The sequence below is a fragment of the Lagopus leucura genome, unplaced genomic scaffold (genome assembly GCF_019238085.1).
Source record: "Lagopus leucura isolate 7727_CA_CO unplaced genomic scaffold, USGS_WTPT01 Super-Scaffold_1, whole genome shotgun sequence".
Taxonomy (NCBI): Eukaryota; Metazoa; Chordata; class Aves; order Galliformes; family Phasianidae; genus Lagopus; species Lagopus leucura.
Genome location: NW_024962250.1, coordinates 40,242,596 through 40,314,684, shown reverse-complemented (window position 1 = coordinate 40,314,684; position 72,089 = coordinate 40,242,596). Strand labels below are relative to the sequence as shown.

The 72,089-nt window shown below is 42.4% G+C and overlaps 1 long non-coding RNA gene across 1 annotated transcript; it reads left to right on the top strand.

Moving 5' to 3' along the window:
* Nucleotides 1–14,111: 14,111 nt before the first annotated feature.
* On the top strand, nt 14,112–35,557 carry LOC122177348. Its single transcript, XR_006178061.1, has 3 exons — nt 14,112–14,422; nt 14,520–14,573; nt 35,330–35,557. It is a non-coding gene; the product is annotated as an uncharacterized LOC122177348 (long non-coding RNA).
* The last annotated feature ends 36,532 nt before the right edge of the window (nt 35,558–72,089 follow it).

Sequence of the window (72,089 nt, the reverse complement as noted above, 5' to 3'; positions counted from 1 at the left end):
AAGCTTTATTTGTTGAATCTCAGAGTTATTTATACGAACTAACTTCAAAGCTCTGGATATGCAGAGCAATTAAATAGAAAACTATCTCTGTGTTATATGATCACTGCTCTACAATAATATTAAATAAAAAAACCTCATTCATGTTTGCAAAACAAAACCAAAAAGACTTTGGATAAGCATCTCTTTCATCTTCACTACAGAAAGATTCCAGGTAGCAAAGTGGGATGATTTTTACTGCTGTGCCTCATTAGTACTGAGTTTGCAAATGCAAGAAGGTTGATGAGAAGGAGTAGATAAAGCCAGTTGCCTTTTCACTTTAAAGTTGCTGGGTGCCTCAGTGTGTGAATGAGTGCTGAGAGCCTGCTGACGGCCCAGCCTGAGAAAGGATCAGATTTTGCCAGTTTTAATAATCCTCATTCAATATCTTTAGCAATGCAAAAGGAGTTTCTGATTATCTCTTCAGCTGCCTAACGATCCTGCTTGTTCAGTCTCACTTAAGACTGCATTACTTTCATTTTAATTCAATCAGCAAACAGAACTGGGGCGCCATAGGTAATGATACATTACTCATAGCCTGTGGAATTGATTTCTGATAGATGACCTTGTGCATAGCTCCAGTGTTTGCCTGGCCTTTGAGAAAGTTGCTGGGCTTTGATGGTGTGAGTGCAGGGCACAGTGGTGTGCTTTTGCTAAGGCACAACAAAAAGGCAAATGAAAGTCCCCTTCTTTTTTGTAATGGCTGAAAAAAGATAAGCTTGGACAACTTATGACCACTGTGCTCTATTTGACTTTTATCAGTATTCTTCTATCTCTTACCAAACCCTGTTAAACTGAGGTTAGCAGAGGAGCCTGCAGAGGACTGTCCTGATGCTTGAAAAATGGAGTGTATCTGACAAGAATTCTTTCTTCACCCACACTCCTCCTGCCCCAGCCTGGTGTTTCTTAGCTCTCTTTATGGGGAAAAAGGCTAAGCTTTTGTGAGAACAAACTGTAGGAAGTGGTTGCTTTCAAATCCTCTTAATTTCTCAAATTGACTTAGCCCTTTAAAAAAATATAAAAGAAAAAGAGCAAATTTCTGTTTTGGCTGATTGATCTTTATTGTTTTCCTCCAATAGATAAGAATACCACCTCACACCCAAATGGAAGTGGCTAGCACTATTCCTTTGCATCAGAACAACATTCTTCTTTCAAGGCTCACCCAAAGCAAGAAAAGAAATGGAAATAACTGTACAATTGTACTCTTTCATTTTCTAGTGCTGTGGTTTTGGTGAGTTTGGAATTTCAGGTGAATGCCTCTTAAAGATGAGAAAAAGCCCCAACCCCTTCAAGTGAGTGCATAAGAGCAGGAGAGGCAGTTCCGTTTTTCACACCCCGTTGCCAGGAATCCCGGTTACACTTATGTCATCCAAAACCCTCTCCAAACTAGAAACAGTAATTACAGATGAAGGTGTTTTAGTGGTTTTGTTCCCTGTAACACCTTGAAACATATGGTACATGAATCACATTCAGGTGCCTGTTGCTGTTGGAAGCTGTTGCAGTTTGTGTACACAGTATGCGGTTGGTACTACAAATATTTATCTGGGAACACGAAATCAAAACAATGCGTGTAAAATCATAGAAATATTAGAATTAATATTAGAATTAGAATATTCTAATACGAAATACTGCAAAATGATAGAATTGTGAAGACCTTGGATTTTTCTGTTTGTTTGGCAGCTTCGCTGTTCAGTACTTCAAGCATTGAGATCGATTGAAAAGGTTTTAAATTACTGAATTAAAATCCACCTCTAAAATCATTCCAAACTATACATTGAACTATTGGGTTTATCTGGATCCAATATAATCACAGAATCATAGAATGGCCTGGGTTGAAAAGGACATCAAAGATCATCTAGTTTCAACCCCCCTGCCATGGGTTTCCTTTTGATCTGGAGAAAATGTTAATGTTTTCTTCCCAGATAAATGGAAAGGCAATTTCAAAACAAAACCACAAGGCAAAGCAGAGAGAACCAAACGTTTCATTTAGTTTGTCAAAATAAAATCTTTCTTTCGTGGCGCAGATGCTACAAATCTGCAAAACAGCTTTACGTATGACTGCAAAATATGTCATTTAAAAATAATTCCAGCATTGATTTTCCTTTCCCAGCGAAATCATTTTTCATGAGTTCTGTTTCTCCAGCGAATGCGTCCCATTCCCAGCAGTGCTGGATGCACATGCCAGGATGGTGTTAGTGCCCAAAGTGACTTCACATGGGCTCCACAGTTCCCATTTACAACCAGGTGTGTGTTCAAAAAAGAAGAAAGATGCTCCTGAGAAGATATTCATCCCCTTGTGTGGGATGTGCCCATGACAGAGGGTCAGGGGGGACGGCCAGTGTGAATATTGTGAAGTACTGACTTTGAGCTTGCTAAATTGGGTGAGATGAACTGCATTGCAAGTGAGCAATTCCAAGTGTGAGTCTGTGTGGTCTTGTGGGTGGAAATCTGTGCTCCTGTTTCCATCGAGGTGATTATGAATTTATCTGATTTTCTGTGTATAATTGGATGTGGTGTGTCCCTCTGAAACCAGGAAGCACACTTGTCTTGGCGTGCTGCTCAGCATGGCTAAAGGTTTGGCTGGAGCAGTGATCTGGTGCATGCAGGGGACTTTGGCATCTGAAGCCACAGACAAGGGGCATTACATTCAAGTTGCACATCAGTATTAGCCTGGATTTCCAGTTCAATAATAGGGAATCCAAATCCCTATTAAAAAAAGGAGAAATGTGTGGGTGTTTTTCAATTTGACTCAGATACAGCTGAAACCTCACACTCTCAAAACAAGAAACAGCAGAGTATGAGTGGCTTCTGATGTCTGGTAAAGCTCAACTTTAGCCTAAAGATAGCAGAGCCGGGGAGCTGTAATCAGCTCTGCACCGGCTCTCAGCTTCTGCAAGGGAGAACCGCTTCTTGAAGAAACTCTTCCTTAAAATCTTTGCTTTCATGTTGAAAGAGGAGTCCTAGAAACCCCCCGCTTTTATGCTCTCACAGAGATTTCTCACTGGCTAAAGACATCTATTTTGTAACCAACGGAGTCGTCGCAGGGAACGCTGCATGCGTTCCTTTTCCCTTTATACTTTCCCTCGGTGAGTAGCACGTGGAAAGCAGAAAGGCTATTTCTTTTGAGTGGGCTGGAGCCATTGCTGTGAGCTGGGCTTTGAGAGAGCCGCGGTAACAGGCAGGGGTGGGCATCGCTCACAGGAGCGCGGTTTTCATCCTTCACTGAGCAACAGCTGTAGATACATTTGTCTACAAAGAGGATTTTCACAGAAAATCAGCAACCTGTTTTGTGCCTCTGGGATGTCTAAATATAAACGTAACAGCATAGGCTTCACTTAATTTTCTCCGCGTGTGTATGTGCTTAAAGTGTGCTTGTTACAGAGAGTGATTACAGAAATAAAGGTCAGTGTGACCCACTGGCTTGGAAGAGCAAAGTCGACTGAAAAAGCAAAATATATTTCCTTGGTCGGGGCAGGGGAAATGACATGTGAGAGGGGTGAATTGCTGTGTGTTTTTTAAGTGAGCTGAGGGTACTCTGAATGGGAGGGTAAGCGTTGTCCTGAAGAGATGGAAAGTTTGTGCAAGCTCTGCACACCCAAGGCAGCAAACCTTTTGGAAAGCCATGAGCTGCCAAAGGGCTTTAGCTCAGAAACCATCTTCTCAAAGATTATCTCATTTGGTATCCAAGCCATCAAGGTGAAATCACCCAAGATACAGCCTAGCTGCTCTAACATTTGGTCAGCAATGGACTCCATCCCATGATGAAGAGTAGGTCATGATTTGCATTAAAATTCCTTTTTAAGGTCAGCAAATACACAGAACAATTTAAAGGACCTAAATTCATATAACAGAGCCAGAATCCATGAAAGATTCATTACGTTGATGTGTCTTTGGATAGAGGCTAGCCCTCCTGTATTATCCCCAAATCAAAATCAGAGCACAACCTTTTAGAGTGCTTTATTTGTGCTGCAGTGAGATAATGCTCAGAGTGTCAAACACCAGTATCAGGTTTACTGGAGTTGTTTTAATTAACTAGTGTTTAATACAACAGAAAATTCCTCCAATTGCTGGGTTTCATTAGACAAGGCTACATCTCAAATAATTTTCTCTGTTATTCTCCATTTTTGCTTTCAATTTTCTTCTTCTATTACCTCTATAAAGTGTTAGTAGAATTGGCTTCTCTTGGCAATGCTGCTTACACAGAAATGTGGAGATAAAAATGACCTTACACTTTGTCTGAATAGAATAGGATCTTGAGATTAATGCTGCTTTCCTGTTCCCAGTTTGTGGAAACAGCATCAGAGTCTCACTGTATTAAAGATGATAAAAAACTACATGTATTAGTGAAGAGCACTGTAAATACCTTGCGTAGCATAATGAAAGACTCAAGACATCTTATTTTTTTCAGATAGATGCTGGATTTCCTTTTGTTTTGAGAAATACTCTACTTGCTACTCTCAGCTAATTTAGTGAGTGTTGGGCCAGACTTTGAAAAAGAAAATTTATCCTAATGTGAAATAAGAAGTAAGAGTAAGATGCAGGCTTGCACATCCATTTAGTACAGCAATACAAGTTGGCTTTGCTCTGGATTCATACCTGATTTATGCTGGCGTAGGAATCGAGCTCCCACTTATTTCTGAGAGTAGACAGATGAATCTCGAGCTTCTATGGGCTGAATGCAGCTGATGATGCAGACTGAGTAAAACAGATTTAGTTGTATGGTCCTCTAAAGTGCACCTTGAGCTTGCCAAATGATGACGGTCTTAATTCTTCACTTCTTTTTGTATGCATAGCAAGAGCCACCGCAACTGGCTCGTCATTCCTAACAACTTGTCGTGCTTTAGATATTATAAAGATGAAAATGAGGTGCTCATGTGCAGGTAGACAGTCCATTTCCATTTTATAGGTACACGCATTGTAAAGAGGATGGACATAATAATTCTTAAAGATAGAATGGTCTCTAGTAGAGATACTTCAGCTATATGCCTGTAAGCCCCAGCTATTTCAGGCTTGGTCTGAAATACTAAGCTGTTATTGCAAAGAAGGTGATGGACAGCACAAGCACCTGGTGTGGAAGGTTGCATTTCACTTGTATAGCTCACGGTTCAACTCAGAACGATACAGCCATCATGCTTTAGGTGTGCTGAGTGACAGATATGATGATGTAAAATGTAATGGTGTAGACCACAGCATATCCAGTCATCCATGGATTCCCAGCCACAACAGGCAGGCATGGTGCAGACTAGAGGTGACTGGAGAAGCTGTCAGCACAGCCCAAGCCTATGGCTTGAGCTGTAGTGTTTCTTACTCCATATCACAGACTCCTGGCAGGGCTTTTGTAGGAAGAGTCTCAAGTATCTAGATGTATCTGCTTTTGTTTTGACATATGCACTGCAATTATTTTGTCAGTTGATGCAGGTGGGAGATGCTGAAACCTACCTCAGAGTCAGGAAGGGTTCTATGGGGATAAAAAAGACTTTCACTACTGCATTTGCTTTGTAGCATGGGATCAAGAGGAGGGAAAGCATTTTGTTGCCTTTATCTTGGGCAGCCTGGGTACTTTTTTGCTTCCCAGATCAATTTAGAGGAGCTGTTTCACCTTCTACCTTTGCAGTTGCCCCACAAAGGTGGTGCAGAGTAGAATAAATGGGGGAAAAAACACCCCAAAACCCAAAGGTAGATAATAACATCAATTTGAATTGCGTGTGCAAGTCTTCCAACAGATCAACCAGTCTTTCTGTGGCATCTGGGCTCTCTGGAGGTCCAGGCCAGGCCATGCCCTGGGGTGCCCACAGCCCTAGGCCATGTGGTGATAGAGCTCGGTGTAACGATGCCACTCAGCTGTACTGACCCACATAACATGTCCTTTCTCCTCAGTGGCGAGGGAAAATCTACGTGCAGGTGCCATTCCTCTTTATGGTATTTCTGGGGAATTGTCAGCTGCCCTGTGAGGATGATTTTCCACCTGCCTTATTGATCTCAGGCAGAACAGAGTATAATCAGGGCTCAGAGTTCAATATAAACATGGGCTGATGCTCCATAAGATCCACTGACTCAGCATTCTGCAATCTGAGCATTGGACAGTTAATGCAAGACTGTTTCAGATTGGAAGAGCAGGCTGAAGATAAAACAAAAAACCACTTATACGTGAAAGACCTGACAATATAAGGAGATATTCTCTCTACGCTCAGTTGCTGATATTGAAATTGAGTGCATACACAAATGCTGGTGACAACGTGACAGAGAAGCCTGAAAAAAATGTTTTCGCCTCTGTGATGCTGCCCACAAGTCCCTTTGCAAAAGTAAAGAGGCATGGTTGGTCTAGGGGAAAGGAAAAGAAGTTAAAAAAGGCATAAGATTTCGTGCAGGTTTGCCAAGTAAGCTGAAGGCTGCATGATTACAGTACAACCTCAGTATGGTTGTCAGTCATTGACTGAGGTTTGCTGAACCGCGGTGACTGGTTAAACCCAAGGTCTTGGTTGGTCTCAGTGGCATTTCAGGACATGGTCCATGGTCTGCCCCCTGCAAGGCACAAGGAAGATGTCTGGTGGTCTGTGCCTGGTGTTGATAGTGTAAAGGTGGCTAATTCTGGCCACTCAGCATAAGGAGCTAAAATTCAAGACAGTGAAGACTTCCTCCCCTGCGATATGGCACTGCTGTTGTGTACTTCTGGTTGTCCTGCTTTTTGTGAGAGGTTTGGAACGCTATGACCACAGTGGTTTTTGCACTTCAGTTACACTTCCCTACATGAGGACTCTTTGTAGGCACACAGAACCACAGAATTGTAGCCGTTGGGACACTTCTGGCATTTCAGAACACCACTATACAAAGCTGAAATTGTTAATTGTAGTGAAAACAGGTAAAGGAAGATTTCTTTTGCAGGCAAGAAAGAATTATGATGATCTTGTCTGGCATCGTGCGTGACCTGGGCACGTTCTCCTATTGATCCTTATAACTTATTAAATTCAAGAAACAACAAATAATTTAGAAGGACAGTCATCCTTATTTTAGAGTTAGGTAGTTAGTTACGTAATTGCACTCCTGTAATCTTGTTAATCTTGCAATTTAGACAGTCAATTTTAAGAGATCTTCCATGATAGTGGAGTAAGATGGGGCCCTCTTTTGGTGGGATGAGCTGAATCGTGGTAGATGTTCACTTCCACCTGTTGACTATAAAGGGAGGGTAAAAAAAAATACTGAAAAGCTGATCTCATTGATTCAAAGGATTTGAATTTATGTTTGGATATTTCTTTTCCCATGTCCCTTATTTTCTTATCTAGGATGCTAGCACACTCGTGCTAGGTTGGTTTCTTGCTTCACACATTTTCAGCTCCCAGCTGGGATATTTTCAATTCAGCAAGTCTGTTTCATTTTGCCCATCACATTGCTACTATTTTTTTGCACAGACATGGTCCTGTACAGATGTCAGGTGGATCCCATGTCCTGTACCAGAGCCCGAGAGAGCATTCTGAAAAATACATTCCTTTCTTCCCCTTTATTTAAAGCGGGCCATTTCTACTTATTTATTGTAACCTTTTTGTTCAGATTTATATTACATACTTCTGCACTAATTAATGAAATGTGAGATGGGAAGGCAGGGTAAGGAGCAATGGTTTTAAGCCCCCAGAAAGGTAGGTTTATATTCTTTGCTATGAGGGCAGCGAGGCCCTGGCACGTCTGCCCAGAGAGCTGTATGTGCCTATCCCTGGAGGTGCCTGAGACAACAGATGCAGCTTTGGACAGTGAGATCCAGTGGGATGTGTCCGTGCCTGCAGCAGAGGTTTGGAACAGAATGGTCTTTCAAACCATTCTGAGGTTCTATGACACTAAATTTTCTCTGGATTAAGAAAGAGTCTGCACCAGTCAAGTGAAAGCAGTGTATTTAAGAGAAATCCTTGCTTATAGTCCTAGTCAGGACTTGAACCCCTCATTAGTGGGTAAAAAGATGCCTTTTTCTTTGATGAAAGAGGGAAAAAGGGAGACATTTCTAATTGAGAAATAGCTTGACTTGCAACAAGAATTACAGTCAAAAGAAATTCAAATCCAAACTAAGTTTCATTATGGAAGAGAGGAACATGTAGTTTGGAAACCAGTAAGAGAACACTAATGAAGGTGAATATATTCCAAGTGAATAGGAAAACCACAAAACTCATTTTCTCAACATAAATTATGTATATCTACGAACATATGTAGGGGTGTACATGTGTTTTGTATCTCCTAAATGATGGAAATTAAACTGCACAGACAGGATTTCTGATAAAACCCATAATTTTTTACATATTACATCAAAGCTGATGTTTTTATGAGTGGCTGAGCACTGTTTTTCACACTTTTCACTAGCAAAAAGAGCTTTCCATGGCAGAAAACCTCTCATTTTTTTTCTAAAAGTGCTTCCCTTTTCACTTCAAGATAGTGAAACTGTTTTGAAGTTCCCCCTTGCATTTTCATCAGGAATTGAAAGCCACTTTCATCAACGGCTTGGGATTTTTCTCCTGGCTTTCATTCCTCCTGTGCAAGCTTGATAAAACACTTGCTAAGGGAAACAAACTGCCAGTTTCTTTAACAGAAATGAAAGTGTCTCAGCAATGTGAAGCTTCTGCTTCCACTCTTTAGTTTCGCTTGAAAAGAAAATGTAAGAGCTCACTGTACTCCATGTTGTTAAAAAAAAAACCAAAAAACCAAAAACACCAGTCTGTTTCATGTTTTCTGCAATTGTTTAGACTACAGAGAGAAAAAAAATACTTGTTTGAAGTCTGAAATAGCTGTATTAACATGTGGTCTTGTAGAAGCGTTACAGCCTCTGGTGGGTCTTTCACTTTGCCATCCTGCTGTAAGGCAAGTCTGATTTGATTCAGATAAAAGGAACATAACAGGAAGCATCTAGTAAGAACACTGGAGTATTTTTAGAAATTAGTTCCAAGAAACCAAGGAGCAATGGCCATTGTTACAGATTTACTGAAGCATTACTTGCAAGCTGTGAAGAAACGCAGGGCACGTGTATAAGTCTGGTATGGGAAGCCATTGATTCCTGAATTGTTCCCAGCTCAAAGCACAGGAGGGTTCTACTGGAATTAGTATCCTTTCCATAACAATACCATCTACTGTGAATGTGCTCACCTGTATATTGTAGCAAAGAAGAAACCTCCTTCCCATTCTCGAAGGATGGAGTGCAGTAAGGTCAGGAACTGATGAGTGATGGAGCTGCTGATTTGGACTGGGAAATCCCACAACACACCAAGTTTACCACTCTTACTTATGAGATGGCACTGCCTGTTGACACAAAATATTGCTGGCTCTGGCAAAACAGCCCCATAATCTAGCAACCGAACTGCCTCCATTTTGGTTTCAACCTCCGGAAAGTGGGAGATGGGCTGTCCTAATGGTGGTGAGAAAGGAGAGAAGGAAAGATTCAAGCACAGGGGTAGGATCTTCACATTGAGGCATCTCACTAAATGCAAAGGGAACCACCACACAGTCTGGAAAATGTCCCACTGTTTTTCAAAATACATGGAAAAATGCCCTCCACAAAGAGCCTCAGCTCTGTGACACCCCAGGTTTGCGTGCTTCTTCCAGACAGTGGGGGGAAAAGTTAGTTTGGTTGTGTTAGTTTGGTTTGTTTTCCCATGGAAATCAGAAAACACCTTCCAAAAATATTCACTCATCTCTAAAATTTGCTTATTTTTGCCATCCTGTTCCCTCCTTTAGGCCAGGTAAAAACTTGAGGGACTAACAAAGGGGAAAAGAAAAAAACAAGGATAATATGACTTTGATGTGCTGCTTCCTTAACCAGATAAGGAATTTCACAGGAACGAAATTGAAAAAAATAGACAATATGAGCGCTTTGAACTGGTGATTTAAATGAATAATTCCTGATGATTTGAGATGAAGGTATGGATGAAGACAATTGAAAGGTCACATAATATTTAATTGGGAGAAATTTCTGTGATGGATTTAGATTTCTAGGCAATTTTCAGCAAAGTCTGAGGTGTGAAGCTTCGCTGTGGGGCTATCTATCAAAGCTAGTTTTTATTCCAGTTGCTTTTTGGCACGATTTGGATCAGGATAACAGCAACTGGGTATGAAGAGATGGAGAGCCCTCAGCAAGACTCTGTGTCATCCACCCCCCTTTTTCCTCACCTTGGTTCTTTTAACAGTTGGTTACACAGGAATGATCCTTACCACGAATCCTGCACAGAGCTTGAAGGTACAGGTAGGATAGTAGTAAATCTTTCATCTGTGCTGCAGCGGTCCATGACGGTAACTCAGACACTGGTACAGAATGTGAGCCTACCTGTGCCCTGCAGCAAAAGCCAGCAGATCTGAAGCACGTGAGGAAAACCAACAAAAGGGAACAGACCAAAGTTGAGCAAAATGGAAACAAACCATCAACACTCAAGCAGACAGCTAAACTAGGGTTAGTCAAGAACAGAAGTTGTGTCCAAACAGGACTGAGAAGAAGAACAAGACCTGGTATTTCCAGTGCTGTTGTTGCTGAAAGCAGTGACAAAATCCTCCTATATTTAGGAAAACTTGCTTTTTTCTAAAAAACTCCATCCTGAGGAGGAGGAAATAATGTATACTTCATGGAAAAGGCTTCCAATGCATCAGTAGTTCTGTGCCTTGTAGGAAGCAAGAAGACAGTTGGGGCAATATTAAAACTGTTGGAGAAGCATCTCAACCTGTCCTACAAATAATCTCCTGCTGTCTCAGCTCTCCAAGATTTTGAAAATGTAATAATTTAAGTACAAATGCACTGTATGCACTCTTTAAAACCACTTCAGATGAACACAAAAGGGAGAAAATATTATTTATCACCTTATAGTGATATAATGAAGTAAATTGCTGATGTCATCTTTTTTTTCCCCCCCTCTCTTTTAGCTATGAACAATGGGGCTCTCAGAAGCATAACTTCAGTCAAATAAAATTGAATATAGGCAACACGACACTATTTTAAGTTTATTTGATTCATTTCTTGCCAGATTCCATTTGCTGACTTTTTTTTTTTTTTTTTTTTTTCCTCTTCCTGCAGGGGAATCATATTAGAGAGGTAGCTATGGAAGCGGAATTTGAAGATAGTGATCTTTAAAATAATTGATGTAGAGAAGTTAACCTTGAATTTAGGAAGTCAACCACTTGCTCAGTTTAACAATTGCTAAAGCGCTCGGATCAGGACTTCTCCTAGGTCAGAAAAACTTGTTTGGAAGGTCCGTGGATCCTGAATAGAAAGGATGATAACAACACAAGGATAGAAGGGTTCCTTGGGTAATAAAGTTTCCTCAGACTTCAGTATCACAGACCCCTGGATTTTAAAGTCATTGAGCTGTATCACAGCCTAGCACAAAGGGCCTGATTCCTATCTTGTGCCATGAGAGGTGTGCCATCAAATTCCACCAGCACTGTCTCTGGCCCTAAGTAATAACTGTGTGCAAATGTATTTCCAGAGCTTGTCTGGGAGCTGAGATTTGTCATCAAGCACATAGAAATTGTTGAGGCTTCCAGTTGTGGAAGAGGATGCTGTCTCTATATTTGACTTACTTTTCTCATGTAATTCACAAGGATTCAGGACAAGTCACCTCTTCCACTCTTCTCTCTATGGGTGAGGGACAAATCCTGGAGCTTGGCTGTGTGAGCAGTCCAACACCTGGCAAAAGCCAGTGTGGAGCCCAGGCTGCATGTACAACAATAACATCTCTTCCCTGCTGCAGACTGGAGCATGATCTAACCCATGCAATTAGGACTCTTTTGCATAAGATAAAAAAAGTCAGATTTTGTTTCTCTCTTACTTCTTCAGCTTAGTGATTAAAGTCAATGCACAGCTCAGATCACCCGAGCTCCCCATTGCTTTGAGATCTCTGTGCTTGTGCAGCACTGAAAGAGCAGCAAAGAACCAAGAAGCACAGGCTTGAGTGATTTGCTGTGAATGCCAACCCCTCCAGCTGACTTGATGATGTATATGTGGGTAGAGCTGCATGATGAGGTGTGCAGAACAGACTGTTCAAGAATAGGGTAGAACTGTTAATCATTATATGTATCAGATCCTACCACAGATGCGTTTGCAGTTCACCGGTACAATCTGAAACATTCTGCTATTGAATACATCTAGTGACAGAACAGCATAGCAATACGTCAAAATAAAACAGAAAGAAGAGGAAGGTTTTTAAAGAGGGGGTAGAAACTAATTCTGACCAACACTTAGGTATAGAAAAGAAAGGAGATCCCTATAACTGCAGAAAGGTCTAGCCCAAATGCTGGGGTGGGTTTGATTAAGTCTTACCAGGCACCATTCTTAGGTAAAAAGTAAGGAGAAAGGTTTAAAAACCAACAAAGATTAGATCACGTATGGGGCAGAAGCAACAAGAAAAGAAGTCAGCAACCAGGATAGGATTTAACTCGTACACATCTGTATAATCAAAGAATTTTAGGATGTTATAATCACAAAATCAAACAAGAGAGTTAGGCAAAGCAGACTATGATAACAAAGAGAATAAATAGAAGGCTTACCCTTATCCTGGGCTCACTCACAAAACACCAGGAGAGGCAATCTCCAGAAGGGATCCTTCCCCACTGGTAGCCAGCTCTTAAATAGGTCTAGGAGGGGGAGGGAGCCTGGCTCCACCCCTTCCAGGTGAATTGCCTTCACCTGTGCTCCTCTGGCTGACTCATGGTCGCCTCAGCTGATCAATCAGAGGTTCCCATACAACATGATCTTCACACTTTTGCTCAGAAAACCTCTAATTACAGAACAATAATTAAGACCAGCACAACAAGAAGACATCAAATCAGGCAGTAAACACCCTGCTCATACCTTTACACACCAAACTTCACACACCACAAATTGTATGCTCGATTGCTGGTGCTTGACCAGTTCACCTCAGGCGTTGAACAGTTGGGTTGGAAGGGACCTTAAAGTGCATCCAGTTCCAAAAGCTGCAGTGGACAGGTGGTTGCCAACTGTCAGATCAGATTGCCCAAAGCTCCATCCAACCAGATCCCCCTTTTAGGATAAGTGAGCTTGGGGTCTGGTCAATGAGCTGCCTTTAGGTGTGTTGGGATGGATCAGAAATTAGAAGAAAGGAGAAATTCCTGTGCTTGGGTCACTGGCAATTGCTCACCTGGAAGTAGTCACCTGGATCAGTAATGGACAGGCAGATGTGAAGGGTTAAGTGGGAGATTAAACACCTGCCAGGGCAGAAGCCTTTTAGCCTGAAATTGTCAAACTCAATGAACATTCTCATAGTTCCTCAATTATCATTCTCTGGAATGTCATCCTCCTCCTCACACTTTCTTTTTTAATCTTCTTGGCTGTCATTACTTTGACGGATGTAGTCTGGATAACTGCCTGCCCAGGCAAAACCAAAGCAAATTGGAGTGTCCTGCTTGCTGGAGGTAATTGCTGCATGTGTACAGTCACTTAGTCAGATTAAAGGCAAGAAACAGCAAAAGAACAGGCACAGCTGTTTCAGAGAATGAGCCTTTGAAAATGTCATACCTGCAGAATATTTAAACCTCAGAACCTTTCCAGTCACCTCTTTGAGAGCTTGAAGCCAATCTGGAACCAGATTCAGCATCAGGCTTAGACTGGTGCAGGGAAAATAAAGTGAGGAGCATCCTCAGCTCATACTTGCCAATTTGAGGTCAAGAGGGGATGATGGAAATCAAGATGATGAGAACCATTGAGGAATTCTCCTGGACTTGATGAGAACAATACACATGCGGGCAAGGTCCCATTTCTCTCGTTACATCTGTTCTGGTAAGATCACTGCCAGAAAGCACTTCGTAAAGGGTAAATCCAACATTACATCTTTCCTGTGGTGCACCAAAAAGAAAAAGATCTGAGCAGTCCTTCTCCCACCTCCTTGAATTTAGCTGGGATTTAGCATTTGTTAAGAGCAATTTAGTGGTCATGTATGATGGTGTAGGTGAGTGTTACCTTGCTTGTGTCACAAAATCACTGGATTTGAATGGAGATCCCAAGCTGCTGAACATGCTCTGTCTTCATTTTATCAAGATCTGCTTCCCATCCCTATTTTTATGCCTTTATTGCTCACTGGAGGAATTCCTGCTGCTGTGGAAGAGAATCAAAGCTCTGTCCCGGTAGGAATAAGATTAGAGCATCTTCCTTCCTTGTTTCTGCCATGTTGTTGGTGATGACGAACAAGATGCTTTACTTGGCACCAATAATTCTGAATAATCTTTAATTTCACAACAGGTATGGGGACACACAGTGGAGGAAAAAGCTGGGGAGGAAAATTGAGTGCTCTGTTGCTACATGTCCCTTCCAGCATGTGACAGAGCTGCATGACACAAATGGCTTCAAGAAACATCTCATCTCCTCATTGTGTTGCTTCCTGTTGGAATCCTAACTGTGCCCTGCTGACCTTTCATGGTAGATACTTAACTCCTTCTATTTCCCATTTTCTCTTTTATCCTTTCCCTTTACGTTTTTTTTTTCTGATCCAAAAGTGCTTACCTCTTCTTCTTAGGAGCAGCTTATTTAGAATGAGCTTTAAAAAGGACGGCTGAAAATCAACTTTTGTGTAAGTGCTTTGAATTTATTTGAGTGTTGGCCTATGACAGCAAGGCAGTCACATCTCTCTTACATTTCTTTTCCATGTGCAGATTCTACCAGCTTCTCTCTGTATTCATGGCCTTTCTTGCTCTCTTTTGTGCAGCTCTGCAAAGGTCAGTCTTGACCTGTGGCATAAAACAGCAATTCTGCTCTGATTCTTTCTGCATCCCATGTCTTGAGATGATTTTTAATAGTCTTGAAGCCTTTTCACATGATTATGGGTGATCTTTGTGGGTCTGATTCAGTATCCGCTGATGCTGCATCATTGATGTTTTAAATGGTAAGAGAGAAATGGAAATAGAAATGGAAATAGAAACATTACAGGTGAAGCACAATGGAATGATTGGCCTGGGCAAACATGCCTATGATTGAAACCCAAAACATTCCAAAATCTTTGATTCCAGGTCAAGATAAGCAAAAGCTGAAACTGCTTTAGAAATAAAATTGTTTTCCCCAAAGTATTTCTATATTTCAGTGCACTTAGAAATTGCATACAAGACACTCAGCTGGTGATATTCTCGTAACTTGTGTTGAAATTCATGCATCGACTCCTACCTCTCGAGAATCAGACTTAAAAATGCACAAGCAATGGAAATTTTCTGGAAAATAAAATATGGCAACAATAAAATCCTTTCCCAAAATAAACAGGCAACAAAGCTTGGTTTTGTTTTTTTTTTCCTCCCTAAATCTGGCGAAGCTAATTAAGTATATTTATCTGACTAGTTTGGTGTATTGCAATAAAACGAGTGTGCGTCTCACTGGTTCTCATTGCTGGTTTATTTTTAGCCTTTCTTTGCCTTATTTTCTTCTTTCTGTGTAAGAAGCAGAATATTTACAAGAATGTGCATCTGAATTGTTTTAGTTCGGGGGCATCCTGGCTTATATGCATCTTTTTTGCCATATTGCACATTCATTCCCAGGATTTTTCTGATTGCTTAGAATAAGAGATATTTATAAGCTTAACAGAGGAGCTTTGATCAGCGTGACGTCTTTGTCTTTTGACAGTCCGACAAATTGCTTGCCAGTCTGTAGGCAGTTTGCCTGAACAGCAGCCCAGCATTGCAGGAGCTGTTTGCTCATTATACTCCGGGCCTGTGTATAATAAGCAGTATGCTGAAGTTTTCTCCACATGTTGATTTTTCCCATTGCATATCCAAAGAAACAGAAATACCCCAGGGAGCTGCTGACAGATCTGATTTTAAAATAGAGCTGGTCAAACCGTTTGTAAAGGGAAAAGGAAAGAAAGCAACGAACCAAAGAACACCCCAAAGCACCCAACCAAACAGTTGGAGAAACAAGAAGAAACCTCGCAGTACTCCAAAGGTACTGAATTTCAACAATTCCTCTATTTTTTCTAGTAGGGATTTACTGGTGAGCAGTCCATTTCATGTTTTTATTCAGTGGTTGGTCTCTGCTCATGGATTGCTTTTATAAAGCACTTTCTTTAGTGGCATTGTGAGCTGTCTTTGGTCTATAAAGAATATACCCTTCAAATACAAAAGACCAAAAACCCAACTTCTGCTCTCCTCATCAATGTTAAAAGCTGCTGAGAAGTGGAGAGAGAGCACTAAAGATGTCTTTTGAACAATTTTTCTTTCTTTTCCCCAACATTTTCTTAATTAAAGCTGATAAACACTGTTCTAAACAGGGATTTGCTTAGAAGCATGTCTCAGGTGGAGAGCAAGCAGTAGGAGCAGGACAAAAAATGGAGTTTTTCTAGCAAGGTTTTGGGGGATGGAGGCATTGAGACAACTTCCTTCCCTGCATCATGCAATTGGTGGCCAAACGCTGTCTTAGATGACAAAAATATATATGAGAATAGATATCTGAAAGCAACTGAAGAGCCACCTGAAGGGAGAGTACAAAGGAGATGGAGCTGTGCCCAGAGTGGTGCCCAGAGCCAGGATGGGAGGCACTGGACACAGACTGGAGCCCAAGAGGCTCTCCCTGTCAGAAGCATTTCTTTGCTGTGCTGGAGCTGGAGCCCTGCACAGGGACCAGAGAGGCTGTGGGGTCTTCTCCTTGGAGATCTCCAAAAGCCCCACTTGCCCTGGGCACCAGCTCTGGGTGTCTCCTTGAACAAGGGGAATTGGACCAGATGATGTCCAGAAGTTCCATCCAGCCTCAAACATTCTCAGATGCTGTGGTTTTAACCCTTCCCTCCCCTCTTACTTTATGCATACTTCTATATTTCCAGATGCTCAAGATTTCCCCTAAATTTACTGCCAGTTTCTGTCCATGTGATGCTATTTCCCAAGATGGTTTCTGTACCAATCAGACTCCCACCAGCTATTTGAAACTTTACCATTCAGACTAGATTAGAGATTTAAACTAGATTAGAGCACCTTCTGAATCATTACAACTGTTTTGTTTCTTTCTCTTTTATGCACCAAATGTGGGTTGAGCTTGTTGCAATTCACAGTTCTGGTCATTTAACTCCATTTATAAAGAACTGATGAGAACTCTTTAAGCCTGACCTCTTTTGCAAAGTATTTCTGAGGCTATGGGGTAGCATAAAGACCCTTGGCCATATTCTTTGGTATCTCCTTGTCTTTCGGAAGTATTTTTCATGGTGTAGACATTTCTCATCCTTTGTGTGAATCATCACCTTTGCAAATGCTTAGAAGTCACCAGAATAAGGCTGTGATCAAATGAATTCAAATAAGCTCACTGAAAATATTTGTGCATTAGACATTACTTTTCATTTGGAAGGCACATCTCTGGCTGATGCATTGCCTACTGAGTCATTTGGAAACAGCATGTCTAATAACAAGCTCTCAGCAGACTTGTGGTTTCCCATGTGCTCAAAGAGGTGTGTTGCACTACAAACCGTCCCTCCAGAGTTGCTTTCAGAATCCCCAGACACATTTCCTTCAAAACTCACCTTTTTTTTTTTTTACCTCTTTCAGCACTTGTCCATCCTTCATCGTCATCGTTTTAATTTTCTGTTCCAGCCTCCTTTAATAGCCAGGGGAACTTGCTGCAGTCTAGCCATCTGGATGTCATTTTCTTGCATCAAAAAACTTGTTGCGTGATCACATTTCAATTCTTCCACTGTTTTCATAGTTTATTTGCAGATGCTAATAGATGCAGTAGTCTCAAACAGCTTTCTTCTACTTCAGCATGAAGTAAGTAGCTTCTGTGAGAATCTGTTTCCTTGAATTGTATCTCAATCACTTGTAAGTTGTGCACAGTTGTAAGGGAACTGTTATGTCAATGGCCTGACCTGATGATTGAGCACCTGGTGAAGGGGGTGGCTGCTTTAGGAAGCACAGGTGCAAGCCATTCATCTGTGCTTCCCTGGGCTCATTTCAGGGTTAGCCTCTAAAGGGAAACATTTCCTGGATGAAGGCCACTTCCTCAGGAGGAGCATTGTATATAGCTTGTATATAGTTGTATTGGGACCCTGTCACCAGTGGAGTGAGACAGCTTTTTCCTGTACATGATTACAGATGTTTTTAATGATGCTTTGCCTGGTATTGCAAAGAACTTACTAGAAGCAATTTCACTGCTTCTAGGGGCTGACAGTAGTGGTTGTGCATTAGGGAGCTACTGGTGCAAAACCCAAAGACTTGGCAGGATTACATGGCAAAGAGTCCTGTAGTCTTCAGTGACATATAGGCAACTAATGGCCCATCTAGCATCCAGAGATGGCAGTTTCTAGAAGTTCAGAGAACTCTAATTCAGCATGTTTAGCTCTTTTTTCTGTAGAATCAGTAAGGTTTGCAAAAGCCCACAAGATCCTCAATTCCAACTGCCATCACAACACCATAAATTCTATGGTGTTAAAGCCCTTGCTACAATATATTCAGCTCTTCAATGGATGCTTAACTTTCCCATCCTCCAGTGCTTCTAAAAATTTTTCTATCAGGACTTAGCTAGTATTTAATGTCTACTCTGTGCATAAGCCAGACCTTGTTTTGTTACTCATTTCCAAGACAGCAGTGGAAACAGAAAGCAAATGTAAGAAACTTAATGAGGCGTAATGAAAGGTGTACCACAAAAGACAGACATCATGTTTATCTAGGAGTAATGCTGATAGAGGTAGGGAGGGGAAGACTGCCCAACCACCCTCAGAGCTGGCAGTGGTGACGGACTTCTTTCAGGGTTTGCTCTCAGGAGCACGTGCTGATCTCAGGTCTTGGAGGTTATTGAGGTAGCAGTTTGTTGGGTCTCTTATTGTTGTCTTTTGGAAAGATCCTCGAATGCTTTGTTCCAGGTGTATGCTGTGTTTGAGCTCAATCTGTATGTGTTTTGGATGACCTTTAAAGAAGAGAAAGAGAAGGCCCGTCATTAAGCCCAGCTAAGCAGAGGTCATTTGAGCCACAGCAACAAACAGCAAACATCATAAATGATCACAGAGGAAATCTGGAGACTTCACTCTCCCCACACTGTGGGGCTTTTTATTTGTTTCAGTAACTTTCCAACACATGTAGGATAATCATAAAATCCTAGAATGGCCTGGGTTGCACAGGAGCACAGTGCTCATCCAGTTCCAACCCCCTGCTGTGTGCAGGTCACCAACCAGCAGCCCAGGCTGCCCAGAGCCACATCCAGCCTGGCCTTGAATGCCTGCAGGGATGGGGCATCCACAGCCTCCTTGGGCAACCTGTGCCAGTGCCTCACCACCCTCTAAAGGCATAAGTTCCAAAATTTTGAGGGACAAATGACTGCCTTGTGAAATGTCACAAAACATTCCCATATCATTTACTATGGCTCCTGATTGCACACAAGAAGCACTTAAGACTAGTGACATTGAGAAAGAAGGGCAGCAAAATGCAGACCACCAGAATCAGCAGAACACCAAGGATAAACTGGAAGGTGAATGATCCAAATGGCTGTTATATGCTGAGTGAGATTGCTGAAATCAGCATAACGAAAGAGTAACTGGACAAAAGGTCCTGCAGAGAGCATAAAAAGCACGAGAAGGCTGTTGCTCAGCTGAACGCAGATGAGCTCAGAAAAGGAAAATGATCTTCTCAGATGCCTTTGGAAAAGGAGGTGTGATGTTCACCGGTGGTTACAGACAAAAGGACAAACAGAGGGCATCCCTGCAAAATAAGAAAGATCTTGACATAAGAAATGTCATCCACCAGAGCTTTAGGTCCTTTTCAGCAGAGCTGTGCTCAGTTCATTCACCCCCCACTTGGTATTGGTAGAGGTTACCCAGGTGCAGGCCTTGCACTTGGCTTTGTTGAACCTGTTCTCCTGGGCCCACTGCTCAGCCTGTGTTAAGTCTCTCTGGATGCATGTAGGATATGAAGTTCCAAAGTTTTGAGGAACGAATGGCCACTTTGTGAAGTATCATGAAACATTCCCAGAATTTGTTGGCAATTTGTACTGGATTACTTGTAATCCATTCAGCACAGATCCACTCACGTGCAAGGCCTTGTAAATGCAGAAAGAAAGCATTAATACCTTAGAAATCCAAGCTGATTCTTTAGCAAGAGGCCAGAAGATACTGCAGATAAACATGGAGACCTGATAATATATGAGAGATCTTATAGCACTCTGAGCATCAAGAGCATATCTAGAGCATATCTAGAGCACATCTAGATATCTCTGAGCATATCAAGGGGAAGGCTTTCTGTGTTGGGTGTCCATTAACATCTTCACTGTTCCAAATAATTCATAATCACAGCATGTAGAAACATGGGACTAAGAAGTAAACAGGTATATCTGATGGCCTAGCCTAGCACTTGTGTTTGTTACAGAAGCAAAGGTGACTTTCTAAGCTGTACTCTAGAACATATTGCAGAAGAAAAACACAGCTGGCACGTAGAGCCTCTGGCATGGAGAACTCACTGTGTTCTATGTAGAAAATAAGACGTATTTTAAAAATAATCACAATTCTGTGCTGGTTGAGTTCATCTGGGCTGGAAATACATTGCTGCTGGTGGGGTGGACAAAGTCTATCACTGACTTGAAAGCTTTGGAGCTGATGGTTGTGGTCTTGCTGTGTTTGCTTTGTGCAAACTGAGTGTGGCACTGAACATTAGTGTGAGCGTTCAGTACAGCTGGAGGGTGGTTTCCCCACAGCTTATAGCAGTCACCAACCAAAGTTGCTGAGAAAGGAGAACTGAAACAGGAAATGTGAACAAAACCTGGGAATTGCTCAGCTGTGGTCAGGAAAAGAATAGTGAAGGAAAGCTAGAAACAATTACAGCTGAGAAAAGATGAAGAAGTGGCAATAAGAAGACATGGAGAAGGATTCTCTGAATAAAAAAAAAAAGAGTTGTAAATATCTTTAGTATGAATTGTGAGTAATTAATAAGAGAAGATGAGGGAATTAATGAAGTAACAATCGTACAGAGCATTAGATGAGAAGTACTTTCCTTAGAAAACAGAGGTAGAACAGGAAGAAAGCCAATCAATTACAGGTTCACTGTGTCCACACCACAGCCAACCAGGAGGTGATGAAGCAGGAAAACCAGAGATGCAAAGCAAATAGTTCTATTTCATATCGGATAGTGTTTGGCTGGGGTCAGACATGAACAGTTCACCCATATATTGGGCTGACTTTGTCAATTGTCACCTATCTGCCTGGCAAAAAGAATAGCAGCCCAGAGAGAATGATCTTTCTTTATGTTATATCTCCTTACAATGGATCCTCTGATAGAGTGCAATCTGTCATTACACTAATTATCTGTTCAGCGAAATGGCATCTCTGACATGCTGTGTGGCAGAGCGAATGTCCTAATGGACATCAGGCATTTCTCTTTAATAGGATATGAGATTCTTACTCCTTTAAACTCCTCTGGAAATCTGAACCAGAAATGCTATTATTTTGTGAAATCATTTGATTAAACTGAAGAGATTGACTATGTGAGGGCTGTGCTGCAGGGGCACGCCATGCAGGAGAGGTATTGGCTTTGAGGAGCTCTGTCAGGGGATGGAGTTACTCTACCACAGAGGGCATAATTGCGTGCTATGCCATCTGACATGAGGGCATTCAAGGGTGAGAAAGATTTTTGCACACAACAAATGGACTATGCTGCTAACAGAGGCTCTGCATTTATGTATTTTGTCGCTTGTAGGCAAAAGGCACAGACAGACTGGAGAGAAAACGCTGGCCAGAGCAGCATCAAAAAGCTGCAGTTGTGCTGCATCTCCAAAAAAGGTCATTTTGCATTCACTGATTAAGTGTGTAATAATGTCAGCTGTCAAACGTGAGGTTGTGACATGTAATTTATTACCTGCAGGGAATCTATTTGAAAACCTGTAACGTTTTCTATTATGTGTTAATCGTGTGAAACACTGTGTTGCGCGGTGCAGATTAACCAGGGTTTGGTTTCCATTCAGTCCTAGAGAGGAATTTTGCCGTGCGTGTGTGGGTTGTTTCAATTATACAGTGCTTTTCTTTATTTTTAGTGCTATAGAAATGTAATAATTTGGCTGGAGTAAGTCCAACCGCATTGTAACGTAATGAATTTCTTAGCAGACCTTTTTTTTTAAGACGCTGTGCTCAGAAAGTGCCACCGAGCACAAAATTAATTGGGCAGGCTTACAGAATATCCAACTCAGACATTATAGGAGTCAATGAGGGAGGTTGTGTGGAGAAAGGCTTATTGCTTTTATCTCCCCGCGTGTCACAGTCGCACAGCCAGCGATGATGATGCTTTGTATTGAAAATTAAAGGAGTGCTTCAAAGCCAATTTAGGATGAGAAAGGAAAAAACTGTTGTTGCGGGACTAAACTTGGTGGGAATTGTGACTTATCACTGCAGCACAGCCCCAGGGCTCGCTGCTGGCAGCCGTCTGCCGACCTCATCTGGAGCTTTTGCACAGGTCAGAGCATAAAGTGAGCACTGTGCACATGTGGTCTTGGATTTCCCCATGGGGATGGAGGTGCTTTGCCCTGGGACTCACTCTGCATGCTTCTGCCTGCATTTTACGCCAGGTCTGGCTTTCATCTCTACCTTCTGCTTGTTTTGAGATGGTTTGTTTGCCATCTTTGCATGCTGGAACAAAACTATCAGCGTGCCTGCTGGAGTCTTGGAGAAGAAAACTCCTTTGTATGTGAGGGTCCTATTCAGTATGATCTAACACTAAGCTTTAAGTTAGTCTTAGTCCCCTGAGTTGTATCCATTATCATAGAAAACCGAGGGACAAAAGACAGAAGACTCTTAAGCATCATGGTGCCCTGTCCCTGCAGACACCCAAGTCTGGCTGGATGGGGCTCAGAGCACCTGGTGGAGATGTTGGTGTTCCTGTTCATTGGAGGGGAGTTGGACCAGATGGCCTTTAAGGGTCCCTTCCAACTCAAATCATTCTATGATTCAGTCATTCCAAGCATCCTTGCTTCTCTCCCTGGTCCTCAGAGGAAGCCAGAAAGATATATCGCCTACTTCGGCATCTCAGTGAGGAGCATGAAGAGTCTGAATGAATCCAAATCTTAGCACTCACATTGTGCCTTTCAGTGCACAAGTAACTTTACAACCAAACCAAACCTGAGTAGAATTTCTGGGTGAGTCTGGCAATGCTTTTAAATTCTGATCTTTACTTTTCTTAGCTTTGGCCAAGAGCATTCCCTTGGTTGGGTTGGAAGGGGTTATCTCTTTGCCACGTCAGCTGATCCCATAATATTTTACTGCACTCCAAAGGCGTTGCTTCACTGTGTTATTAAATAGTGGCCTAAGGGTCCACGTTCATCATTCTTCAAATAGAAGAATCTCCTGGCACAGCTGTATTGGCCACAGGAAGATGGGTTAATTGGGATGGTGTCTGGCTATTCTCCACAAGGAATAATCTCTTCTTTCCCAATAGGCTTCAATTTTCAGTGCATGTTGTTTCACCTGATGGCATGGAAACAGCCCTAAAAGTAACTGGAGCTTGGGCCAAAGCATTTACTAGACTTCATTTTTCAAAAAAAAGAAAAAAAAGAAAAAAAAAAAGTAGATTGTTTAGTATTTAATATTGTAGTTTTCCATAAGATTTGCATAAGTGTCATGTGTGTGCCTTAAGGCTCCTTACCAAGGATTCTATGCATTATCATCATACATATATTAACAGTGTGTTTGAACTCTGTAGCAAATTTTAATTTTTCTTTGTCAATATCAATGTTTCCATTGCCTACACAGGGTAGAATGAGCTCTGTGTTTTCATTATATTTTTCAATTAACTTTTCTCCCCCTCATCAATGCGGTTGTGGATTAATTCATTCTCTTCATTTTTCTCCGGGAAAAAAAATCATTATCTGATATGAAATATTTCATTTCTGTGGAAGAAAACTCTATGAAAATGAAAACTCAAACGAGGTACAGCTGTGTTACCAGGCTTGTCTATTTTAATAACCAGTCATGAGAGCAGCAGATCAACTATCTCTTAGGAAGCTAGATGAATTCAATGGCTCAAGTAAACTCCAGAAATAACCCGAACCTGGCCCTCAAGGGGCCACTCAGGAGGGCTGTCCAAAGAACCAGCCTGCAGGCTGAGCACTTCCTTTCCCCTGTATGGCAACAAAGGCATTAATGGGGTCGCCAGATCATTTCAGTGTAGGTTCTTGTCTCCTGGTACGTTGTCGTGAGTCCACCAGCACATGGACAGAAGAACCATTTTGTTAATTATGGGATGAGCACAAGCTATTTTGCTGCTGTAAATGTTGGACAATTTTCCAGTTTTCTGCTCAAAGAAGAAAACTCTCTTGAATGCCTTTCAAAGACATAGCATTGCTGAGCCCCGTGAACAAGAAGAGTCTTGGGCTCACACATGCCTATGGAGGTTGGTGGCCCTGCATGTAGCAGGAGGGTTGGAGCTTGGTGATCCTTGAGGTCCCTTCCAACTCAAGCCATTGTATGATTCTGTGGTTCTGTGATTCTGTGATTATATGCCTCTATTTTGGTGTTGTTTCTGGGGCTCAGTGATCCTGTAGCTGACCTTTAGGGTGGGAGGAAGAGAGATCCCAGCTCACACCAAAAGAGTCTCCCAGGCAAATCACTTCCTTTGGTCATCGTAGAGTAACCATTGTAGAGATCAACCAAAAGCAAGCTGGTTGGGCTGCCTTTTGCTGGCCTGAAATTCTGGCTGGAACTTATTTGTTCCACAGGATGACACCCTCTTCTTGACCACTGGTGTGGATTACTACTTGGAAAAGCTCCACTTGTTGATTGTAGCCCACTGTGTCAACTGGATTTGGGACAGCAGGTCTGAGCACTGTACAAGGACACAGACAGAAAGCCCTGAGCTGGTCAAAATTTATTATCACTAATGGCAGAGCACAGGGACACAGGTGCAAGGGATGGATACTCAGGAAGGTTTTGGGATGGGCAAATAGAGAGTGGGGACCTCAACTTTTTCTATACCTCTTTTCTCCTTGGAAATCCCAGCTGGAAAATCCCCAGCCTATGCTTGTGTTTATTACTACAGGATGTTGTCTGGACTGGGCCTGGCAAGCATATCTTTCCACACATCTCATGCCTCTGTTTTTAAGCTCTGGCAAAAAGGGAGTCAAGACTTGCTTATGTGGCAACTGTTTATTTAAGGCCATCATTCCCAGGCTTGCCCCATAGGATGACAATGCTCAGGATGCCTAGCATGGGTCCACAAGGAACCAGACAGCCTATGGGGTTTAGGACTAAGTGCAATAGACATCTAACACGAGATCTGGCATACAAAATCTCTGCACCCCATCATGGATAATGTACAACCTCTTCTTCAGCATCTGCATTTGTCCATTCTCCTGCAGTCCTCTGAGACTTGACTTGAAAACAAATTGGAGCAATTGGTTCTGCCATGCCACATGAAACAACCACGTTAGTAATTTGTATGTGCTGGCATGGTGCAAAAAGGAGCAGTATTTGTCCTTCTTTTTTGTTTTTTCTTCAGGTTGGGGAGTGGATGAAGGTTTGTGTTTTTCATTCATGTATCTGTCTATTTAGTAGAGGACCACGTATTTAAAGGAGTTATTTTTTTGTGTACACCAACAGTGGACTGCATGTGTAGATTTTTCAGGAAAAAAATCTGTAGATGAAATAAGCAACCATTTAATTTATCCTTCACAGTTGTTTCATGTAAATGAAGAAATGGAAGTCTTTGTGAGCCATCAAAGCTGTGAAATAAATGCACGATTAGCTGCATGAAAGTGCTGAAACCCATTAGCACTCATTTTAGAATAATAATGTACTTCAAGTCTATTTGTTGAAATATAAATACAATTATGCGGAAAGAAATTAATGCGCAGTATGAAGTTTCTTTAAGATCTCATAAAATGTTCTGCAGTACAAGATTAAATTAATGAAACCATGTTTTTAGAAGGCAAACAATTAGGATGTTGTATGAAAGTATAGATAAAATTTTTAAGAGATCATAACATCTCCAACTCTGAGCATCAAAGCAGATCAGTGTTTGTAGGAACTCATCTGGATGAGGAAAGCAGAGTCTGCCTCTTCCCACCATCAGGGGGGTGGCACTGGATAAGAGAGCTTGTGTTGATGGGAGTATACTTATGGCAGAGGGCAAGCTGAAGTTATCAGAAGTTTGTCAAAAGTGCAAATCAGATGATGGATTCCTACTTTTCTCAGCCTACATTGAATGTAAATTGGGCTTACAGGCAGAGTGGGGAAGCAATGTCTGACTTTCAGCTAAAAGGCAGAGCAGTCTGAGTAGCTCAGAGACTGCTCTACGCTGTGCCTTTCAGCAATGCCTGAGCCTGGCCACCTTTCTTTCTCCTTTACTTAAAGAGGTAAGGGAGGCAAAGGCATTAGAGAGGCCAGCTTGCTGTCTCTGGGACCCACCTGACCTTTTGGACTGGTGCAATTGAAAGGGAACCTTGCAGCAAGCCCTGCCTCACGTGACAGTAGTGCCATTGATAATCTCACTGAGAAAGTCTTCAAAGCATTTTCCAGGGTGATAATTGCACCATCTCCTTATGAAATGGTGCATTCACCCTCCACCATCTGTAGCTCTTCTGTACAGGGGCATCAGAGCAGGAAAGAGCGCAGGAGGGCTGAGCAAGGAGTCAGACCTAGGTGCTGGTTGGATCCAATGAACAGAAAACATGCAAGCTTCACAGCTTGGACACACAAACTGCACTTAAAGGGAGGACAGCGGAGGGAATTTAAGAATTTAGGCATGTAGGAATTCCACTGGTCAACATGATAAACCAGGGTGCAGCTCTGAAGTGGAGGAAAGAACCCAACCCTCTCCAAACTGCCTCCTTCTTGCTTTTGCCTCATCCAGCCTGCTGGAATGAATTCCTGCCCATGTTTTTATTTTATTTTCACTGCAGAAGGTTTTGGCTTGCATGGCAGCATGCTGAAGTTCCTTATTTAGAAAGAATTTTCCAAAGCTGAGGAAAGCCAACTGGCACAAAGAGTTGCAGAGCAGTGCCCCATGCCATCAGCAGGTGCTCAGAAGTAAATTCTCAGCGTGAACAGACTGTGTTATAGCAACAGTCGGTCTCAAATGTTTCCTATCCTCTCAAAAACCTCCTGTTTGACCTCTCCTATTCTCCTTCTTCCCCATATCCACCATCACAGCTTCTCAACACAGGTTTTTGGTAATGTCACCTGTAGAGCTGGTGACCAGAAAACCTTCAACAGCCAAGGAAGCTGTTCTGGCTTTCTTTGTGGTCCAGGGAGAGAAGCAAAGATGGTTGGACTGAGAGACTCATAGAACCATAGAATGGTTTGAGTTGGCATGGACCACTAATGACCATCTAGCCCCACTCCCACTATCCAGCTGACTTTGCTATTGACCATGTTCCTGAAAGTACTATTTACTCTTTGAAAGTAATAAATCAGGTTTGGGGGACCTGAGCATTTATTCAAATCACAGGATGAGTGTAAACAGCCTGTAATCTGGTGACGTGGCTACTTCTGCTTCAGCTCTACAAGTTGATAAGTTTGCAGACAGTAAGGTCAAAGTCTGAGAAAGTATTGCAGTGTTCACAATCTCTAAGCATACAATTTGTATTGCCAGAATCAGTACTTTCATACTTAAATATATGTATGTCCTTTTGCCCTTGGTGAATTGGCATTGCACTCATCCTGACAGTTTGCCAGCTTAGTTAGATATCCCAAGGAAAGGAGAAATAAGGAAAAGTTAAAAAACAAAATTACTGTGTTTCTTTGCTTTCTTTCTAGTGCCAGGAGAAATCACACATTTACAAACCACAGCTTTCTCAAATGCTCCACGAGTTAGTACTGATATTCAGACACAAAAGATCAGCTAGCAGAACTAGTCTGCTAATGGTGTAATAATTTATACTCAAGTGGCCAACATGAAATGTAAATATAAGAATCTGCATGTGATAATACCATAAGTATGGCATTTCTCATCATTTATTATAATGAAATACGCTAGTGATTTTGATAGGAATGCAAAATGTCTTCTATGCAGCATAGAAAATTAATATTTTAGTTTTTTTGCCTGCTTGCACTGGGTTTTATTCTGTTCTAGAACATGGGTTAAATTTCATCACAGATCTATAACACTTGTATTCATGCTATCCAGCTTTAGCCAACTGAAGCACGTCTTGCCTAAACTTTGAAGTTTAGGCTTGGAAAGCCAGACTTTGTAATTCCCTCTGCACTCACGGAAAGAGGGTGAACACTGCTTGGAAGTGAAACATCCTGCTCTCATATCTTCTGGAGGCCTCACGGCTGGCCAGCCATGGTAACCAGCTCAGAGCAAATGCTGGTGTTCACACAGCTTGAGATGTAAGTTCCCAGTGCAGGTTAAAACTTTGGCATGTGGAGACTACTGATGTTATCCTAAAACCAGGATGGCCTTCTGGAAACTCATTTTACCCCATTTCTGAAATTGTGGTCTTCCAATACTTGAAGGGTGTGTATAATCAAGAGGGGGAACGGCTGTTTGTGAGGGTGGATGGCGATAGGACAAGGGGAATGGTTTTAAAGTGAGACAGGGAAAGTTTGGGTTGGGTATGAGGAGGAAGTTTTTCAGCCAGAGGGTGGTGAGGCACTGGCACAGGTTGCCCAAGGAGGCTGTGGATGCCCCATCCCTGCAGGCATTCAAGGCCAGGCTGGATGTGGCTCTGGACAGCCTGGGCTGCTGGTTGGTGACCTGCACACAGCAGGGGGTTGGAGCTGGATGAGCACTGTGCTCCTTTGCAACCCAGGCCATTCTATCATTCTATGATCTTATGCTCATGAATAGAGTCACCTTTGCTATGCTGTAGATGTCCCTGCTCGTTGCAGGGGAGTTTGACTAGATGGCCTTTAAAGGTCCCTTCCACCTCTAACCATTCTATGCACACCTCAATCCAAAACTTTGGAGAAGTTTGTCTTTGAACTTCTGGCATATCTTCTGTAATAACCTGATGGATATTCCAGCTTGCAGTCTCTCTGCTCTCTTGAGTCAGCCTAGACATTTTCTCGGACCTTAATTACATCATAAAAACATGCTAAAAATTAAAGCAAGCCAATGCCTGAGCGCCTGAATCATGATCCAGAAAAAATCCATCTTTGTGTTCTGAAAGCTCTTTTCCCAATTGATCGAGTGCTATAAATGCACTGGAATGCAGGAGTACAATTTTGTAAGGAGTTTTTAAAGGTTGCTGAAGGTCAGATCATTTGGGAAACATGCTAGGCAATGCTGTGCATCTCTGCTAGAAATTAAGATGTTCAGGGACTGGCTGAAATGTGTGTGACAAACTGCTGTCCCTGCATGCATGCCTTCTGTTCCCAGGCCCAGCCACTGAGTTCAAATCATACATGGAACCTGAAAGCCTAGTTAGCATCTCCAGGGAACAAAGTCAGGCATTTAATTAAAGGATGCCAAGCCTTGTTCAGAAAGGCTCAGTCTGCTTGGAGCTGCAGCGCCCAGCAGGACTGCTGGAGGCTGCCCAAGAAGGCACAGCTGTGCACACGGGGAGCTCGGTACCTACAGCAGCTGGGCCATGCATGCAGTAATACTGAGCAAAGCATCTGTAACTGTGCATGAGAGCTCTGCAAAGAGCTAATATACCCCGGGGTTTGTTGGTGATTGCTTTTGGCACACAAATCCCTGCACAGTGCTCATGTGCTGTGCAGGAGGAGCCTTGTGACTTCTTTCTTGGGTGGTGTCGAGGAGATGTTGAGAGAGCAGCTTTGTAGTGAGACTGGGGCTGAGCTAGCCCACACATACATCACGTAGAGAAAGGTCCCTTGGTGCAAACATGCATCTGGCCTGGCTGTCGTTAGCGTGCAGCAGCAGGACAATTTGAATCATACATTTATGGAATCATACAACACCCAGAGTTGGAAGGGACCCATAAAGGATTGCTGAGTCCAACTCCTGGCTCTATGCAAGACCCAAAAATCAGACCATATGCCTGGGATTATTGTCTCAGGGTTGTTCCCAGCAGAGGGTATTAAACACAACAGTTTAGCTACTGCTGTGCAGCGATGCTGTAGTGGTTGTAAGATCATCATTATTGTTGAAAGCACAATTGTACAATGTCCAGAGACCCCTCAGAAGAGCTGTACTGTTAGGGTTTATGGACATATCCACACTGCACAGGCAAACAGAGTAAGAGGCACTGCAGATCCAGCTAGTTGGATGTTGTTATCCTCACTGTGCAGAAGCTGTGCAGGCACATAAAGACACATGAGGTTACACACAGCACCTGTGACAAAGATGGTAATTATAAAAGATTGATTGCAGAGGGAAGAACTTGACGGGCACCCTTGTTAAGGGAAATAAGATTTAAAAGAAAGGGCCCTGGGATGAAGTCAGAATTTAGGGGGCACACTGGAGGCCTCCTTGCTTCTGTGTTGAGGATATCTTTGTCAAAAGCAATGCTCCTCCTGAAAACACTTCATAGAATCATTTGAGTTTGATGGGACCTTTAAACGCCATCTGGTCTCACTCCACTGCAATGCACAGGGACACCCACAGCTCCATCAGCACTCAGAGCCCATTCCCTGACCTTGGGTATCTCCAGGGATGGGGCATCACCACCTCCCTGGGATCCTGTGCCAATGCCTCGCTGGGTCTAAATGTCCCCTCCTTCAGTTTGAAACCATTTCCCCTTTTTTCTATCACAGCAGATCTTGCTAAAGAGGCCATCCCCTTCTCACTTACAGCCCCTCCTTAGATATTCTTCAACAGAGATGCATTAATTTATTTGCTGAATTCAAGACTTCCTATCTGGGCTGTGCTTGTCCGAGGAACAACAGAACCTGTTCCCACGTGGCCATCTCTGGACAGATTTTCAGCTGCTGAGAATGCTTCTGGGAGCAGAAAGCCAATCCTCCCCCTGGACTGGGGACTGTTCTACTGCAGGAGCAGCTGCAGCTGGTGCAGAGTCTGCAGGAAAGTGCAGCTCATCTCTATTCTTCTGACATTTCCAGGGCACTGCACCGACTTTGCCCCCAAGGCAAAGTGGCTACTGACACGAATATTTGCTTAATCAGACTGCCACGCTAGGAACCAATTTTGTTTGAAATCCTTTTAATTCTGTTTTGTACATGCAGCCTTAAGTCCTCATGCTGGTTAATGGAGAGTGTTTGGATGCCCCATGGCAGCTTGTTAACGCTCTGTTAATGCCAATTACAGCAGACCATGAGAGAGGAGAATCAGGGTGGTTGCTCTGCTGTGGAAAGGGCATGGTTGGAGACACATTTCTGACAACGGTCACAAAATGCAACAAACTTCTCAGCTGGAGGGCAACATAAAATGAAATATAGGTTGGCTTTTAGATGTGTGATCTGCAGACACCGTGATGTAAGATGGCAAAGGTTCAGAACCGTGTTTGGGCACACTGTACATGAGATGGGATGACAGGACTGCTTGAACTTTGCATCAAATGACTGGGCCACCTTTGCTATAATGAGTGATACCAATGGAGATGTAAGCCGTGTATCATGGTTCCTCTTAAAACAACCACACCTAGAGAAAGGTCCTGTAACAACAAAACCTAGAAAGTAGTCTGAGCTGGGATCACAAGAAAGACTGATCTCATCATGAGGACTTGCTTAGATCCATCCAGCAGCAGAAGTTTCCAAAGGACCAAAGCAGTCCCAGGGTTTGGACCCATCAAGCCAGCAGGCTATCAAAAGCTGTTTAAGTTTTCAGTCATTTGGCTCTTTTAAGCAATTTTTTATTTGTAAAAGGAGACCACAAAGTTATGTAAGATAGATGTAATTGCATATTTGCATTAAATTGCATTTGCATAATGCATAAATTTGCATTTGCATTATGTAATTGCATAAACAATTAGAGCCACAGGACTTCATTTCTGGCTCTGTTTACAATGCCAGAACTGGCAGACTGATGGGATTTGTCCTAATGAGCTAATTGGGAAAATTTCCCTTGACTGTTCCATCAAAAGCTTGTTGTGCTCTAATCAGCCACTCCTCAACAGCTTATCAGGAACAACTGGAAGCTCTAACCTGCTGTATTCTTCTTGGCTTTGAGATGAGCTGAGAGTGCCTATGAGAGCCAGAGATTTGGATTCAGGGCAGTGGTAAGAGTCCCTATGGCTGAAGGATTGGGTTTTCTTCCTGCGTGTTATTGCTTTCCCCTTGTTTGTTGGTTTTTTTCTTCCTTTTTTTTTTTTTTCCTGGGATTCTTTTCTTCTCCTGGATGATTCATCTTTTCCATATGGGTTGTGATGGGAAATAAGTCCTACCCAAGTTTGTCTTGTTCTCCTCAAAACTGCATCTAGCTTTAATTACCATGGTTACCTGCATCTCTGCACTCAGGGAGCACTGCTGAATGCAAACCAACTGAAAGCAGGGAAAAGATTCATACTTCTACCAGCATAAAAAAATATCTCTCCTGATTTCTGAATCCCAAGTCTGAATTTCCCATTGATTTTTTTTTCTGTTCATCCCGATGAACTCTTGAGCACTTTGCTGGCCAATACTAACAGCAAATGCTGCAGAGAGGGCCTGCACAATAAGCCAGAGCTCCTGACCAACAACAAACAACAGAGTTGTTTCAAAACACATTAATCATCCCAGTTCCTTTGTTCAGAGAACAGTGCAGGTAGCAGGAGGTTCCTATGTACTCTTGATCAAGCAGTGCGGCTTGAATCCAAAGAATACAATAATTCTCTTCTCCCTTTAAATATACATAATTCAATCCTTACTAATGATAAAACTTTGGAAGCTAATTTGGGCATTTGTAGTCTGCACATCAAAATCCACAGTACTACAGGCGTCTCCTTAAATTTTCATAATTCCCTTAATGGACTTTGGATACCTTGCTTGGCTGTCTGTTAAGTGGTTATTTTTCTATTATGCTATTATGCTAACCTGATAAACCTGAAAGTTAGGACTGCAGAGGTTTTTGAGCATGCCTTTCTCTTATGGAAGAGCCATAAGCAACGTGAGCTGACCGTTCCTGAATGTCAGCCCTTGTTTATTTAATAATGGCTGCATTTATCACAGAATCGTGGAATGGGTTGGGATGGAAGGGTCCTCAAAGCTCACCTGATTCCAGCCCCCATGATGGTGCTCCTCCTCAGCTCAAGCTGCCCATGGCCCCATCCGTGGCCTTGGGCACCCAAAGAGATGGGGCACCCATAGCTCTGGGCAGACTGTGCTAGCACCATAAATGGTAAGGAGGGCTAGATGGTGAGAAATAGCATCCTTGTTGGAAAATGCTACTCAATATAAGAACACAGACTGAGCATTTTCAGTCAGATTTTCTCACTATCACAGATAAGGTAAAGGAAAGCATTTTCTGTGACTTGTTCTGGTGTTTCTTGCTATAAAGGAAACAGTCAGAGCTTCAAGGCTATGGGAGCCGACAGCACCATTCAGTGTGGTATGGATCTGATAACCTAAAGCCTTCATGAGGCTGAGCCAGGATTAAATCTAAGCAAACCAGATTTACTGCTCAGGCGACGTGTAAATCTATAGCTCAGATGAGGAAGCAGGGCTTATTAGCAACAGCATGTAAAGATAGGTGGCCTGCTTCCAGATCTAGGGAGGCAATGCGTGGCTGAACTGATGGGTAACACTGTCACACAACTACTTAGAGCCTTCTCTTAGAGCCAGTCTCATGTGGGTGCATCCCTGGTGCTGTAACCCCACTCTAGTCTGAGGCAATCATTTGACAGCAGTATGTCCAGAAAAAGCTGAAAGATTTTAGGGACAACACACATCAGGCACCATTCCCTTACACAGGTGGAGGTTCTCTGGATACCAGGTAGATCCTGGGCTTTATGAGCACTGGAGACCCTTCAGCCCTATTAGCACAGTTTTTCAATACAAATACATGTAGACTTTTTTTAGGAGACCTTTCAGAGAAAATAAAATCAGAATAAAACCTCTCTGAAACAGTGGGATTCATCCTTCCCTGGGAACCAGTTCTGTATTGTTCAATAAAAAAGCTAGACCATAACCAAGAAAAATGGCTCCTGAGTGCATTTCTGGATGCCAAAAATTTATTACTGCAGATGCAAATGGCTCTGGCCATTCCTAAAAAAATAGATTGGACAAGTGGTGAGTGCTACAGGGGGCCAAGAGGGATTCTGTTGAATGCCATCCAGCAGAACCAATGCCATCCACCATGTAAAATGTCCTGACATCAAAATCCAGGACACATCCTTATTTTGTCCAAAGAAGTGGACTGTGCACTCTTCGTGACGATGTGACACATGACAGCTGTCCCATGCTGGGCCCCATCCAGCCTTGGTGTTACACAGGTGATATGTGGGGTGGTGGGTAGGTGACGGTCTGAAGTCATAGAATCACAGAGTGGCTATGGCTGGAGGGGACCTTGAAGGTTATCTGTTTCCAACCCCCCACTGTGGGCTGGTTGCCCCCACCAGCTCTGGCTGTTCAGGTCCCCATCCAACCTGGCTTTAGGCACCTCCAGGGATGAGGCATCTCTGAATAATTTGCACCATCTGCAATATACTTGGTGCTTCCTTGCATGCGTTGTGTAGATTGGGTTACCAGTACCTGGAGCTGGGACATTCTGGTTCCCTCTGCAGGAGAGCTCCTCAGCATTGCCAGACAGGAGGAGATGAATGAGAAAAACCACAAAGCTTTCTAGCAGGGGATGCAGGAGCCAAGGTTTCTCTTGCAGTGGATGATCTTTGCCTCGCTGTCTATTTAGCAAAAAGAAAAAAGAAAAAAAAAAAGAGAACAGGAGACGTCTGTGTTTGCTGAAGCAGTACAAAGAAACTCCAAAGCATCCAGAGCTCAAAGCTTCAATGTATAAATCAAACATGTTTCAGCTCACACACCATTTACTGCAAATACAATGCTGGGAATTCAATATTTGCCTTCTGGAGCAGGAGGTGTTTCGCAGGGCCCTTCTGTGGCATGATATTATTCTTGTCCACTGACCGAATGAGTCTCAGGCTGAAGTTTCCCCTGCAAATGCTGGTGATTACTGGAGCAATTTGAAACGATATTCATTTCATGCTCATTGTTAGAAAAGACATCTCTGCCTGTAAATGTGTTTGCTCGGTCAAGAGCTGAAAGCAAACAGACAAAAGAGGGACAAGCAGTCAAGGCAATCTCTGGGAAAAGAAATAGCTCTTCTTAGCAAAACATTCACTTACAGTATAGACATAAGCCTCAACAATGGCAAAGGCACTGTGAGGGGTTTAACATTCAGAGGAGCAAGGGGATGAATAATTTGCAGTGCACCTGGTGCTCAGAGCTCAGTACAGCTGGAGCATCCACAGCTCGGAGATTGTACAGGGAACCAGAGCTCACAACAGCACGAGGCATCTGCAATTTGCTACCATGTTTGATGCTTTGAGGTATTTGAGAGATTGGCCTTTCTTTCCCCCACTTATTTTTGGTTTCTTTTACAGGACAGATTATTTTTAAAAGATTTCTGAAAGCATCACTTCTAGAAGTACCTCCCCTCGGAAGATGGACTGTGCAGCAGTGCATTCTTAAATCGGAGAGGAAAATAAATTGTGCTTCATGGATAAGCGTGAGGACTGTCCATGGGAATGATATCTTTTTGCTTTATTTCTAAAGCTCCGAAGGAAGTGAATTACAGAATTAGAGTTCATTTTACAGTTTATTAAAAGTGGAGTGACACAAAAAGCGTTGCTTCCCCTTCCTTCTTCTTTTTTGTGGAGTATACAGGGATTAAGGTTTGTGATTCTTGATAAGGAAGAATCCAGATAGAAACTGGGTCATTTACTTAAAATTGCCATGAATTGCAGCATCCCAGGTGGATCCTGTGTGACATGGGCTATGCAGATACCACCCAGCACCACCACCATGCCCACCAGTTCTCTCCTGCTGATGGGTCTGGTGCTGAAGAGGGGGAAAGCAGCCAGCATCTCTATCTTGGTGGTCTCAGAGCCTGAGGATTGCTGCTTAGCACCACCATGGGTTTAAAGAGGGAAGGATCAGATGGGGATATTAGGAAACATTAATTCTCCAAAAGAGCAGTGATGCAGTGGCACAGCTGCCCATGGAGTGGTGGGGTCACCATCCCTGGAGGTGTTCCAGAGCTGTGGGAATGTGGCAATGAGGGATGTGGGCAGTGGGCATGGTGGGTTGGGGTTGGAATTGGGGATCCTGGAGGTCTTTTCATTTTTTGGAGTGATTATATGATTGTATGAGAACAGAAGGGAGTTCAGTTCAGCTCCTGGACTTGTATGCCAGGCTTAGCTTGACTGTAAGCCTTGTGGTCAGAAGGATTGCTGTTTCTTGACAAAGCAGATGTTTTATGATGAATCAAACTGTTGTGTCTGTGATAACAATAGCAATTTGAATGGGGCTTTGTTAAGACTGGAGTGGAATAGGAGAGAATGCTGAGGGAAACTTCATCTTCAGAGGAAAATGTAGCTACAGTACGGTCATGGGGAGAAAACTCCATCAGGTAGGTGGTGATTTCAGAAGGAGGGGTTCAATCTTATGTTATCACGACAGCTGAAATATCTCCGTATCAGCCCTGTTCTTATCCAGAGGGTCAGAATTGGGCACTGCAGAAAAAGAGCCACGTTACAGCACAGAGCTCCTGCTGAAAAGGCAGAGATAAGACATGGAGGAAGGACTGCCAACTGCACTATGAATGAATTTCCTATGCAAATAGATTGTATAGCAGAAACATCCAGAATTAGAATGAGCCAAGCTTTTTTCTAGAGCTATTAATCATCTTGCTTCAGGGCTTTCAGCCAGTCTGTTGGAAATGAGGGGAGAATTTAACAATTCCTTTTGAAAGTTGCCTACTAAAGTACACTTAGTCCTACAGCAAACACGTGGTGATGTGAACAACTGGAAGGTGTTTGAGGGTCAGGGCCTTTGCAGACACTGTGATATTGGGGTCTGTTGGTGCTTCTGTCACCCGTGGGCTGCATTCCCAGGAATATCTCCCACACCTTGGAGATGTCACTGTCCCAGAAAAAGTCTTTCTCCCATCTTGAATACTTGGCAAACAGTCACAGACACAGAAGACAACAAAAAGAAAACACTATTATCTGATCTTTTTCCTTTGTGGTATATAATATATTGAGCTGGTCCAAATTTATCCTAGGTTTCCCTTGAGCAAAACTGCAGAGCATTAACTATCTTGAGCTGAGAGCAAAAAACGTCCCTCACAGCTCACAACTTAGCACTGAGCTTCTTTGCCCCAATGCTTTTTCTTAGCCCCAATTCTTTTTCTTATCCCAAGCAATTCTTGTCTTTCTTCACATAATGCTTATTCCAAGTTACATATTTGTTCATGTTGGCTCAGGAATTATTTGAAACCATACTTCAGCTACTGCAGGTCCAGCATTCAATAGATCACGGAATCACAAGGTTGGAAATGACCTGCAAGATCATCTAGTCCAACCACCCTCCCATTCCTATTAGTGCCACAAGCTACTAAACCATATCTCGTAGCTCCTCATCCAGGCATGGATGAGGATGTTACCCCCTCCTCAATTACAGGGGATAAAGTGAGGTGTGGACTTTCTCTGTATGTCCACATTTTATCATGAAAGTTGATATGCTGAAAGAATACAGCAATATTTTCTAGGGAGTTGATCCTGGAAACAAAGCAAGGCAAATTAAAGCTGAATTTCTCCCTCTCACTGTTAGTCACCAGATAGTTTATTTTAAGCTGGGAAGGTTCTGAAGAAATCTTACAATAGGAGGGAAATTACATACAAATGTTTAATTAGAAGCTTTTTTCCACGCTGAATGATAATCCTTGAAGAATTTGTGGGCTTAATTGGTGTTGCTCTACTCCTTCTTCTTTCTCAGCTCTAAAAAAAGACCAGGGATGAGCTGATATGAAAGGGAAATTACCATTCAGGTGGGAAGGTGGTGTGATGGTGAAGGCAAAAGTGGGCAGGGAATTGAGAAGAAGGATCTGTGGAGGTGGAGGAAAAGGCAGTCGTGAGAGGTAGTCTGAAAGTCTGGCGGGCAAAAGTTGGGGCTGATATTGAAATGTGCTTTCAAACCCACCCCCCAAGCTCTAGGAATGGTCAGTCTATCCAGAAGCTGCAGTACGCCCAGATAGAAGGAACTGTTAGAAACGTTTTCCCTCACGAGCTTTTAGTGATAATATATAACAACTGGAGTCCTGTGGGCATTTGTTATTGTGAGTTCAGAAGCCAGCTTGCAGAGGGAAAGGAAATCACCATTCATGATGTCTTCCCCAAGGATTGCCCTGCATAGTAACAGCTGTAAGAATGGATGACAGACTATCAAAATAATAAGGCAGCAGTATGAGGCTTTTCCCCAGTCCTTCCCGTACACTGTTCACAGAATGAAAATACAGAGGTTAAGTACCCACATCATTAAGAAACCTTAAAATCAGAGGCTAACTTTAACCTCAGTATTAAATATTGAGGATCCAGCTGAATGTTCTTTGCAACACACTTTTCATTCCAGCCCTCGCTTGCTGAATGCGCTCAATACATTGAAAATGCTCTATCACAGAGAGGAGAATTACTTGACATGGAGTTCAGAATCAGGCTGTAATTCCCTGTGCCAAAGCAGAAGGGTCCACATCGTGGAGATGGAGCACTAACAGCCACATTATTGCCAAGTCAGCATTTTCTTTACGCTATCCTTTGCTTTATTATATTCCTGTGTTTGAACCTGATGGAGCAGCCAACTTTTTTTCTTATGAAGTAGTTTTGATCCCTCGGCATTCAGGGAAGTGTTCTTGCAGAGGACTTTATAGGGCACAAACCACGTGGTGGTGAACAAGCTGTATCATATTGGGTGGCTCCAGCTAAGGCTGGCAGTGCTGTCATCCAAAACGTTTGAAAGAAAGATGAGCAAAATGTATTTTGCCCAGTGCGTACATCTGAAATTCAGCTGAAGCACATATGGAGTAATATAACTTTGTCACATAATTGCATGTAAACAACATAGATTGAAATACACCCCTCTCCACACAAACATGAAAAAGAGGACCTCACCTCATCTGTGAATACAGAAGCTATTTTGGGGCTAATTTTGCTATAGTTGGGAAGATCTGTGGCTTGGGAGAACAATTCCAAAAAATCTCTGCTAATCCTTACTGAAGCGAGGTCAAAGCAAGCACTGCAGAATGGGCTTCTTCAGCTCCAGCTCCAAAAATTCACTGTGCATTTTTTATCAGTGGGGCATTCTCCTATGATGCTGTGGAAGAGAAAAATAACCTTAATGCAGCTTAATAGTGGCTGAGGTGGGCTAAGAAATAGAAGCAGCAACTATCAGGATACTAACGGGTAATAATTCAGATAGTAATTGAATTTCTTCTATTTTATCTGGACTATTCAAATAAACCATCGCTAGATTATTTTTTTGTTTGTTTATTTTAGGGCTAGGGCTTATTTTCTTTTTAATGCCATCATGATTCATTAGCTCAGATGGTATCTTGACCGTGCATGGAAACATCTCTCATGATCCAGTGTCGTAGAAACTAATACATATTGCTGCCTGTTTCTGTCTGAGCAATGAAAAGAGCATCAGAAGTTAATGAACTGCACTGCTTCTTCTGATGGTCTTGAGATTTCCTTTCCCCTTTCCCCTTTCCTTTCCCCTTTCCTTTCCTTTCCCTTCCCCTTTCCACCTTCCTTTCCCTTTTCCTTTCCTTTCCTCCCTTTTCCTCCTTCCCCCCTTCTCTTCTCTCCTTTACTTTCTTTTCCTTTCCTTTTCCAAGAAAACTCAACAGCAAGTTAGCTAACAATTTTGCAAATTAATTTTCCATTTTTATCTTTACAATGGATGATCACTCAACTCCTGACAGCTACCCTACCTGTGCCCAGCAGCGTTTCCAGGCCTGACACCAGCTGAAGTGGGAAGGCACATACCTGAATCATTGGAGCCCATGCGGATCATCCTCCCTCCCAGGACTGGGTGGCTGTGAAATGAGTCCTGATCTGTTCTGATTTCCAAGCACAGATTGGGAAATGCAAATTCACACCATCTGCAGTGTGCAGGACCATGCCAGGGACAGCACAACCCTCGTGAACACAGTTGGCTTTAGGGTCCATCTCTTGGTGATTACTTCTCTCCCATGCCCAGGAAACGACTATTTCCTGTCCTTGCAGTAGTTTGAATTCGTCCCCTCAGTGTTTTCCAGGATGGCCAGCTGCCTGCTCAAATACCTGGAGGATATTTGCATCTTTCACCCCATCAGCCTGCTCCTGCAGGACCTGAATTTATGTTGCTTGGGCTGTAACCCCCCTGCACAGCCTCCTAGATAATTTTTCCATGGAGCAGCACACACACAGTTCAAAACGATAGCTGTTTTACAACAAACCTTTATTACCTTTCAGGAGCACTTAAAGCACTCTTTACTGGTAGCTTTTCTTTTAGACATTCTTCTTTGACCCTTCATAAAGCATTTCAGAGGATTTTTTCCTTTCCTCTTCTTTTCAGTTTCTGAGAAACATCCATAGTGAAAATCCTGGCTTTCACTTATCGCAGAAAAAGGCCATAAATAACAGTTCCAGCAGTGCCTGGCACTGGTGAGAATCTGCAGTGTGAACTCTCCCCTCAGCTTTTTATCATAGGCTTTCATTCTGTTGAAATCTATCAGTGATAGACTTACTTACCTTCCTGAATCCATGAGATCTTATTATAAGAAGAAGAAGGGCGATGCTAACAAAACAGATTGGAATCATTACTGCAGCACACATTCAGTGCTGACATACTCTATGCTGCACTCTTTGTCCAGGGATTTGGTGGGGATCATCGTCCCTGGAGGCGTTCAAGAGCCATGGAGATGTAGCACTGAGGGCTGTGGTTGGTGGGCATGGTGCGGTGGGATGGAGTTGGGCTTGGGGATCTTAGAGATCTTTTCCAACCTTAGTAATTCCATGATGCTACGATTCCATGTGAGTCTATGGTGAACGTGATTTATTTATTTTTTTTCCTACGAAAGGAAGTCATTAAAAGGACTCCTGGAAATGGAAATCTCTCTACCACACTAATAATTCAAGACAGGGAGGGAACGCTCGTATCTCCTCCAGACATCTGAGAGAATAGTTTAGTCTGTTAACTAATATAAAACAATTATGCCTGTATTCCACTTCTTTATTTTGCAAAGATTATTAACTGAAGAATGTGCTGTGTTTAAAATGCACTAAATTGATGCAGTTTACTATAGATCCACTCTTTAGAGACTACAGATTGAAGAGGTAACCTGGTAAGTCTGAAATTTGACAGGTCCAGTAATTAAGAATGTGTGAGCAGGCAAATATTTTGGAGTGGATTTTCAGTTGTGCCCAAGGCAGACTCTGCACAGCAGCATAGTGATTAAAGAGCTAATTTCAAAGCAGCACGTCCAGGCACTATTTGGTATTTGAGACAGGCTGTTTTACCTCAGAAAGGAAATGTTATTTCTGTGGGTAGGTACATGGTACAACAGGAGGGCAGTTGGGTTTCCAAGCACTGAAAATGCTTTCAGACAAATCAGTGATTCCAAAATATCCCTGCTCTTCATCAGTCTTGGAAACCACTAAAAAAAAAAAAAAGCCTGATAAAGTCTAATAAAAAAAATTATTTTCCCAACCAACAGGCCATGATTTGAAAAACCTCATTTTCTGAAATATATGTATCTCAAAGCATCAGCCTTGCTATCTCAAGCCAGCACTTCAGACATCACCACTCCTTGTGTTTCTGCAGCCCGAATCTCTCCTGGGATTAGTTCTGTTTCCATCATTTGAGATCATTCAGGCTTTGGTGTAGCAGCCTTCAAGTCTGAACAGGGAACTCCTTTTGGAACTAGAGCAGAAAAAGAAAATCTGTGATCCCTGGAAGCAAGGTCTGTCTTCATAGGCAGAATACAGAGCTGCAGTTTGCATCTGCAGGTAAATAATGAGAAAAAACAAAGCCCTACTCGAGTTGACACCGTCAATGTGGTGTCAGACAATAAACAGACTTTTACAATTATAATAACGGCATGAGAAGGTCTAAGAAAAACATTGAAGTTGATCACCAAATGTAAAAGAAGGTGGCATTTAATGGTGGTTTTTCCCCCTATTTTTTTTGTTAATAATGATAGATCTTTGGCTACTCCATTCTGCTCCACCCTCCCCTATTCTATTCCACTCTATTCCATCCTAATCTGCTCTACTCCATCCCATCCCATTTCCCTCTCCTGCCTGTGAGTTCTACACTGTTGCACCTGTGCTTCAAGCACCGAGTTGGGGTGATTGGATTTCACTCTAATGAATTAAAAATAATTTTCTTAATTAAAGCTCGAATTTTCTCTCATTCTACCAATCACATATATGTACACAGTGTTACATTCAATTGAACAAGCACAGAGTTACACTAAAAATTAAGGGAAGGTCAGGAATTTAGTCCATAATTTAGCAATAATTCCTGCCCCTTCGGCACAAATAATTTTGCCTGCAAATAATCTTGCCAGCTATTTTGCATAGTTGGTGCAAATCATCTACAAAGACATCATTACAGAAGCCTCTGCTCATCGTTATTTCACCAAAGAGTGCCAAGTGATGCTATGTGTGGCATTTCAGCCAGTCACAGCACACATCCTATGTCTGACAAAAACAGAATGCATTTTATGGCCTTCAAAGCCTTAAACTTTTATACATAATAACACATGCCAAAAGCTAAAAGAATAAATATTGCAGATTAATGAATTCATAGAGCTTTTTCCCCCAGGACAGAAAACCTTTTGGAAAGCACTAAAAGAGAAAGACCTGAATATTGTGATATGAAATAGCCACCTTTTTATTTTTCTCATTTGACTCCTGTACTTTTATTGCCACTGATTTGGATGAAAATGGACATCTTGCATCGTTATTTCTGCTTGTTTAATAAGATTTTTGTTGGAAGTTTCAGCTTTAAATGAAAACTCAGTGCATAGATAGCTGATCTAAAAATGAGAGAGGACTTTATCCCAAAGGTAGCCAATTCCTTGCCTTTCTGAGACCAATAAAGGCTCACCTTCTTATATTTTCAGAATTTTGAAACATGTAAAACGTGTTTCAAATGTAAAACATTCATCTGCTTTTCTTAAAACCTCAAGCATAAAAGCAACACTTGAGGTATCCTACAGAAAATCAAACAGCACTTAAAAAAATAAAAGCTACCTGTAATGATGCTTTTAGCAAACGAAATAACCAGCACTAAGCAAACCTCCAGTGCTTGCTGATGAACAGCATAACCCTCCACTCAGTTAAATGATCCTTTCAGTGGCACGATGAGGTGAGGTAAAAGCAAAGGAAGGTGTCAGTAGTGCAACCATTTCAAGTCTTAGAGCAGCATTCAAATTATATTTGCAGGGAGGCATGATGACTTGGGGATGTGCAGTTTAAAGAACGATTCAAAAGCAAATACATTCATAATCAGGAGGATTTTTTTCACCTCGGCCACGTGGAACTGCATAAAAGCAGTCGTAACGATGAAGGAGAAGGACTGTAAACGGCACTGATCAAGTTTAAAAGCTCACAGCATTTGTGAAGAGCACAGAGATGGATAAGTGCTAGAGGAAAGTAACTCTTTTGCTGCAGTTTGGTAGATTACTTAACTGTAATTAAAATAATCTGCTGCCAGCCTTCCTAGCATGAGCTTTCATTATAATACAAAATTGTACTTGAAATTAATTACTGTATGTCTCAACTCATCAGGAACTGACTTTTCTGACACTTGGAATGTCAATTCTGATGACAACAATGCTGAAAGCAGGCATTAAACTTGCCCAGGTTTCCTCCCTTACCTCTCAGGAACTGCTGTAGTGCAGTGACCTGGACTGCTGAAGACACTGAGTGCTTTGTTTATCCAAAACTACCAGGAAATGCTCCCTGCCTCCCATGGCAGTGGAGACTCGTGATGGTAGATGGCACATCTACTGGCTTTGCAAACTCCAATTCCCGGTGACTCAACCGATGCTCTCCCCAGTGCATTGCATTTCCAAGTATGGTGAACGTTCCTCCTAAAGCTGAGCTTTTCCAAACCTATAGCTGAAGTACAGAAACATTCATAAGGAATCTGTCAGCAGTCGTAAGTCATCGCTTACAATGCGACCACACTCAGTTTTCATGATTTGACTTGAAGGTGAAAAATAAAAATCCTTAAGGAAAGAAAAAGAAAAGAAATTGAAATCACAAAGCTCCTTACACAAATGGAACTTTAAAACAGGCTTTTTCCATCTCCCAGAGTGGAATGTTAGGTTGGATATTAGGAAACATTTATTCTCTTTAAGAGCAGTAATGGACAGGCATAGCTGCCTAGGGGGGTGTTGGGGTCAAATGTGGAGATGTGGCACTGAGGGATGTGGTGGGAGTGGGTTGGCTTTAGATGTGAGCATTTTAGAGATCTTTTCCAACCAGAATGATTCTGTGAATCTACGGTTCTATGAATAGTTAGTCACCCACATTCAATTATGTATTTTTCATTTCAGTGACTGTGGAAGACATTGAGTGCCAGAAAAAGCAGCAGCCACAAGATCCCAGCCATTTGGTGTAAAATAACACTGTTCAATGGCTCCTGCTGTTGTGTGGACACATCAAACATGGCACTTTCTGAAGGTGCTTCTGAACAGCACATTCATTTTTGCGCTGCAGTCCTTCTTTACCTCACCACAGCTCAGCCAGAAGCGTGTCGATTTTCAGCTAGAGTTTATTTAAGGAAAAGTGGGAGGAAAGAAATTAATTATTGGGTCATGCAGAGCTGTTCTTTGGTTTCGGCTTTGCGCCGGCGTTTCTCTCTCAAATGAATTTTTGAATCATTTTATTAATGGAAATGTGGGCAGATAGACTTGAAAACATAACTCCTTACTGGCTCAAATGAGAATACGAAGTAATTAAATATTTTATACCTTCCTTAAAGCTTTATTCTGCTCTCTTTCAGCCATCATAAAGCCTTTACCTCAGTAGCCAACCTGCCTTTTTTCTTCCACTTTGACACTGCCCAGGGCTGCTCTCTCACATCCTCACACATTCTTATACACATCCTACAGCTTAAATACTGCCTCAGAAACGTGTGTTCTGGTTTGCCCCTGTCCATGCTCAGCAGCAATTGCCCTCATACAATTTTGTGGCCTTCCCTGGAAGATGTGGACTGGTACACACTGTGCCCCACCTCTGGCCAATGCAGAACACCAGCAAGTTTTGAAATGACAAAGCATGATAAAACAAAAACGTTGCCCAGCTTTCACTGATATGTTAGAATCATGCCAGGGGGAATGAAGAAGGAAGCTGCAAGCCACAAGGCAAGCCACAACTGAGAGATGGCTGAGCAACATCCATGCTGAAGTATGGCTGTATGCAAAAAGAAGTAGATGATGTAATGGCAGATGGCACTGGGGAACACGTAATGGGGCAGCACTGTTTGAATGTGTTTGAATGTGTGCCTGTAGCAACTGGACAGATCAGTACAGAGGCGTGATGACAGAAGGACTGGCACAACAGAAAGATGCTATGAAGGAAGGGAAGAAGATTGCTCACCTGTATCCAAAGATTCTAGGTGTACAGGAAAAAACATCATCAAGGAAAGATGCCCAGAAAAAGATCCTTCCCCAGTGGCAATCAGCCCTTAAATGAGGTATAAGAGAGGTGCAGCCAGGCTCCACCCCTTCCACTTGCACAGCTGAATTGCCTTCACCTGTGCTCCCAGGGCTGACTGGGTCCATTCCCCAGGTGCTCAATCAGTGCTTCAGGCTGTGTCTCAACAATTCTCATACAGCACCTCAGTTCCATGCCCTGTGCTGCATAGAGCAGGGCTCTGCTGCTGGCCTCCTGGCTTAGCAGGTATTCTGTCACTAGAGTAAGGGAGCCTAACACAGCTCTATGGACTGCATGGGGAAACACCCTGATTCTCCACTGCCATCCTAACTGCATGTTGCCTTCTCTCCTCTTGGCTGAGACAAAAAGTTCAGGTTCTTACATTCCTTTCCTATATCCTTCACAGCTGCTCTATGATTTCTGATTCAAAGGCTGGATCATTTTACTCCAGGAAACAAAGACTGCTGTAGTCTTCATGCAGCACCCAGTGACCATAAGAGAATCGTGGAATCATAGAATGGCCTGGGTTGCAAAGGACCACAATGCTCATCCGGTTTCAATCCCCCTGCTAGGGTCTCTAGGGTGCAGGGTCGCCAACCAGCAGACCAGGCTGCCCAGAGCCACATCCAGCCTGGAGGAGGAGCATCCAGCACATAGGCAGTCTCCAGTGCCAGCCATGCTGTTGCTGAGGCATTGTCAGGCTATGCAAGTGATCACAGCTCCCCAGAGGATCCAACAAAATCAGACTTGTGAACTCACAAAGATATCCCATTGCTTTGTAGTGAGATGCTAATTAGCTCATTCTGAACAATTGCTGCTTAAGGCTTGCCCCTCTTTGGAAGGTGAAGGTAGGCATTACTCCAGCAATCTCACCAGCCAGGATTGCATTATCTGATACATGGTTAATAAGAAAGCGTGCAGGTAGAAAGTAAACCATTACATAATGCATGATGACAAGATGTCAAATGGGAAAAAATAACAGCATCCATGCACCACATAGCACAACTGAAAGCCAGTATTCTATTAATTTGTATCTTGTAGTTGACTGTGGTCTCCGATCACAGAATCCTAGAATCATTCAGGTTAGAAAAGACCTTTAAAATCCCCAAACGCAACTCACCATCCCCCCCGTTCCCACTGCCCACGTCCCTCAGTGCCACATCTCCAAAGCCTTTGAACACCATCAGGGAAAGTCACCCCACCACTCCATGGGCAGCTGTGCCAGTGCCTGACTGCTCTCTGGGAGAAGAAATGTTTCCCAGTATCCAACCTGAATCTCGCGTGGTGCAACATTAAGGCCGTTACCTCTCGTCCTAAAATGATGAGACTTTTCCCAGTGGCTGGAAAAGTTCCTCCTGGCTTCTCTAGCACATGAACAGACAGTGCAGCTGTTCTTTTCATAAACACATAAAGACTGGAAGGTACAGTCCTACCTGCCACCCAGCACGGTGGAAAAGGCAACTGCATCCCACACATGGCCATGTCAAATCTTCCTGCAAAATGTGTGACCTGCGTAGAAAGGAGTCAGCCCTGGGCTGATGGGGCACAGAGCAGAGCACTCCATCCCCATGTCTCATCAGGGGGATAGTGATGTCAGCATGGCTTTTTTTCCAGAGTTGCCATAAGTAGGTATTTTGGGCAGGTGAGTGAAAAGCCGATGGCTGTGGTAGAAACTAGGGCTGACTTCGTTCTTTAATTTTACTGGTCTAAGACTAAGTTCTTAAACTCAAAGCACACACATAAATACACAGTTCCTTTTGTTTTCATCTCTGACACTCAAAGAAAGCCCGCTTAATTCAGTCAAAATGATGCACATCCCTGGGAAATGATGATCTACTAAGCAAGAGTGTCTGAGAGCAAACCATAAGGTGCATCATAGAGGATCCATCTCTCTGAGGATAAGTATTGTAAAACAAACAAACAAAAAAATTTAAAAGAGCCATTCTTCCTATAGATGATACTGAAGTTGATGCAGTTTGCCAGAATATTTCTCAAAATGTGATTACTTTTGTGGATGAAACTATTCCAAGTCAAACACAGCTGAGGTGAAATGTATTGCAGAGAAATTATGAAGTTTCTTGGGTTTATTTGCTTATGTAAAGAGTCAAGCCATCAGTTGACAGAGCTGGGCTGGCTTAAGTGGAACTGTGCTGCTTTCAGCCTGCAGAAGTTGCTTTGTTATGCGGTGTATGTATACAAATTCACTGTAGACAGACTGACAGCCTTGAGAGGTGGTGTGATAGATGTGGTCCATGGCGCCTCTGAAAGCCACTTGGTTCTCACAGGTGTGTCATGGCAGACCTGTTTGCAATGTATTACATCGTTGGCTATAAAGACTTTCCTACAGAGATCCAGGCCTCTCACATTGATGCCTTAGAGCGATTGCTTTCTTTTCTGTAGCCTCAGCTCTACACTCTGCTCTTTTCTACTTGGCATGCAAAGCAGCTGTCCTTGGCTTTGATCGCTCTTCCTTTCTGTCTTTCCCACTGAGTTCAACCCCATTATTTTTGTCCCCTCTGCTATGCCCTTTCCTGTCATCTCTGCCCCCTCTTCTTGCTCTCTCAGGCCTTTCATCATGATCTCAGCAGGTAATGCCTCTCCTATTGACTTCAATGGGCAGTAGATGTGCCCTACCTCCTGCAAAGGTTCTGGCTCACATTAGGCACACAATTACAGCTTTTGGGGACAGTGTCACTTATCCAAAGGACAAACTGGTGTTTCAGATAGCCCATTTCTGTAAATAAATATTAAATCCAGAAAATAAAGATTGATTCAAACCGTCTTGCTGCACCGCTTATAGGAAAAATCTGATGTGCTGAGCTATCTCTTAATGCTGCACAATTGCAATCCTATTCCATTAGAAGTCATTGATTAAATGTCTGATCAGGAGCTGCCCAAATATATATGGTGTTTATATATAGTGGAGGGTTGGGATTTTGATGAACTCATTAATACACCTCTTATTTATGAAAAGCTACAATGGCTTTCCTGATGAAAGCAAAGTCTATTCTTTTGCTTTACTCTGTACTTTCCTGCAGGGAAAAAAAAAAAGATCAAAATTATCCTATCTTTTGTATATTTTTTCATATTTCAAGTGTTCTGGATGGATACCTCATTTGCTTTCAGCATCGCATATTCTCTTTCGACATCAGAGGATACAGTTTCTGAGCTTTGCAGAAGTTTTAGCTGCTCAACTACCATTAAAGTCAATTGGATCATGTGGCTAAAGTAAGGTATAACAATTGGAGAATGCACTCCGGGGTTAAACTGCTGTACTTGAGCTATTAGATTGAAAGAATTATCCATCTTCCAAAACACAACCTGCATTGCTACAGCATGGTGCCCCCTATTCATCACCTCCAGACACTGACAGCTGCTTTCAGCCCTGGTGTAAATGAAGTTGCCATATCATTTGAATCACGCAGCTTAAGCCAGAGCTGGATCTGTCCCACACAGAGCTGCTGAGTTTTCAATGCAAAAGAGGCCCAGGGTAATTGGCACTGGTCTGTGAGCATCGCAGGAAAGAGAAAGAAAAGGAGTTATTGAAATAAAGCGGAGAGACTCTCCTCTGAAAACTGGAATGAAATGAAAACAGAAGGAAGAACAGAGTTTGTGGTCCTTCCCACACCTGGCTCTTCAGAGCATCCTCTTCCTGCTGGCATCAAGGGCTGCAGGGCTGAAGCAGGTGATGCAATGGTCATCGCTGCCAACTTTTAAAAACTTGGGAAGAGCTCTTCACTTTCAGAGCAAGAATTTGCTGTTAAAAATGGTAATTATGGTAGCAGGACAGTCTTCTTTTCTTGGATTTTTGTGATTGAACAAATTATCTTTCTGCCCAAGACAATAAGGTATTTTTATAGACTGCACCTAATTGCACAGCAACAGCAGAATGGGAAGAAGCCACAGACCTCAAACAGGTTGTATCTCGTTCTTCCAAAACGAGAGGCAGAACTAATCAGTCTGCAGAAGGACTCAGTAACCAATTAACTAACTCCTAGCAGTCAGTAAAATAACCCTGGTGAGAGAGGGAAGCTAATGAAGCTACCATGTCAGCTTTACAATGAGATCCCTTGATACCTGAAAATATAAAACATTTTTATACTCATTTTCTGTACATTTTCCAGACCATTTCCTACCATAAAATGAAATAATGTGCCAATAAATGCAATATTTAAAATTGTATGCCTTACTGTGCTAACGTTCAGGCTGGATATGCCATGGGTAAGCCAAAGAGCACTGCCATACCTGGAAAAAAACAACAGATTTTCCTACGCATGGTGATAACTGCTTAAGTGTATGAGCACTGTCCTTGTCTTGATCTAGAGTCATAGAGTCAAAAGGCTTGGAGAAGACCACTAAGATCCTCCAGTTCAACCATTCAGATCTGAGCTCTTCCACTCTATTGTTTTCACATGTGATGTTTTATCTTTGGTCTTGGGGCAAAGTCACCCCTTGGTAATCTCTGTAATACTGATCCTCCTGAAGACAGTGATACAGGTTTATATAAAATGGGTGACAGAACGAAGACAAGATACCATGTTTCATGATTCACAGCCCACTGCTCTTCTTATGATGTCTAATTGCTGGAAACCCCTGGGTAGATCAAGATGCAATGTTCCCACCAGATCCTATACACATGAGTGGATCCATGGGACCCGAATCTGGTTTTGCTGATTCACTTGAATTCGATCACATAAAAGAAGTGACTGCTTTTCAGCATAAAAGTTCATCGTGATCTTCCTATCATCAACATACGTGTGGAAGCACCCTGCTGTGGATCAGCTGAATTGCTTTGATATTACCTGCTGGATTGCGAATCACAGAATCACAGAATCACCAAGGTTGGAAAAGACCTTCAAGATCATCCAGTCCAACCATCCACCCATCACCAATAGTTCTCACTAAACCATGTCTCTCAACACAAAATCCAAACGTTCCTTGAACACCTACATGGTCAGTGGCTCCACCACCTCCCTGGGCAGCCCATTCCAGTGCCTGACCACTCTTTCAAAGAAGTAGTAAATGGGTAGCAGGAGCTTTGGAAAGCCTCAAAACCTTCTCCTTCGGGTAACCATATGCCTGGCACAGCACTGAGAAGAATGATGGTTCCCTGTCCCAAACACCAGATTAATTGCTTTGGTCATGTGGCCTAGCCTTATCTGCCATGAGTCCTACATCTGTCTTTTCTTATTGTTAAATAAGAAAATTGTGAAAAAAGTTCTTGTTTCCTGTGTAATTATCTTTCCCAAACCAATAGTAGTCAAAGTTATTTGGGATTTCTCAACTGCAAGCTACAGGTCTTAGATGTAGTTCCGCATCATTACAACAACAGATCAATAGGTGATTAAAATGCTAGTTTAATTTCAAAGTTATTGTCTCCATTTCCTTCGTGTCAGAAAGCTTCTCGCATGTGAAGGTAAACCTTAGCTGGAGGGTGTGCACAAACTGGTGTGTGGAATGACATGCTGATTATAAAGAGGATAATTAGGAGTGCATTTAATGAATCTCAAGAGCCATAGCTCAAATGTCTTCGATCACAGGTTTTATAACCCATGGCCTTGTGATGAAGACTTTTTACCACACTTGCTATTTTGTTGATGGTTAAATCCAATTATACTCTAAAAGCATGCGGGAAAAATGTCAAAACTCCTTACCTGACTCCATTGGAATGAGCTCTGCTTTTGGACAGCTTTTTTTTCTTGTCCTTCTGTTCTGCTCTATTAAAAATTCACAACTCAGAGCACGTTGAGATCAACCCTCTTAAGGGCTTGGAGGCTTCATTTTATAATTTCTTACAAATGCAAACAATGAATGTGCCACAGAAAGGAAAGACGCTAAAACTGTTAATTTAAGTGAGTTAAATCAGTATCATTCTCTCAACAGCAAGTTGAATCAAATGATAGATGGTGTATGACACAAGTTATGAAATTTGGCATAGGAAAAGAGTATCTTATTTATAAAAAAACATAACCAAGTCCAGGTTTAATTTGATCTGCAGCTATTATTTTAAATGATGGGAAGGATTAGTGTGACTGCTTACATTCAGCCTAGAATCAACAGATTCCTATTAATTTAGTGCATTTTTCCATTACATTAATGGGATGAGAGACAAATATTTGAGCTCCACATGAGACACTGCGTGGTATAGTGCAGTTCTGCTGGGAAACAGAGGTATGTGTACTTTGAGCCTTTACTGCCCCAAATTACTATCCACAATCATTTAATCTTGCACCTGCCTCAAAGTCTGGTTGGAGAAATGTGTGTTATGCATTGTTCTGTCAGTACAGAGACATCACAGTACCCAAGGATGGAGTCGCTGCTACTGTAGGATCTGTAGCATCACTTAGCAGGATGTATAGGGAATTTCATCATTAAATTCAGTTCCACTAGAGTTTTTGGCCCAAATTTTCAGTGCATGAATGAACACTGACATAAACTCCAACCTATATCAGAGCAATAACTTTGAAACATCCAATAATAAATTCAGTGTATGGCTATTATCTTACAGCCTTAGGGAATCAGAGAGATACATTTATTGACACTCTTTCACTGCAACAATATTTGAGCAGTTGAACAATTTTGAAGCAAGCAATATTGTGTGGTCACTTGTAATAACACAGGGCTAGGCTCACTGACTCCCGAGGTCCTTTAGTCCTCCTTTCCTAGGAGGACTAAAGCAGTGCCTTTTTGTTGTTGTTTTTTGGCCATCTGTTTGACATTACACTCTTCAGCTGTGTAGCAGTGTTGCCCAAAGCAATGGTCTGCACCCAGGAAGGTGCTGCTGTCCTGGAAGGGGAGCCATGGAGATGTGGCACTGAGGGATATGGCTAAGTGATGAGTTTAATGCTGACGTGTTGGGGTTGGGGTTGGTGATTTTAGAAGCCTTTTCCAACCTTAATGCTTCCATGATTCTAATTTCACTCCCTGGCAGCATGGTCTGCATGTTGCCCATCATGGGAGGGTGATGTCCAGCTTAGTGTACAGCTGCTTTTTATCAAGTCTTCTGTGCTCTCAGGTGATGGTTTATGAGAAGTCTGTGTGAGAGCAGATCATGACGAACTTTTACTATAAAAGTGAAAACTATTCTTGCAACAGAGAAGACAGCTTTATAGGGCATACTACACATAGCCTCTGGGGACTGCCAACAGCTACTCCTGTGTGCCCAGCAGAAATGCAAACCTGCACCTTCCTGCATTGTGTACTACAGCTGGCTTTAATGTCTGAAGCACAAAGATCCTGCAGAGCATAAAAATGTGCAGCTGGGAGGTCTGAAACTGTGGGATGAGAGGATCTGTAGCTGAAGCCTTCATAGCAGAGGGATGTTTGCTGTCTGTACTGGAGACGTGCATATGCTTTTCTGTTTTGCAATGGAGATTAAACTATTCACTCTTTTTAAAAGGAAAAAAAATAAAAATTGATAAATTGCCCCATGATTTATAACTGAATCAAATCACTGGTGTATAATTTTCATCGTGCATAAGTACTGTCAGGAATTGAAAACTGGCTGTACCCCTGCCACTGAAGTCTTATGTAACGAATCAAACAAAGTATCAGGAAATGGTGTAAAGCACTTTATTTATTATCCACTTAGATGAATGGATTTCTTGGTGCAAGTACAGGAACTTTGGGTGGGACTCTGTCACTGCGCAGCCTTATTCCTCTGGACATTGCTAGCTCTGTGATGCACAGCTGGGATGCACTACAAGACAAGCAGCATGCCTCACCCCCACCTTCTGTCTCTGTGTCATTTCAGGACAGATATTGAGGCTCTATTTCAAAATTTGCCCTTACCTAAAGAGAAAGTCAGCCCATGCTGTAGCTTTCCAATAGCCAGCAGAAAAAATCCCTTACAGGGAAGCAGACCATTCCTAACCAACTTGGAAGACTTAGCAGCAGGTGTCAATTACTCATTGTGACAGGATCCATGTGCAAAGTATTGAAAAACAGAGTTGGAATGCATTGGAGGGTATGATAACATTTGCTTAGGAGAATGAAGTGCACAGGTAGCCTGGAGGGAATGTGGTCTTTTGTTGCCAGAATCCCCACTGAAAGGAGACCACTGTGGTTTGTGAGGATGTTTCTCCCTCTGGGCAGCTGTCAAAGCCCATTTGTCTTTGCTGCTGGCATCTCAGGAATACACAGGAATACACATACAGCTTTCAAAGTCTTCAGTGTTTTGCAAAGCTAGAGAACACTTTGAAGGAATTATATTGTCTATCTTTGACTTCAGGAAGGCATTCATTATAATAAAACTCACAAATTATGTGAGGTTCAGGTTGGATATCAGGTCAAGGCTGTGCCCCAGAGGGTGGTGGGCATGGCACAGCTCCCGGGGCAGAGGGCACAGCCCTGAGTGCTGGAGCTCAGGGAGTGCTGGGACATCACTCTGACATTGGATTTGGGTTCGGGTGGTGCTGTGTGGGGTCAGGGATTGGACTCTGTGGTCCTTGTGGGTCCCTTCCAATTGGGGATATTCTATGATTCTGTGAAATCATCAATCAAATCATGTTTTATGTCTATCTAAATGTCAAAGGTTTCATTTTGCAGGTGTGAGTATACTTCTACACTGGTTCACTGCTGAGTTAATCTGAACATTCACCAAACCTTGAAACATATATTAAATTGAAAATGATTTATAAAACCAGGCAGCTTGTAGTTCATGTCCCACAGCTCTGACTGAAGAAAGCTAAGTAGTTTTCTCCAGATTGTTTGACCTCCCTTAGTAACAACCAGCAGAGCCATGGACCTCCAGAGGAACCATCCCACTCTGCAGGTGAGAGCATCTCCTCAACAGTGGTCTTGGAGCAGAACAAATTGCTTTAGGGCAAAAGACGGAATCGTAGAATTTTAGAATCACAGAATCACAGTGGCTGGAAAAGACCTCTGAGATCATTTAGTCCAACTGTGAAAACCCCTGTCTCTGCACTCCCTACAGAGCACAGATACAACACAGCTCACATACACATAACTGTCCCTACATTTCCAGAATGTTTTTTAAAGCTACAAAATAGAGCCCTTCCTATTAAGGCTGGGAAAAAAAAGAAGATTCTGTCTCAGGCTCCTTGGGGCAGCCATCATTTGTTCATCCTCATAAAATCACACAGCATTTCTCTCTCAGGACGGACTGCTCTCCGCAGGCTGAGCCGTTGTCCTGTGCTTTGTTTTTCCTTGTCTCAGTGTGGCAGCCAGGCTCGATTTGCTCCACACATTTCAAACCTTTCTCAGAGGACAGAATTATTAATTTCCTGTAGGCTTTCTCTCTAGTGCATCTCGCTACAGTGGCTGAGCAGTTCACAAATTCAGTCCAGCCTATTTTCTTGCCACCACAGTGAGATAACAGATCATTGTTAACTCTTGTTTTCTGGCAGGGAAGTGAAGCAGAAGGAGATTTCATTTACAGTTACACACTCATTTTGGATACTCAGTTATGAACCCAACACTTCAGGGTGAGTAGCTGGATTGAGCACTTCCTATTGAAAGTGCTGTTTCCTCCAACTTCATCTGTGAGCACCCAGCACATTTGCAAATTAGCCACCAGGGTCCCACCCAGGTAACCTGGAAAGTGAGGAATGGACAGTGATCATTTGCTACGAGAGATGGTTTAGTAGCTTGTGGCACTGATAGGAATGAGAGGGTGGTTGGACTGGATGATCTTGCAGGTCGTTTCCAACCTTGTGATTCTGTGATTTTGTGATTTGGAAGCGATGTGGGAGCAGAGCTCATGTGATGAAAGGGCATCACAGCACCTAATTTTGGGTACCTGTTGTGTGGAGAGAAAGCTGAACTAGAAAACCCAGCTCTTACATCTTCTCCTAAGTGCCTGGATTGAAATAGGGACTCAGCAGCCCATAGTCACATGCAACCAAGAGAGTCATAGAATCCTAGAATCATTCAGTTTGGAAAAGACCTCCAGGTCTTTTGGCAGGGGGGTTGGACTCGATGATCTCTGGAGGTCCCTTCCAACCCCTACAGTTCTGTGATTCTGTGATCCCAAAGCCAACCCCATTTACCTGCATCATGCCCACTGCCCACTACCCTCTATGCCCCCATCTCCATGGTTCTGGAACACCTCTGGGAAGGGGACTCCCTCACTTCCTTGGGTGGAGAAACATGGGACCGAGGCTGACCTGCTGAATCCCATCTTTAGGCTTACTTGTGTTTAGTACCTTGCATTTACCCACACCCCTAATTTATTCTTTTCAGCACATTCTGGGGATGGGAGGCAAAGGTCTGGTGGTGGCAGAATCATAGAATGATAGAATGGCCTGGGTTGCAAAGGAGCACAGCGCTCAACCTCCTGCTGTGTGCAGGTCACCAACCAGCAGCCCAGGCTGTCCAGAGCCACATCCAGCCTGGCCTTGAATGCCTGCAGGGATGGGGCATCCACAGCCTCCTTGGACAACCTGTGCCAGTGCCTCACCACCCTCTGGCTGAAAAACTTCCTCCTCATATCCAACCTAAACCTTGTGCATTGGAGGAGTCTTCCAAGACAACACCAGAGATGAGTCTGGGTCTCATGGCATCCTGAAGGCATTTAGACACAGGCTCCCCAACTCCACATGGCTGTATCAACAGTTAGACCTACTTACATTCAAAAACCATTTACATACAGATTTTTTAACTGGCTTCATCCTTTCAACATCCTTGTAGAATTATTAAGATTACAGAAAATGCCATATATTGGCAGAATATCCATTCAGCATCCTTTGTTAGAAATCAAGGATTACATTTTCTAACAAAAGCCAAATCTTGTGCTGCTTTTATTTACAGCTGATCTTTCTGGCTTTGAAACAAGATAAAGCACAAATGTCAGCCACAGCTTATCCAGAAGCATTACCTTGCTTCTGTTTAATCCATAAACTACATAATAAAGCACGTGTTGTTTAAGCAACAGTAATTGATTGGTAACTTCATGATGATGCTTATTCTACGACTTTGTTCTATTGATTAATGTTGCAGTAACATTATGATATCACCAGAATCACAATGTTTGTAAAGATAATACTGAAGAGATCACAGTCCAGTGTTGCTAATGTCTTATAAATAGATGTGATGCTAGAAAATCTCCATTACCTAATTTGCAAAAGTTTCAGACAAATGTAAAATAGACAAAGACAAAACTGGGGGCAGTTCAGAATAAACACTTTAAAATAAGTGCCAGACAATCAGTGCTGCCATTTCCATGCCCTCAGGTAGCAAGTGTGTTGATGTTAACCAAGCTAACAGCTACCCAAGAATATTCTAGCAATGACCATTGAGTTATTCCTTTCACAGAGAAATGCCCCCACTCTTGGGTGTCAATGACATTGAGGCTGTGCATCAGTCAGCTATTTTTCTTCAGGTTTTTCTACAAATATAGTTATATTCATTCAAAGCCTAAGCATTAAGAAGGAGAGGGAAAAACAAGAGTTGTGAGAAGGGAACTTTCCATTTATCTTAGGTCCTGTTGTGTTTTGAATTCTGTCACTCCCACAAGCCTTAGAGAGAGAAATGCCAAAGAGCTGAGACATGAAGAAACCTGGGACTGCCTCCTTGTGAAAGCAGCACTCTGAAGGACTGGGTAGTCTCTGAGTCAAAGAATAAGCTGAAGTAAAAAGTCTTTGGTCTTTTGTTGGACATTCTTCTAGAAACTTTTCCATTAGCAATCTGGTTTTAGAAGGCTTTAAGAAAAAATGAAACCGAGAGAAGGATTTTGTCACTCTGTCACCAAAATGCTTTGTCAGCCTTATGTAAGCAATACACGATACTCTGCGTTATGTTCCAATAAAAGCAAAATGACTTCATGGATCTTTTTTTCAGGGTAGGTGGAGGGATGTACAAAGGTGGGCTGCAGAAGCACTCATCTGCTCAAAACAGGCTTAAGCAATGAGACCCTACAGTGAACAGTCAAGGTGGACAGAAACCACTTTCTGACAAGCAGACTGTGAAAAAGATGCAGAAGAGAAATGGTGAGAAGATGCTCAAGATAAATGGGGAAAAAAAAATACCATATGACAGTGCTGGCTAGTCAATGTATCATGGAGAATACACAGGGAATAATTATGCACTGGCATGGAGATGAACTACAGAGCAATTTATTCTCTGGTTGTTTTTTTCTTGGCAATGAGAAGCTCTAAATCCCTCATTTGACTCCTTGAAATCAGCCAAGGTCTCACGGCACGGTTTCATCATCTAGTGATGCTGCAAGACAGAGATGAGGCCGTTGTACCCTGCTGCAAACTTCGTGGTCAGGTTACTGGGTTAGATTTGAATGGAGAATTAAGAGATGGTAGCATCTTCTCCCTCTGTCCTATGTTGAATACTGGGCACAGCCATTTGCAGCTGCCTCTTGTTTGTACCCGCCTTGTACCTGCACATGGACTGATGGCATGATTTCCAACTCAGAATTTTTCGGATGCACTCAACTTTTCAGAAGTCTGAACACTTCTACACACACCTCATTTGTGTTAAAACTAAAAAAAAAAAATAGCATAGTAGTGCTGTGTCTAATATTGTCAACATGAACAATACCCGTGCAGACAAAGCAATCAACAGCAGAGATAATCCATGCTGTATGGTCCAGCTAGGTCAGTGGAATAGGATTTCCAGAACCTCATTCCCTTCAGTAAAAGAAGCCCCCAAGAGCCAAAGCAGAGGTGCTTTGGTACATCTCTCCCACGTGATGGGTGTGCATGCTTTCTAACCACTGACTAACAAGTGGTCATCTTATTTGAAAGCAAGGGCGTTTTTGCTTTTGCAATCATATTTTAGTTGAATAGAGAGTGTTGTGCAAGGTAAGGTAAACAAGAGTATTTATTTTTATCCCCAGACGATGTAAGTTCGCCCTTATTGTATTGTGTCATTCCCATAGCCTTCTACTTTCCAGCGCAGTAACTGACTGTAATGCATCATTTTTTCCCCTAATTGCACTGAAAAATAATGTGATGAAATTGGGAACCATACATTGGTTCCTGGATGAAGTGCATCTTAAAACTCAAATATTGCTGTCAGTTGAGCTTCTCTCTTGTTTAAAGTCAAAAGTGCTCTTGCAAGCATGGACTGTGGTGAGATTTAGCAAGCACTGTTGCATGAAGGTTGATGCTTCATGGCTAAGACAGGTTTTGCAGGATGGATAGAGGTTTTGATTTGGGAAGTGTATTCCTACCTTGTACTCAGCAGTGCTTGACTGTGCTTTAGAGAAAGAAGTGAAGGTATCCTGCTTCAGCCTCCTTTCCTCACTCCTCTACCTGTGACAAACAACTATCTGAAGGGAGGTTGTGGTGAGGTGGGGGTCGGCCTCTTCTCCCGTGTAACCAGAAATAGAATGAGAGGGAATGGCCTCATGTTGCTCCAGGGGAGATTCAGGTTGGACATTAGGAAAAAATTCATCTCTGGAAGAGTGTTCATGTGCCTAAATGGGCTAAATAGGCAGTGGTGGAGTCACTGACCCTGGAGGTGTTCAAGAAACATTTAGATGTGACACTGGGGGATGTGGCTTAGTGGGGAAATATTGGTGATACGTGGATGGTTGGACTGGATGATCTTGGAGATCTTTTCCAACCTTGGTGATTCTATGAAGAGTGAAAGTGGGACATGTTGACTTGATTCACCATATGGATGGTCAGATCAGATGCTGTCTTCCTCCAAATACCACCACAAATCACTGTTCTTTCAGCAACTGATATGCTTTACTTCGGGCACATAAATTATCCCAGCTCTATTCAGCAAAATCTCATAAGCAGGTGCTCAGATCCCAAAGAAGTTGAGTGTTTGCCTGAATCAAGCATGAATATGCATAATAGTTGAACAATTTGGCTCTCAGTATAGGATTATGCAAATTGCAGATTGCATGCGCAAATGAATTGCCACTCCTTGATTCACAATTAATCACTTCAACCATTTCTCCATCTGCTTTTGTTCCACTTTTATTGTTCCTTTCATTTCTCCAGTATATCATTCTGCAATTTTATGCAGAGAGATAGTCACATTAACTTAATCTTATAAACATGAAAACATCTCTTTTCCACTACAGATTCCAAACTTTTGGAAACATGAGGTTCTGTTTCACCTAGGAAAATCTTTTCCCCTGAAATTAGAGGAGAAATTCCCCTCCTCTCCCCAGGCCTCTGCAACAGAGGTTGTTGTAGAGTAGCTAAGGTGACCAAGCAAAAGGAGAGGCTCCATACCAAATGCACCATGCAATTAGCACACAGAGTGCCAGAAAATCTATCTGCATCTCAAAAATGTCATTGAAACCTCAGCACACAGCTGTCAGACCAACAGCACCACGGAGGTGTGTGATCTGTACACCAGTCGATCCGTATTTCCAATTGCATCACACTGAAACTCCATCTCTCCCTGGCTCTTTTCTATTTCTCTTTTCTATGTCTCCTTACTTATCTCTGGCTGCCTTCCCTGCTGCGATATTTCGAAGTTCCCTTGGCCCTTGCAGCTGAGGCTCTCACATCAGCCAGGAAGGATCAGTCTTCACTAGGATGAGTCACTAATAATAATGATGGCAGGAGGGAGAGCAGAGCAGGATCTTGGCTGGGAAATGAGGGTTTGGGGATAATAACTAAGTGCAGTTAAGGCTCAAGTGGTTCAGCAGCTGGCAAGAGGCTGCTACTATGCTGTAACTAGCACAGTAATTTATCAGTAGGTGCCTGGTATTCAGTGCACATCTTTTCATCCATATGGAAGAACTGCGCATTTGTTCAGGAGTTGCTTTCACATTTTAAAGTACGGGTTGCTTTGACTCATTAAAGTATGGGTTGCTTTCAGTTAGCAAAGTGTAGGTTGCTTTCAGTTGTTAAAGTATGGATCCTCCTGGCTGCTGTGGAAGGCAGGAACATTTTCTTTTGCTGTTGATCAAAGAAAGTGCAGTGCTGGTAACATCAAAACCTCACAGATAGCGTTCTGGGCCCTGCACTCACACTGCTAAGGAGCTGTGTCTGCTGGGACTGACATGAGATGCTCAGGGGATCAGCACACACAGACCTCTGGCTCTGCTGACTTTGCACAGGCACAACTGCAGTGCAAGCTGCCATCAGAAACGAGAAGCATCCTAAAGTCTCATGATCAGAAAGGTCTTTTCCTGAGGTGCTGTGGAGTTGATTTCAGCCTGAGGCCGCACTCTGCAACCTTGTGACACCTGGGATGGTGCCTGTCCATGGGAACCTGTTGAGCTGTGCTAGATGAGTGTCAACACTTTGCCTTGTGACACCCAAGGCAATCCCATTGCAAAGCAGGGTTGGAAAACAACAAGTAAAAATTCTTGTTTTTTATCTATTTTAGTGAAAAGTTAAATGGGTTCTCTGCTTCCAGATGCTAAATAAGTTTTCAGTAAAGCTTTCCATAACAGCTTTTACCTTGCTTCAAAGGGAAAAAAAAAAAAAAAAAAAAAAAAAAGAAGAAATCAGTAAATCTTTCTGGCTACTGTCCATATTAATGGTGGAAAAAATTGTACTTACTGGTGTATCAGTTGTTAGAAGTAGCTAGTTAATGGCCTGACATGCCCTGCTGTGCTCAGATTTGCTTGTCTTGGCACTGAGGACATAGTCAGTGGGCATGGTGAGGATGGGCTGCAGTTGGGCTTGGAGATCTTTTCCAGCCTTAATGATTCTATCAGTCTATTGGCTCCTTCCATTAGATTTTCTGGAACATGTGAGGTGGCCTTTAGTATAGAGAGAGGTTTGGGTTTTACACGTACATCTCTGCTGGTTCTCTACGTGACTCTGAGGAACATAGGCTTCCTATGGTTTGCCTAAACTTTCATTATCAAGTGGGTAAATACGTTGGGCTTATCTCTTTCCTCTGCAATAATCTAACTCATTAAGAGTGCTGAATGAGGGAAAAGAAGCATTCTTTTTTTTTTTTTTTTGCTGGAGCAAATGAGTCGGATATGGTTTTACTACCCTCCATGATAAAGAGTATTTCTATGTCAGGCATACAGTTGTACAAAGTCTTTGAAATATCTCTTGGTAAGAAGCTGCTGTAGCCCCTCTCTCCTTACGCAGCCAGGAGGCGGTCAACCTGTTCCTATCTCCATGACAACCAGGATTTTAGAAATCACCTCAGTGCCTCTTTCAGATGAAACTTCAGTGTAGAACAGACAGAGGCAATGGCAGGCTATGTGCATATCCAAGCTCAGGAGGTCCGTTGACTAAAGAGGCGTAGGCGAACTGTGTTGAAAATTACATTTCTTGTGAGTGCCTTCCAGTAAACTCAGACTGAAATTGTCATGACATACCATTGGATAGACATCCTCAGAGGGAATTAAGATTGCAGGTATAGGACTGAGTTGTATTTTTAATATGGTAGAATTTCAAACTTGAAATTCTGTAGCATCTACAAAATCCGAATTTAATAGAATCATAGAATCCTAGAATGGCCTGGGTTGAGAAGGACCACAGTGATCATCTAGTTTCAACCCCCTGCTCTGTACAGGGTCACCAACCACTAAACCATTTTATCAATCTTGAAAATTTGCTATGTCTTCCCTACCTCTCCATTCTATAGGCAACTCTCAAATTGAAGACTCCAATTTCCTGTAGATAAATAATACTCCTTAGGTACCTAACATGAAAAATATCACTTTTTCAAGATAATGCTACCCATTTTGTTCTGAGCCCTACTTTAGAACCCCCAAACAGTGATATTGCTGAGAAGACACCCCATGTTCTCGGGGTATTAGATGACTGCAGAATCAGAGAAGGCATGGAGAAGTTCCTTCAGAATTGGCTGAGCAATAGGAGGTTGGTTGTAACTCACTGGTTAAAAAGGATTATATGCCACGAGAAACAAAGAGAATATCAAAAGATAAACGAGCTCAAAAGAAGTCACGAATTTGTAACACAGATATAAATGTATATAAAAGGCAGGATACAGAATAGGGGTCTTTAGAATGCATTAAACCTAAAAAGATCCCACCAATTCAGGGAAGAATCACCAACATGCTTTGTATCTCGTCGCCATCTACTGGATGCGAGCTGCAGCAGGAGAAAGATGGAGAGTGGAGTGCGGGGGCTCTGGGGAAAGCAAGGCTGCACACAGCAGGTGACAGTCCTCAGGTCACCAAAGCCAATGTGACAATCAGGTTGTCTGAGCACTGTGAGCTGCTGCACATCCACTGCCATCCCAGGCACAAAACGAACGTCCATGGCTGAATTTTTCTAATGGTGGACAGTTGTTGTCAATGGGCACCCAAGGAGATTTGGGGAAGGATGAATTTTCATGATAGAATTTGACATCACTGTGCTGGTGGCTCTCAGAGGACCATGGGCTTGGTGAGTGGGACATCACTGCTGTCTCCCCTGCACACACCTCTGGAGTTTCTACTTCTAGCAGTGAAATTGAGAAACAGGAATCAAAAAGTCCATTTAGACCAATCAGAGTTTTCTACTTTTTTTTTTTTTCCTCTAAGAAAATCTGAAAACTTTGTGCTTTCTTTGCCTCGAGACAGGAGAAGTGCAGAGGCATGTTCAAAAAAGGATCGTTGGCTTCACGCACAGCACAGTAATGGAGATTCCCACAGGTTCTTCTCCTATCTATTAGGAACTGAGCCCTTATCCCCCAGGAAAGCACATGAGCTGTCAGTCTGGATGGCTTTTGTGAGCATGAATACTCTCATTCACTCAACAGTAAATCCTTCTAATCCATTAGAATAGGCAAACTGGCGTGGAAAGCCCCTTCCTGGATCAGTGGTTGAACCTATATCTTGGAGAGCAGCCGTGCTCACTTTGTCCTGATGGTCAGGCATTAAATATTTCATAAAATCTGAAGCAATGTCAACAAAAGTAATTGCTGATCTTGAAAAGCCCCTCTAGCTAAGTAATTAGTTGCCTAATTAGAGTTAAGCTCATTTTCAAATCTAGTCTCTACTTACGAGGCAGGGATACAACCAACATCTTTCAGGCTCCGGAATAACCTATGGATGTTCTTTTATCTCCTCCTCCATAAATATATTTCCAAATAAATTACTGCGTGGAATTTAGTCATATTTAAGAGCAGTGAAAAAGAAAATAATAATAGAAAAGAAAAAAAAAAAAAAACCCAAGAGAGAAAAGAGGTATCTCATGCAATTTCAGCTACTTACAAGACAGATATAAGTTTAAATCATCATTTACTCTTTCTTTATACAGAATGGAAAGAAGCAAACACCTCCCAAAGGCGATAACATTCATGCCCCACTGGGGCACGTATAGATGCCTAATAAATGAACTGTCCAAGTGGATGCTGAGCTCCCTGTTAACTTCAGAAGGAGCTGCTGGTTAAACCAGGCCAGTACTTCTGGCATCCTGTTTGAAGAATTCCACGGGGAATTTTTTTTTTTTTTTTTTTTTGGCCAGTAATTTTAGTATTCACTGAAGATATTTCATGGAGTGTAATTGGATCCTGATGAAAGGTTGATTATACATGCATGGGTTTCTAGATGAATGAATAAGTTGTTGATTGGTTAAGAATAACAGAGTGTCCTGATGTGAGAAAAGATGACTGGAAGGGGGCCTGAAATCAACCTTGTCTTTGAATTAGTAAAATAATACTGCTTGGATTCAATAACTTATATGGCTTAAATTGCATTTTATCTTGATACCACCACTAAAATGCAGCAAATCAGCATGCCTAGCCTTTAGACAAAGTTCCAGCTTTAAGATGCTGCATGCACTTGCACGACTCTGATTTCATCCTGACAAAACGTTATCCAAATACACACCCATGTCTCAACAATTCACTCCACATCTCCCTTTTTCTCCCTAGGAATACATCTTTCCACCACTGATAGGTAAGTGGCTGTCGTTATAGTAATTGTCTGTATGGTGCATCATCCATCTGCCACTTCTCTTCCAATGAGTTGGGTCAAACATTCAGTTTATTTGTGAATAGGAGAAGGAATACACAGGCTTTTCATACTCAGGTCCACTCAGGGTGGCCAAGCCAGCTGGTGGGGTAGGAGGAGGCCATGCTGCTGTGATAACCTGGCCTCCCTCTGTCTCCTGTGCATCACTTCAATCTGAGAACGATGCTTGGAAATGCGGGCTATCGCAAGTGACAGAACTAGGGAAAATAATCTGAAAAATGACAGGTTCAGTCAACCTAAACATATAATTAAGTCCTTAAGGGACCTCCTGATTTTGATTGATTAAAAGCACCGTCACTTTTATGGGTCTCCATCTCAGAGTAACTATGGCAACATTTGGGGGGAAAAAAAAAAAAAAAGGCCCTGGTGAAAAGGTGGGTTCTGTACATCATTTTCGTCCTAATACACAGATTGTCTCCATTTCAGGGATCTGTCTTTTTTGAGGGATGAGTCAGTTTACCCAGTTACAAGGGAATAAACCCTGCATGGATTAAAAGAAGAGCTGGATGCCAGGTTGGAGCGACTCAAATTCTTTCACTCTGTCAGCACCAGCTCTGGGTGAAATGGCAGTTATCTGTCCCTCTGTGCCCATGGGTTCTGCTCTGCTCTGCCTAAAAGGGATGACAAAAAAAAAAACCTGCTGTGACTGTTGCCAGATACTTAGGTTTTGAGGCACAAACAAGGTACTGTGCATCTGCTGCTTGGCAGAATCCATGCAAAATTAACATGAATGGTTGTGCAATAGTTTATCTCAAAGTGAAGGCACTTGCAAAGATGGAAAGTGAGGGACTACACACACAAAGCCCTGAATTAAAGTCACCACTGTAACTTTCTCTTTGATATTCCACCTGCAGTGCTGACCTGCTCATTCGCCATCTCTTTACCTAGTTAAACATATGCCAGCCTTTCCCTGCAAGGTCAGGGCCCTTGTCCACGTCCCTGCAATAACTGTGGCTAAATGACGGGTGAGCAGGATGGGAAAGGTACACACTAGCATCTTCCTATTCCTGAAGATATTGCTTGAAAAATTCACTGAAACACTAACCCTGAAATTATAGCTATCTCCTGCTCTCAGAATAACCACTAAGGGAAAAGGCATACAACCCAGTAGATGAGGTATTTCCATTATTTTATGTCTGATGTCATCTTTCCTCTGACCCCAGAATAGCCTAAGTATTAAGTATGTTTTTTGACCTGAAAGCAAAAAAGTTGACTAAAAATATATATATCTCAATACTGGTAAAAGGCAAAAAGTCACACCAGCCTGTATCCATACAAAATTAAGGTTGTTGAGATCAGAATCTGTTTTGCCTTCGGTTTTCATTCCATCAGAAGAAGGTCCATAGTGATTGTCCCATAATACTCTAAATGATACTTCATAATAGGGCACTGAGAGAGTGAAGGCAAGTAGAGCATCTACACTTACCCCAGGAAAGGTTATTGCTCACACTGTTCTGCCTTTATGACTATTTTGATATTTGCAATTAGAAACTCGGCACTGAATATGTCCTATGTGTCAGCAAGTAAATGTCAAGGTCTGATCTGGGAATTGAATATGTGCTTAAGTACTTAATTTAATTTCTTTTTTTCTTCACTTGAGGCCTAAAATCTTTAGTTTTGTGAATACCTCTCATCTAACTAAACACTTCAGCTTTTGCCTTCATTTAAGCACAGAGAAAATCTTCCTGGAGTCCTTCTGAGTTAAGCACAGATTGATTCAAACACAGAGCACTTACTGGATGGCACATCACCCCAGATGTGAGCATGGCAGCACAACAGCCTTTGTTTCTGCTTTCAGCCCCTTTGTAGGGCTGACTCCATTAGTGCTTTCACACTAATGAGCTGGTTGGTGTACCCAGTGAGTCTGCCTGCCCAAAGTCAAGGCTGCTTCCAATGGATCTCAGACTCAGAACAATTGCACTCAACCTGCATTTAGCTTTGAAAGTTATGCTTCTAGTTCAGACACAAAGGATTTAAACGCCTGAAAACTTCTCTATTTTGCTCTCCTCATCAAAAGCTTTATTAAACAACAAAAAAAATACCTTTCACTTTATTCTTCCCACAAGTCTTGACTTGTTACTAAACATTAGCAAGATGAATTCTAGTGGAGGCCAAAATGAACTGCTTGATTTTGTGAAATGTGGAATATGAAAGGAGATTTTAAAAGACCTTCGTGAAATTCAGGTGGGCTCTCCAATACAATATGGGAAAATATAATAAGGTTGTATACAATGGAGGGAAAAGTGATGGAAACCCATTAAAGCATCGCCTGACAGAGAGATCAGAATACAGTAAGAGAGATCAGAAAGTGGATGGAGGTGTAATTTACTACGTAATAATCCCAATTGCTGAGGCAGAGAAATCTGCCTCCAATCTACCAAGGATTGTGATAACATCACTGGAAGCTGCTGGTCTCTCTTTATCCACCCAGGAGTTTATATTTTCACATGGGGCTGTGTGAAAACCACAGCTTTCCCAAAGAGAAGAGGCTTGGTATGAAATCCTTCTTAGGTGTTTTCTTGGTTACTTCCATCAGCTTGATAATCAGATTTCAGCTCCTATCCTTCCCCCTCCAAATTGATAGCTCTGACATTAAAATGGATTTAATGTGGTCTGAGGTACAGTTTTTCCAAGCCCTCCATGGGGTGGAACTTCCTTCCTTGTCAGAAATCTTTTACAAGTCCGTACTGAGGTGGTCACATCAGAGCATCTGTTTTGATCTGTGTACTTACTGTATGTAGGCACGGGAGTTTATTTAGAGACTCCTTTGCTCTTTTCCCTTCTCTCCTCCTCTCTGAATGCCCTCCCATATTATAGCTGTGGGAAACAGATGAAGCACTGCTCACACTCCTTCCTTTCTCGTGGTGACCCAGCAGATCCCAAGTCTTTTCCCATGGCTTGCTGTTCAACCACAGGGACAACGAGAACAGGAAAGGGATAGGATGGCATGACTTGACACAACACAGTGTGGCATGGCACAGATGCTTGGGATGTGTGGGATGCTTTCGGAGGCTACCAGCAGCAGAAGCACTGCATATGCAGAGAAAGAAGAATAAGGGAGCACTGCCAACCCCCTATCTCTGTCACAAGGAGAGGAAGGAGTTTGCAGGTATTCTCTCACTTGTTTAGACCTTCTCTTCCTTGACTGGGAATGGTGTGAGACACGCTGGCAGGGCATTCGTGCTCTGTTTGGGATGTTCCATTCAGAATCAAAGAATTGTAGCATTTGGAAGGAACCTTTCCAGCCCAACCCTATGTACATATGTGTCTTGTAAAGAATGAGCTGTTCTTTGGCTCATTACGTTTCTTTACTTCCCCTACACCCTGTCTTTCTCACTCTGCTAAACTGGAGTGTTTTAGAGTCCAACTCGATGCTCTGCACCATGCTGCAGCAAGAAGGTTATTAAATATTGAATGGTGATTCAGGTGTTTCTCCCTACTTGATGTCTACTCTGGACAGGGAGATCCCCATTATAAAAAGGGGCACGAGGCTGCCTGGGAGGATGACATCAGATATTAGTTACTTATTAGCTCTCTGAAGAAACAAATCTTAAATAATATAGAAACCCATCTTGCAGTTTTGATAACAGGTTCTCAAATAGGTACCGAATATATTTTGGACTCCCAGCAGTAATCAATAAACAGTCTTTAAGTCTTGCCTTGATTCTTTTCCAATGCACTACAGTCATGTAGTGGATTTGTCTACCCTCTCTGTCATTTCCATGTAATGCATGGCTGTTCTAAAAGGCAGACAATTCACCCAAAATCTCAATAGGAACAGAGGATTACGTTGGGTGTAAGGATCAGACTCACTGTAACCCCTGGCATTCCTTCTCTCTCAATTCCCTAAAAGAGAAAATACAATCTGCTGAAACCAGAGGAAAGTCACACTTTCTTCACTCAGCCCAACATTTAATTCCAGGGTGAAAAAAAATGAGTTACACTGAAAGAAAACTATAAAAAAAAAATATAATATCAGTGTCAGCAGAAACTCTCTGGAAAAACAAGCATAGAAGCTTTTCTGGCTTTCTGCATCCTGCTCTGTGCTTTGCAAATTTACAGCGTTGATAAATGAGAAAGAGCCCTACAGGAGGCTTGAATACTCATCTCCAGCTGAAACTCACCCAGTTAAAGCTGCTTCACTGAAAAAACAGTCAAAGAACCAGGTTCTCTGCAAGTGGAACAAGAGGTACTAATGGGCAACTTAATCCAAGGATGGAAGGCGTGAGGCACTCCAGTGGATTCAACTCAGAGCTAAAGACAATTTCAGGCCAGAAATAAGGTGAACATAGTTAATAATGAAGGTAATTAAGTGCTGGAGCAGCCCCGCAGAGGATGTTGCGGTTCCTCTGTCACTGGAAATTTTAAATCGGGGATGGATAATGATTTTGTAAATGATGTACTGTAATTCAAAATGAAATCACCCAAGGGAAGGCCTGCAGCCTGTGGTACACAAAAGCACATCTGTACAATCCTGATAGCCCCTTTGGTGATTTGTGGGAGCTGAACATAGAGGTTTTCACATTTTTCTGTCCGTCCCTGCACTATACCTTATGGCTTTATTCATTTGAGTCCCTTCTTCCCTCTACTCCTGCCAAAGAAAATTTTTATGCTAAATATTGCTTGATCAATTGTATAATTTCCCTATATGTCATCATATTTGGGGTTTCTGTAAGACTACCGCGTTTATTCCAAAGGAAGATAACTAGGTATCTAGCAATAGATGATCTCTGAATAATGGGCTTTGTTCCCTGTGCAAGACAAGAAGAAATCAAATACTGTTGCATCAGTCACGCTGTCCTGTCTGTCAGAGGATGAGAATAACATTCTGTCTTAAGAATATTGAGAGAATAATAAGAAATAGCAGGACACGGGGTAATGGCTGCAAGTTGTATCAGAGGAGGTTTAGATTAGACATAAGGAAGAACTATTTCTCTCAGAGAGTGGTCAGGCTCTGGAATGGCTGCTCAGAGAGGTGGTGGAGTCGCCGTCCCTGGCAGTGTTCAAGAGGTGTCTGGATGACGTGCTGCGAGATATAGTTTAGTGCTGGTGGTGGCAGTGGTGATGAGGAGATGGTTGGACTAGATGATTTTATAGGTCGTTTCCAACCTTGTGATTCTATGAAATAGGAAGGCATCTCAAGAACTCATGGATATTCCTCTATTCCCCTCATCCCTTAATGCTGGAGCATCCTGGCAGGGAGAAGGATGGCACTGAGGTACTGACCTCAAACAGAGCCCAGGAGGGCTATACAGGAGGCGCCACTGCTCAGCCAGTTATGCTTTGTGTGCTTTCTGTGTACAGGTTGAGCAACCACAAGAACACTGTTCAACAAGTTTGACTCCATCAACCTCAGAGTTTTTCTGACAGACAGAGAAACACTGCAGGAAAAGTTTGCCTAGGCTCACTTCCCTGCAGCCAATTGCAAAGGAAAATTTCAGGGCAGAAATTTTCAATCAAGAAACAACTCAAGAAACAAATTGTTCCTCACTACTGAAGAGACCTCACTACTGAAGCAGTCTCCTTCTTTAAGTCCAGATCCCCCAAGAACTGTTGCTGATTAGCCCTCCTACAATGCCATAATGTAATGGAAAACATAGCAATGACAGCAGAGTAGCAGACTTCCAGGCTGCAGCAAGTGAAGATACAGCCCAAGTGCAGCAAGCACAAATAGTGAAACAAAGGAAAAAAGCTGCTTACCTTTAGAAGACCTCAGGCAAGCAGGGATCCCCAGCAAGATAGGCTTTCTTCCATTACCAACACTTAAATGAGGTGTGGCAAGGGGTGGATCCTGGCTCCACCTCTTCTGGTCCCTCAGGTGCACTGCTTGCACCAGGTGCTCAATCACTGCTTCAGGCCATGACTTAGAATTTCCACTATGCCCTCCTAATGAAATTTTGCAAGCTAAATGAAAAACACGGAAGCTGCTGATTTTAGACCAAAAACATATTTGGAAAATAATGGGTGTGGAGAACAGCAAACACAACCTTCTTACATGCAGTGTATGGCCAGTTCAAACCCAACATCTATTTTTGGGATGTGCACTTAAAGCATCTTTTTGTCCCTTGCTTCCCCTCTTGCTCTACACTAGAAGATAGAAGGCAATGTCAAAACTTAGCTACAACTCTTACAAAGTGATAATGGTTGTGATGAAGGAGATGCATCTCTGTCCTTGCATAGAGGTTCCTTCCAGTAGAATTCTCATGAATCATGACTGAGATTGAGGTCACAGTTTCCTAAACCATGATTTAAATGGATTTATTTTTTGAATTCAAGTATGTATGCCAAAAATGCTCTGTGCATCTTCCTTCATCTGAGGTTCCTGTGTACTTTTGAAAAACTCTCCAGCTAAAGCAAACCTGCCTTGGTACATTGCCCAAATGGCTCCAGCCTGAGCAACTTGGTTCAAGGTTTCATGAAGAAGAAATGAAGGAGAATGGCCCAAATCTAAAGTGCTGAAGAAATGCCACAGTGTGAAAAGAAAGAAAAATTCATGGGTGAAAAGGAGATGGAGAAGCAGTAGTAAGCACAGTGCTGGAACTTTAGGTCTGGGAACCGAAACACCTAGATACTGAATCCTTCTTCCTTCAGCATTTCTGCAATGTCTACAGAGACAGAAATCAGTGGTCTTCCACTCAAGTTCATCTGAAACTCTTCCTGAGTGTGAGGAAAGGATTGAAAAACTGACTTCTCATGGCTCACAAAGACCTTATACCAGATCTTTTATTTCTTCAATGATAGTTTCAACAGTTAGATTGCTTCCAGTAAGATAGCAAGGACATCAGCCACTCTGTTTTCCAGTGAATGAACTAACGAGCCTGGGCTTTACTTCTGTCATATTGACAGAAGGCCTATTTGCTGGCTCCAGAGATTTACAGTTTGTTGTTTCTTTGGTGGAGAGGGAAAATAAGGGCTTAAATTAACATTTTGAAGAACCAGCCTCCCAGAAACTTTCTTGTATAGAATCTTTAGTGATCCAAAACATGCAAATAGCCTGGGCAAGCACAAAGCACTGAATATTCCTGAAGTGCATGGCTACCAGAAGCAATTCCAGCGCTGACCTATATTGACAGTGACTCACTGTAGTGGCTTGAGGTTTCCATTCAGGCTCTTTTCCTATCTTGCGTACCTAAGTACTGTTTTAGGATACTAACAGATATACTAATCGACATCTCCATTACATTTTTCATTTGGCTGCAGATAGCTCTTGATAGCGATCTTCTTGCTTTACATTACTCTTCTAAGTGTATTTGTGAGATATGTAAGCCATTGGCAATTTCAATCGATACATATGTCCAAGCATTTCTTATTTGGGGATAAGCGTTTGCCTACAAACCTTTTCTCCATTTCACCTATCCATTTTCTGCAGTTAGCTTGACATTCTGACCAGAATCCAACTCTAAATGGATTGCTTGTTGTATTCTTAATGGATTTCCTTTGGGCCATCAGTTGTAGTGGATTGGGATTGCACTAGATGTGGATATGATTTGTACTGAATCTGAATTCTACACAAACAGTACGGTAAAATCGTATCACCAAAATAGATTTTAATTTAATTTACAGATGAAATTAGCTTCATTCAGTTTGTTGGGTTCTCCATCCTGCCTTGACCTTTTTGGACAAGTTAAAAGAAGAATGGGAAAAATGAAAGGTCAATATCACTTGAAAAGAGCTTACAAGATACAGGGGGCCTGGCAGAATTGTCAGCCTTTGCTACACATCTTTCTTCTTTCTAGGGGTTAGTGTTAGACTCTGGGCGTTGTACAGAAGTTAATTTGTGTTTATGGATAAAGATGAAGGCAAGAGCACATTCAGAAA